We start from the raw sequence: 72,089 nt of genomic DNA, 5'->3' as shown, positions 1-72,089 counted from the left end.
TTTTCTGGTTGTCTGGATTGCTGTTTGTTCTTTACTCTCTCCCCCATCACGATCAGGTTTACTGTATTGGATATGGTGGATTCCTTCCTTGCTCTCCTCTTCTTCACTGTCCCGCCTCTGAAACGTCTTGTGCTTTTGTAATTAAAACATTCTCTTCTCTGTATAGTATTCTTTTCAAGTATCCTCTGCAGTCCTGGCTCGGTGATCATGGTCTGCCCTCGCTTGTGGTAATGTAAAATGTCTTTCTCCCTCAGCTTTAAAAGATGGGCTTGCTGTATATAGCACACTTGGTTGGGAGTTATTTGTTTTCAGGGCTTGAAATACATAATTCCATGTTGATGATAATGGATCCAGTATCGCCTTTGTAGGTGAGTTTGTGGTTTCCTCCTACAGCTTTCTGTATCGTTTCTCTGTGTTGTATTTATGACACCGTGACTGTAAGGAGTTGTGAGCCCAATGAACCCTTCTCCCTAAAGTGGCTTTTCTCCCGTGCTTCATCTCAACAGGAACGGAAACAAAGACACTAAGAGATGCTTTCCCCTTTACTGATATCTGAATGTGTTATTACATCAACTGTGTTCTCTCCTGCTGAAATGCTTTCTTCTGCTTGATTGAGTCTACTGGGGATGTACTCCACTGTACTTTTTATATTATTCATTGAGTTTTCATTTCCAGTATTTCTGCTGGTGTTGTTTTCAAGAATCTCAATTTCTTTCACGCTTCCTGACTTTCCCCCTCTACAGTATGGATTGAATCATATCCTCTTTCAGATCGCTAATCTTTTTTATCAGAGAAAAAAAAAAACAACTTGAAATCCTCATGCGGCATTTCACCCATTTCAGTGCTTTGGGCTCCGTTGTGGAGTGATGTCTTTGGGAAGAGTCATATGCTTTGCTTTTTTTAGTTTCTTGCATTTCATGCATTTCATGCATTTCTTGCATTTCTGTTTCAGCTTGAGTGCCCGTTGGTCTGGCTCTCCCCTCTGGACCTGGAGACAGATCTTACTGAGAAGCCTCTTCTTGAAAGCTCGGTCCCCAGCACCACTCAGCATGGAGGAAACGAATCATCCAAGATATAAAAATACTCTTGAAATCCATTACAACCTGGTGTGACATCACCCGTGATCGCAGAGCAGAATAGAGCAACTGCTGTAGACTGCCGTACAGACAGACATCCACGCGGGTAAGAGCAGAAACAGCAAACAATGAGGAAAGGGGAGGGGAGAAAACAGAAGAAGCACAGCCAAATAGACTAATGGAGAGGGAAAAAGAGGTAGAGAAGAATATCATGGAAGGGAAGAGAGGAAGAGAAAAGAAACAGAAAAGGAGACATTGTAAGCATAAAGCTGGGATGGAAAGAGAGCCTGGCAGCTGGCAGCCACAGAATAAAGTCACACTGCACAACAAACCTCACACAAGAGATTTATTTGTTGGGAGGGAAAAAGCCAGGATTGTGTCTGCCTCTGCTCAGGCGAGAAACAGCAACAAACTGAATAGAATACAGGGCTTCTACTTGACTTCTTGGGAAAGGGATGGAACTTTCCAGGGTGGAGAGTGGTGGAATTTCTTATGCAGAGATTGACTTTTTACTCTGTAGGATGGGGACAGAGTCCAGCAGTTAAGGCAGTTAGAGTATACTGTGGGTGGAACCCGGCAGTTAGGGGTCCTTGCAGGAGGGGCCTGGCCCCTTGTGTGGCTCGAGAGACCTACAGACATTGCACAGAACAAAAAGAACACCTAAGACATGGAAGAACATAAACTGTGAAGTATTTATGTAACAAAGTAACCTCCAAAATACTCTTAAAGTTTTAGGGGTTGAGAGATGGCTCTGTCAGGAAAGGGGGAGGGTCTTAAGGTGTCCCAGCACCCATGTAGAGTCCAGCACAACAGCTCATTCCTGTAATCCGCCTTCTGAGAAGGAGACACAGGATTCCTGGCGCTTCCTGGCTAGCTACTCTAGACAACTCAGTGAGTTCCACCGTCAGTGAAAGGACCCTGTCCCAAATATAAGCTGGAGAGCAGCTGAGGAAGACACGCCACGCCAGCCTAAGGCTTCCACATACGTCACACAGCCATGCACCCGCACAAACATGTATGCACAAAATGAATAATAAAGGAAAATAGAGACCTGTTTACAATGGTCTTAGGGACTTGTGTAGACATTTCTCCAAGGACATACTTAGAACACTGGGAAGCAGCTGACATTGTGAGAAAGAGCTTACCATGCTTCACACTCCTCTTCACGAGCCTTGGCAGAGCCATTCTGGGCTGACCACATCCTCCAAGTTCCAAGCCCGGGATTCTGGCAAACACTCCTGAAGGCAGCTTCCCGTCCGCTGTGTAGGAAATGTTGGCCTCAGAAACCTACAACAAAGAAGTATAACTCCCCATCACCAAAGCCCTGCCAGGCACTGGACACTGTGTCGGGGCTTCTGGCACCTGCGGCGTGGCAGCCTCAAAACAAACGGGGCAAGAGAGAGTCCGTCTCTCCTGCTTCAGAGAGATGTGGGAGGAGGTGAAGAGAACCAAGAGGTACGGCCTGCCGGCGCCTACAGACACATCTCAATCACAGAGACCCGCGAGCCACCTGGATGGGAGACGTGAATAGTCGTGAGAAGTGAGAGGGTGTGGGTGGCAGCAGAGAGACAGCAATGGTAAGGATCAGAAAAGGAACCTGAGCAGACGTGGCTGGGGTGGTTTAGGAAACAAGAAAGGGCAATTTTTAAAACCATCGGCTCCCATTTCAAATGCTGATATCTCAGAGTAGTTTGAAGAGGAAAATGACCAGGAAAATCATAGATATATCTTCTGCTAAAAGGGTCTCTTTGGACCCCAGCAAGAATGGCCACTGGCATTTTCTCTCTTATCCAGGTGGTGCCTTCCTTTATGTGGCTTTTGGAGGAAATGGGAGTGCTGTGAAGACAGACTAGCTGCTTCTCACTGCACTAGAGAAACCCCACAAATACCCCGCGCAACTCTTTAAACGACAGACCACACCGATCACGCCAAAGAGAAGGGTCCCACCCAGATGGGAGCTGTAAAGCACATTTCCATTTGAGCCATTTCCAATGGTACAAACATGGAGGGATGTCACACAACAATGAGGAAGCAGAAGCAGGCAGGGGGTCCCAGTGCACCCCACGTATGCAACATATGGAACAGGTTACTGAAGAGAGGGGTGCTAGCAGGTTAAAGTTGAGTCAGGGAATAGCACAGAGAAGATTGAGGGTGTGGTGGGGGAAAAAATCGCAACAGGATTAAGATAAAACAAAGCAGAAGAGAAATATTGGGCCTGTAACCTTTCAGCTTCCCTACAATGATTGATGGACTTGTTGATTTCTAGGGGTGAGGTTGCTGGGGAACCTGCACAAATCCATCATCCCTACAGGAGTCCTGGGGAAAGCTGTTGTCACGGGTAGAGGGATAGTGCTGTTCACACTGAGGAGATCTGATAGTTAGGTGGGGCAACCCGCTGCTAACTCTTACGTGTGAGCACAGGGCAGTGCACTGAAGGAAAGGGAGAGGAACAGAAATGGAAGAAGAAGAAGGAAATGGGGGAAATACGAGGTGAAGGTGGCTCACCATTGGCAATACTCTATCTAGTCTTTTATCTCCGCTTTAGAGAAAAATAACCACCATGCTTCATCATGGCTTGTTGATATCAGAAGCCAAGGAAGAGCCAACTGTGACTGAAGGCCCTGGGAGAAGGAAAGATCAAACTGATGTATTTCAGAATTATTTGGGCTAGAAAGAGGTGAGTGGCACAAGCGGGGAGCAGCCTCTTGAGCCCATGTTGGCTCAAGTATCTATGGGACCTGGGGAGAACAAGTGTTAGGATCTTCTAGGAGATAAAGTGCAAAATACATGTTGTGTAAGAAGACTTTGCCTGGGGAAATAAAAAAAAAAAACATGTCTATTCACCCTAGACTGGGAGCCCACAACTGACCAAAGCATGAATACCACCAAAGCCCAGTTTGGTGAACCATAATTTTCATTGGTGTTACTTACAAGGAGCAACAGAAAAGAGGAGACCTGATCTTAACTCTCCCTGTAATCAGACTGATGATTATCTTAAATATCACCATAGTACCTTCATCAGCAACTGATGGAAACAGAGGCAGAGACCCACATCAGAGCACTGGACTGAGCTCCCAAAGTCCAGCTGAAGAGGAATGAGAATATGAGCAAAGAGGTCAAGACCATAATGGGGACACCCACTGAAACAGCTTACCTGAGCTAATAGGAGCTCACCAACTCCAGCCGGACTGGGGAGGAACTAGCATAGGACCAAACTAGTCCCTCTAAATGTGGTTGACAAGTTGCATGGCTGGGACAGACTGTGGGTCACTGGCAGTGGCACCAGGATTTATTCCTAATGCATGTACTGGCTCTTTGGGATCCTGTTTTCTTTGGATGAATACCTTGCTCAGCCTAAATATAGTAGGGAGGGCCTTGGGACCTTCCACTAAGCAATGTGCCTTATCCACTCTGAGGATTAGATGGGGGTGGGGTGGGAGGGCATGTGGAGAGAATGGGAGGAGGGGAGGGAGTGGGAATTTGGATTGGTATTTTAAAAAAAAATCTCATAAATTAAAGCCAGGTGGTGATAGCACACGCCTTTAACCCCAGTAATCGAGAGGCAGAGGCAGATGGATCTTTCTGAGTTCGAGGTCAGCCTGGCCTATAAGAGCTAGTTCCAGGATAGGCATCAAAGCAACAGAGACACCCTGTCTTGAAAAGGCAAAAAAAAATCTAATGAATTAGAATTTTTTAAAAAGCTAATAAATTAAAAGAATATTGGTAGGGGTTACTTACAAGAGCAGAAATGACTGAAAGAGGCAGCTGCATCACCAAAGCCCACACCACTGACAGCTCACAAAGCTGAGAACCTGGAGCGCACTGCACAGCCTGCAGGCAGCTCTTCAGGCTGGAGAGTGTCTCTTCCAAGCTACTCTGTTGATGAAAACTCTTCAGGCAGGTAGGCTGATGTCTGCTTCTTTCGGGCAGCTGGTCTGGTCTCAGAATCTTCTCTGCAGTATAGCTGGTCTGAGAGCAACTCTCCAAGGTCTTCATTGTTTACTCTTAGGGAAAAGGCGCCTAGTGAATCTGATCGGTTTCAGGGGCTTCCTGAAGCTATTTTGTGTTTACCTTCTGTCTTGATGAGCTTCTCTGCAGGGTAATTTGTTTCAGTCTCAGAGGAAATTGCTACAGACACCACGACATGTTACTAGGTTGTAGACAGTGTAAAAGAAGGTCAAAGACCTGTAGGCTGTCAAGTTCAAGGTCCGAAGAGATTGCCCATGATTACAGGAAGCTTTACCAAAACTTTGAGTTCCGTGGAGGGATCATGAAATTGAATTATTTGAGTATTCTCCTGACTCTTTAGAAATAATACAGAATGGGTTAGACTAGAACATATATTCACTCTTAAGAGAAGATGTAAGATAGATATTCTAGTTTATACTTCTGTATGAAAGGTAAGCATTAGTTTACTAAGCTTTTAATTTGGGGTGGATATACATGTGTGCTGGCTCATTATATAAAATATACATTTTCTTTATTTGTTTCTTTGTAGCAGGATCTCACCACGTAACATAGATTAGCCCCCCAAACTTGTGATCCTCCTGCCTCAGCCTCCCAAGTGCTGAAATTACAGGCATGTGTGCCACCTCTGTTTAAAATACTCATTTCAACTATAACGCAAAGGAACATAAATAAAAGAATAAATAAATAAATAAATAATAGGGCCAGGAGATGAGTAAAAGTGCTTGCCACACAAGCCTGATGACCTAAGTTCAATTATAGCACCCCAGTGGAAGAAAAGAATCAACTCCTAAAAGTTGTCCTCTAGCCTGTACACACACACACTAAAAATAATAATTTAGTTTTTAAAACAGAGTTATTAGCAAAGTGGCAAAATAAATAAACAAATCACACGACAGAGGGCCTGGAATTCACATTGCAGGCACTGACTGACGCCTTTCATTGAGGCCCTTTACCCCACACTAGAGGAGAAAGTGGATGGGAAAGAAGAGAATGAGATCTACAAATGGTCTTGGACTGGAACTACTTCCAAAGCAGGCAACAGATCTACAATTAGCAATCGCGCACCCTGCTACTACCTAACAGTGAGGACTTAGATAGATGATGTCCTTCATAACCCTTGGCTCTCCCCTTGTAAGTCAGTACAGTATATTTGAAGTGAACACTGTTGAATGTCCCCAGGATGTGTTCCCTTGTGCTTCTTCCCTAAGCCCCAACTCTGCTCATTCGTCCATACACACCCCAGGCAGCCTAGTGAAAACTATTCCATTCCCTACCCAGGAGCAGAGCCTGTCTGGCTATTCCAACCATCTTCCCACCCTTCCAAGCCAGTAACTGGCTCAGTAACCACCCAATTTCTGTGAGTTATGCCCTATGGGAGGGATAAGACACTAAACCAGGAGAGACCTTCTCTTCTGTGGATGGGTGAGAGCTTTTTCTTATTGTAAGAAATAATAAAGTGGTTGGCTACAATTGCTACTGACATGGGGGAGAGTAGCCTTAGGTGGAGCTGATGCTGTTGACCATAGGATTGAAAGAATTACATGCATGGTCCTCAACCTACTTACTAATAGTCCCGAGACTTCTGCATGTCTAGATTTAGAGCTGAGGCCATCGTAACTTACTTTATTGTTTAACGCTGTTCGAGTCAGGCCTCCTATTGCCTGCCCCTGACTAAATGACTGTGCAAAATGAGGATCAAACTAGATGATTCTGTTGGAAAACATTCTATACACCATAGACAAAGCAAGTGCATAAAGTTTCAACTAAGTACACAAAAGGGATTTTTAGCAATCATCCTTAAGTGTTGTAAGCTTCACCTCGCCTGTGCTGGGATAACCTTGCCCTCTCCTGGCCTCTAAGTAAACATATGAATCCATTGTAACATTTAGAGCATTATCAAGATTTAATAAATGCAGAATAAAGTTGTGTTAACTAACAAATTGTTCGTAACTAACTGATGTGGAATTCCCTTGTGTATGCTGTGAATACCATTGGTTAATAAAGAAACTGGCTTGGCCTGATAGGGTAGAACACAGCTAGGTGGGGAAAACCAAACTGAATGCTGGGAGAAAGAAAGGCGGAGTCAGAGGAGAAGCCATGTAGCCCCGTGGAAGACAGAAGCTGGAACTTTACCTGCTAAGCCACAGCCTCATGGCGATACACAGATTACTAGAAGTGGATTAAATTAAAATATAAGAGTTAGCCAAAAAGAAGTTAGAGCTAATGGACCAAGCAGTAATTTAATTAATACAGTTTCTGTGTGGTTATTTCGGGGCTGAGCTGCCAGGCGGCTGGGAAACAAACAAGTGGTCTCCCTACAACAACTAACCAGATGTTCCTAAGGCTTTGGAATCTTCAGGTGAAGATGATTACACACAGTAATCGTTAATTATTACATCATCCATCTCTGTAATCCTGAGTACCTGTCTGTCTTGTGGTTGAAGCCTCATTAGACTGCTGCCACCCTGTCTAAGACTGCGTGCTTAACATGTGGTGTCTAAAGGCAGTCTTGGGAAAGAGCCAGCACCCAGGGTATCTATACATCGTCATCTTGATTTACTTTGTTCAAAGGACAAAGTTCAACATCCAGAAACAAGATGTCAAAAAATAGTTTCTGAAAATAACAACACATGCTGGTGGGGATGGGAAAGAGGAGCCTTACCCACTGCTGGTGGGCATGGGAACTGGAGCATCTGTGATGAAAATCAGGATGGAGCTGGTGGGGATGGGGACGAGGAGCCTTACCCACTGCTGGTGGGCACGGAAACTGGAACATCTGTGATGGGAATCAGGATGGAGCTGGTGGGGATGGGGACGAGGAGCCTTACCCACTGCTGGTGGGCACGGGAACTGGAGCATCCATGATGGGAATCAGGATGGAGCTGGTGGGGATGGGAAAGAGGAGCCTTACCCACTGCTGGTGGGCACGGAAACTGGAACATCTGTGATGGGAATCAGGATGGAGCTGGTGGGGATGGGGACGAGGAGCCTTACCCACTGCTGGTGGGCACGGGAACTGGAGCATCCATGATGGGAATCAGGATGGAGCTGGTGGGGATGGGGAAGAGGAGCCTTACCCACTGCTGGTGGGCATGAGAACTGGAACATCCATGATGAAAATCAGTACGGAGGTATTTAAAAGACTAAAGAAAGAACTACCGTATAGCCTCGCGAGCTACGCCTCTCCTCTATAACCTACCAGAGAGATGCTTGCACATCCATGTTGACTGATGCTCGGTTCATAATGGCAATAAAATGGGATCGACAAATGAATGGATAATCATTTGTTGTGGTACATATATGCAAATTTTCAGAAAAATGAATGAAACTAGAAAACGTTGTCTTAAGCAAGGCAACCCAGGCTCAGAAAAACACTGTATTCTCTCCCTCACAGGTGGATCCTAGCTTCTAACTGTTAAGCACATACATCTTATTATATGTGGGTACAATCCAGGAAACTAGAAAGGGAGACATGAGGGAGGGAGGGAGGGAGGGAGGGAGGGAGGGAGGGAGGGAGGGAGGGAGGGAGGGAAAAAAGGAGGGGGGCTTTCTTGGAGGGTTGTGGGAGGGATTAGAACCCTTATGATAGGACAGCGGAGTGGGGTGCACTGAGACAGAGGGTACAGCAGGGAAGGGGGCAAGGAGATGGGAGGAAGGGAGAACTGATCAGAGCAAAGCATGAGGTGCCAAGGGAAGCCTTGAACACTAGTTAAAATGATGCTTTTAGTTTTAGACCAAATGGACAAATTGTTTTCAATTTTTAAATACCAGACAAGAGCTGTGGGGGTGGCTGGCTAGGTAAAGTGACAGCCACGCAAACATGAGGACCAGAATCCAGATCTGTACCGCCTCCCTAATTTCTGACCCTGAAGGGGTTTTTTTGTTTTTTTATTGAGCTATACATTTTTCTCTGCTCCCCTCTCTTCCTCTTCCCTCCCCTTCAACCCTCTCCTATGGTCCCCATGATCTCAGTTTACTCAGATCTTGTCTTTTTCTACTTCCCATGTAGATTAGATCCATGTATGTCTCTCTTAGGGTCCTCATTGTTGTCTAGTTTCTCTGGGATTGTGATTTGTAGGCTGGTTTTTCTTTGCTCAATCGTACCACAAGGACATGTGTTCAACAATATTAATAGCAGCATTGTTTGTCATAGCCAGAAACTGAAAACAATCTAAATACCCCTTGACGGAAGAATAGATAAAGAAATTTTTTTCTTTACACAATTTAAATTTTCATTTACACAATGGAGTACTACACAGCAGAAAAAAATAATGACATCTTGGAATTTGCAGCAAATGGATGGGTCTAGAAAACATCACATTGAGTGAGGTAACCCAGATCCAGAAAGACAGTTATCATATGTACTCACTCATAAGTGGTTTTTAGATCCTGAGGTGTTAGTAATTGTGCTTCAGTTCTTATCAGTAAGACCTCTGATCCACAATTCCAAGAGTCAGCATAAAATGGGGATTCATCACCCATTATGCCTAAATAGTATCAAAATGGGATCTCAGGTCAGAAGTTCTCAAAAGCCACATATGTGCTGCTCATGTCTAAGCAGCACGGAAAACTCATGCAGACATCAGGTACAGCTCCTGTCCTTCAGAAGCTCCTGTGTGTCCATCGTATGAGGTCTACCCAGTCCCTAATCCCCAGGGCCATGGGTATAGCCGAGTGGCACAGATCATCAGACTTTGGCAATCTCATATTAAATTGATGTCATCTATCTTGTGGCCACTGTAAACCATCTTGTCCCAAGTAAACAGCCTGATTCTGAAATAAGAGGATGCAATGCGCGGTCAATGACCGTCTCCAAGGAAAAAAAAAAGAAAAAAAAATGTCTCAATTATTTTACCTCTCTGGCCTTAGATCACGTCATTTGTGAGATGAAAAGTATGTATGCATTACTCCAAATACCTACCCAGTCCCCAAATATTCCTTGGATGATTCACTGTAGGATACACAGTGAATACATTGAATAGTATTCACTATTGAATGTAGGATATACATTCACCTTGGATGTGTTGTAGGATACACAACATCTTCCTTAAAGCATAAAGCTTGATGACCACGCAGAGGCTGATGAAGAAGTAAGGTCCAGTGGGATTGCTCCACTAGAGGCCACACGGCCTGTAACTGACAGTTCTCGCTCCTGAGCTGAGGCCTAGGAGACATCTCCAGGCACCTCCACCAATACAGTTCTCACTCTATCTTTACTATAATGGGTGGCTGGGATTCCTCTCTGGCTCCTGTATTTCTGGAATCTGATTGACTTTCTAAAGGTTAAAAAAATCAAAAAGCAAAAACCTAATATGAAGGCTGGGGATACAACTCAGCAGTATAGAGTTTGCCTAGCATGCACAAGGCCCCAGTTGTCCCCAGCACCACACACAAGCGCACACACACACACACACACACACACACACACACACACCATGAAAAAGGAGCTATGCTCACAAAACAAATTGAAAAGAACTCTTCAGGGGGCTGACTGAGAAGCCATTGACAATGGTGCTGGGTCTTGTTTCGTCTGCAGGTACTGGCTTTTTGGGATCCTGGTCTGTTTGGATGCTCACCTTCCTAGACCTGGAGGGAGGGGGGAGGAACTTGGATTTCCCACAGGGCAGGAAACCCTGACTGCTCTTGGGAATGGTGAGGGAGGAGGAGAGGAAGTGGGGGGAGCGGGAGGGTATTGGGAGGAGGGAAGGAAGTGGAAATTCTTTAAATAAATAAATAAGGAAAAAAATTTTAAAAATAAATAAATAAATAAAAACAAAAGAAAAAGAAAAGAACTCTTCAATGCAAATGCCTCAGAGAGAGGCCAGACCACTGACTTCTCCAAGAATTGATGTCTGGAGGTACACGCTTACCTCCTGCCTCCTAGGGCTACCCTGTATGTTGCTTGTTATGTGATTGGGGTTAAAATGTTCATTTGGGTGGAGTAAAAAATTTGTATTGCACTCCTAGCACATCTGTGAAAGCTTGCCTTTTGAACAGGTGACCAGCGCTCACCAGACCCCATCTGTCAGGAACTGCTGCTACCCAGTGCCAGCCATGCACCTAGTCCTCCCAGGTCGGCACACGGGAACAGTGAAAAAATGGTGTCTGAGGGTCCCACGCACGAGCATGTCTAGTGAAAGTGAGAGGCTTTATCCTGACGGCTAAAGAGAAATGTACTGAGACCAGAGAGACTGCAGAGGTGCGGGCCTTCTCAACGTGTCTGGGGATCAAAGTGCGGCTGCTCCCAGACAGCTCCTGGTGGCTGTTAAACTGGCATCGTTATCGCTAGGCAGCCAGGCTCATTTCTGGCCTCTAACACTGGACACTGACAGCAACAGGGTTGACGGAGGAGGAGAGACTCTTTTTTGCAGAGAGAGAGAGAGAGAGAGAGAGAGAGAGAGAGAGAGAGAGAGATCAGATTTCTCAAGCCATTTGAAATCTCGCCAGAGAAATGCTTGGCTTCAGCACTCTGCAGCTCTCCACAGAGATGCTGGTAGTAGTGGCCCCCACGTGTGAGGACATAATTCAGACCCAGGGTTGTCTCAAGATGTTCCAAGCCTGCAGGCTCCTGATTCTTTTTCAAATTACCAGGATGATAGTATCCCAGGGAGAATTGTGATTAGTCTAAACTCTCCACAGCTGTGAGAGATGAATGTACAAATTCCAATAAAGAGAGCCTGCAGGCTCTGGACTGAATTTACCTACATGGCATCGCCTACACAGCATCCAGGACCACTTGAAAGAGCCAGGGCTGCTAACACGCTGCCCCATGCCTTCCCTAGCATCTGACATTGGGAGCCTTGCAACAGCTCCCCGAGAATGCCTCCCCCCCTCACCCCGCCAATGCCACCCAGCAGCGGCCATTTATTTAGCGGGACTGTGGTGTGTCAGGAGAACAGTGGGGCTGGGAAATTAAACCTAAGTATGTGGGAATTCAAAGAGGCCTTGCAATTCATTATGTGAATAGTCAGGAGGATTATTAAACACCTTGTAACTGAAGGGGTTGGCCTGGAGCTACAAGGGACAACAAAACCAGCTGCCTCACCACCTCTGACTCATTGAACACAGGCTCGGGACCTTCTCCAGTTATTTGGAAAAGTCCACCAGGACTTGTTTTCTTATTTTGGACACCTGCTTGCAAAAGTACTTCCCTGGACACACGACACAGACCTAGGGCACTCCTGACTGTGTCTGCCGCCACCCTCAGTCCTTTTCCCAGCCATTGGGATTCTCCACTCTCTTTCCCCTGCTCTCTTCTCGGGACCCAGGTAGGCTACCTATATCTCCTTTTCCTCCTCCATTCCCATCTTCCTAAGGTTCCCCTGGACCTGCAGCTCCAGCCAGCCTCAGCCTCTGCTCCCAGGCCATCTCTATTCCCATGAGACTCCGGACACCTCTAATTCCACTTCCAGAACCCTCCATGGAACCAGACCCTGAACCCTACTTGAGACCCCCAAAGTCACTCCCCTTCCCATGAATGCTAGCCTATTACCTCAGCACGTGCTGAGTGGATCCGGGACTGCTTTAAGTCTGAACCCAGAGTTCCAACCAGAACTTCATACCAGAAGCCAATCTGAGCATGAACCCTGAAACTCAGAATGGCCCCAACATTGAAAACTAAGCATTATTCAGCTGAACTACAACCTGATAAATCAGGATAACAGCAACCAAAGAACCAGATGTCCACCCAACAAAGGCAAAACCAGATATGACCACCAAGAAACAACATGCGGTGATTTGAAAGAAGCATACTATTAAGAGGTATGGCTTTGTTGGAGTGGGGGTGGCCTTGTTGTAGGAAGTGTGTCCCTGTGGAGGTGGGTTTTGAGGTCTCATCTATGTTCAAGCCACACGCTGTGCCTCAGACCACTTCCTGTTGCCTGTGAGTCAAGATGTAAGAACTCTCAGCTCCTTCTGTAGCACCACGTCTGCCTGCATGCTGTCTTGCTTTCCACCATGACAATAATGAACTAAACCTCTGAATTGTAAGTGAGCCACCACAATGAAATGTTTTCCTCTATAAGAGTTGCCATGGTCATGGTATTTCTTCACAGCAGTAGAAACCCTAAGACACACCACAAACATCATAACTCCAGGTGCCCAGATCCCATCTCAGAAATACACAGCAAGAACAACAGAAACAACAAGTCTTCTCCAGAAAACATTTCTATTATAATATTCCCTGATAAAAGCAATTTAGCTGAAGCACAAGACAAGGACTTCAATATAGCAAGTAAAAATACATTCAAGAAAGTTAAAGAAGATATAAGTAAATCCCTGGCTCAAGACCATGAAATCACAGTTGAAGGAAATAATAAAAGTAATTCAAGTATAAAAATATAATTTAACAGAGAAATAGGATAACTAAAGAAAACCAAACTAAAATAAAATTTTAAATGAAAAACTCAGGAAGTCAATTTTTTATTTATTTTACATACCAACCATAATTTCCCCTAGCTTCTCTTCTCCCATCCCCTCCCCCACCTCTGTTTTACCCATAAAGGATAAAGCCTTCCGAGGGAGTCAACAAAGCATGGCCTATCAAGATGAGGCAGGATCAATGAAGTATGATTAATAAAAACCCAGAGACAGATATTGGGGTTCAACTTGAAGGTCAGAAAAGCAAAACAGTCAGCCACTGGCTCTTACCACTACCTCAGCCCAAAATGGTGATTCTGCCTCCAGGAATTTCAGAACGAGACTGACAAGCTGTCTCCTCCCATCTTATAATCCTCTCTAGGGCTGGGATTAAAGGTGTGTACCACTGTCATCCAGTTTCTATGGCAAACTAGCATGGTTACTGGGATTAAAGGCGTGTGTCCTAATACCAAGCCATTTTTATTACTAAAGCTCTACAGTAGAGCTTGAAGTCAGGGATGGAGATACCTCCAGAAGTCCCTTTATTGTACAGGATTGTTTTAGCTTTCCTGGCTTTTTTGCTTTTCCATGGGAAGATGAGTATTGTTCTTTGACTATCTGTGAAGAATTATGTTGGCATGTTGATCGGAATTGCACTGAATCTGTAGATTGCTTTCGGTAAGATTGCCATTTTTACCATGTTAATCCTACCTGTAGGGTAAAAGGGCCAGCCAAAGAAACCCACTCTAGCCCTGAAACCAGAGCCAGTGAAACAAACCCACCCAGACCCTGGAACCAGAGCCAATGGAAAAAAAAAAACCAAAAAACAAAACAAAACACTTTGTCCCTAAACCCAGAACCATAGAAACACACCCTTATCCTAAAACCAGAGCCAAATCTGCCACTGGCCAACTGAACACAAAACCAATCAATCCCTGAAAGGAAAACTAGTCAATCTGAGCTTGTCAAACTCAAGGGGATCAAAATTTGACCAATCCGCTTCCTAAAAATCCCCTCCCTGGAAAAACTCCACCCCTAAGAAGCCCTATATAAGTCCCTCTGCCTGCTCGGTTATCGGCTATCCTTCTCCACCCTGCAAGAAGCAGCCACTCTCCTGAATTTCTCCTTCCCAAATAAATCTTTCTTGAAAGAGTTTTGGGTGAAGATCTTCTTTTGCTGGTGTGGAGCAGAATCTCTATTGGCGCGTTCCCTTCTTTCCTTAGCGGAGCTGAGCAAAAGAAGTAATAGATACTTCTGCTGAGTAACTCCCTTGGGAACAGAGCAGATGTAACAACTTATTGCTGGATCCAGAGGAGATCGCTACATTTCTTCAGGGGTTTCCCCTTTTGCAGAGCGAAGAAGAAGCAATAACATCTTGGACCAGAGCTGAGAAGAAACGGATACCTCTGCTGGGACTTTCCCTTAGGGAACAGCGCAGACGAAGAAATGGGATACCTCTGCTGAGAAGCTCCCATAGCGGGGGCCGAGCAGGGCTCAGCTGTAACAGCTCTCTCTCTCTTGGAAGAGGAGCAGGACTGTTACATCCTGCAGAGAGACTATTCCCCATCACAACCCAGCTTTAGTTACAGCCTGACACCCTGACAAGTCAGGATACCTTTCCAGGATACCTCCCTTCACAGCTGTAGGTATGGCCTGACTTCCCAACAAGTCATGATGCTTTCCCTCCAGAGCTATAACATTTGCAATACCTACCCAAGAGCATGGGAGATCTATCCATTTCCTGCTTCTTCTTCAATTTCTTTCTTCAAAAACTTAAGTTCTTGTCATACAAGTATTTTTCACTTTTTTAGTTAAAGCTACCTCAAGATATTTCATATTATTGTGGCTATTATAAGGAGTGTTGTTTCTCTGATTTCTTTCTCAGCCCATTTATCATTTGTATATAAGAGGGCTACTGAATTTATTTTAGCTAATTTTGTATCCCACCATATTATTGAAGGTGTTTATCAGCTGTAGGAGTTCCCTGGTAGAATTTTGAGGGGTCGCTTATGTATACTATCATATCATCCGCAAATAACAAAAGTTTGACTTTTTCCTTTCCAATTTGTACCCCCTTGATCTCTTGGTTCACTTATTGTTCTAGCTAGAACTTCAAGTTGATACAGAGAGTGACTGTCTTGTCTTGTTCCTGATTTTAGTGAAATGACTTCGATTTCTCTCATTTAAGTTGATGTTGGCTATTGGCTTTCTGCATAATACTTTTAATGTGTTTAGATGTGTTTCTGTATCCCTGGTCTCTCCAAGACCTTTATCATGAAGAAGTGTTGGATTTTGTCAAAGACTTTTTGGCACCTGGTGAGATGATCATGTGGTTTTTTTATTTTTTTTATTTCAGTTTGTTTATGTGGTTGTTGCGGGAGCTCCTTCAGCCAATAGCCGCTGAGATACCAGCCCATTGGGGCGTGGTCTCTCTCTTTAAAAAAGCAGCAACTGCCCTCCACTCTCTCTCTGACTTCCAGCTCTGCTTCCAGCGACTAGGCTCCCTTCCTGATTGCGCAGAGGGCTGTTTTCTGGGACAGTGATCTGTAAGTTTTTCTCCCTTAAATAAATAACCGTTCTATTAATCATAATTCCAAACTGGTGTGGGATTGTTTGTGACTTACGCTTTCATGTGATGAATTACACTGATGGATTTTTGTATGTTGAACCATTCCTGCATCTCTGGGATGAAGCCTACTTGATCATGGTGAATGTTTTTTTTCTTGAGTTTAGTATGCTAGTGTTTTATTGAGCATTTGTATAACAATGATCATGAAGGAGATTGGTCAGAAATTTCTTTCTTTGTTGCATCTTTGTGTGGTTTAGGCATCAGGATAACTGTAGCCTCATAAAAAAAAGTTTGGAAATGTTCCTTCTATTTCTATTGTGTAGAACAATGTAAGGAATATTGATATTAGCTCTTCTTTGAAATTCTGGTAGAATTCTGTACTGAAACCATCTGGCTCTGGACTTTTTTGATTGGGAAACTTTTAAGGACTATTTCCTTGGAGGTTATAGGTCTATTTAAATTGTTTATCTTGTCTTGATTTAATTTTGGTGTGTGGTACCTATCAAGAATATTTCCCCTTTCTTTTCTATTTTTCAATTTTGTTGAGTACGGGTTTTTGAAGTATGGCCTAATGATTCTCTGGGATTTCCTCAATGTCATTATGTGCCCCTTTTTCTTTCTGGTTTTGTTAATTTTTATATTCTCTCTCCCTTTTGGCTAGTTTGGAAGGGCTTGTCTTTCTTGATTTTCTCAAAGAACCAACTCTTTGTTTCAATAGTTCTTTGTATTGTTTGCTTTGTTTCTATTTTATCAATTTCAGTCTTCAGACTGATTATTTCCCATCATCTCCTCCTCCTGGGTGAGTTTGCTTCCTTTTGTTCTTTCAGGTGTGTTATTAAGTTCCTAGTATGAGATTTCTCCACTTTCTTTATGTGTAGGCACTTAATGCTATGAAATTTTTTTCTTAGCACTGCTTTTATAGTGTCCCATAGGTTTGGGTATGTTGTGCATTTCTTTCCGTTGAATTCTAGGAAGTCTTTAATTTCTTTATTTCTTCCTCTGCTTTCTTTCTCCCACAATTCTGCTCTGTCTACTCACCCACCTAAGGGCTGGCCTATCAAAAAAGCCAAGGCAGTCTCTTTATTAACCAATGAAAGTAACAATAGACAGATGACCCTCCTCCATCATGTTTCATTCGATATTAGGATAGCTACAGCTGCTTGTTTCTTAGGTCTATTTGACTAGAAATCTTTCCCCAATCCTTTACTCTGAGATAATGTCTGTTTTGAAATTGAGGTGTGTTTCTTGTATGCAGCAGAAAGATACTGTTGCATATCTATTCTATTAAGCTGTGTCTTTATAGGCAAATTAAATCCACTGATATTAAGAGATATTAAAATGATCAGTGATTTTTAGTTCCTGTTATTTTTGGGGGATTGGTGGTAGTGGTTGCAGTGTGTATGTGTTTCCCTTCTTTAAGATTTGCTAGTATGGGATCATCTATTGCCTGTGTTTCTGTGGATGTATCTGACTTCCTTAGGTTGGAATTTTCCTTCTAGTGCTTTCTGTAGGGCTATATTAATAGATAGGTATTGTTTAAACCTGGTTTTGTCATGGAATATCTTGTTTTCTCCATCTATGGTGATCGAAAGTTTTGCTGGGTATAGTAGTCTGAATCCGTGGTCTCTTAATATCTGCAAGACATTTGTTCAGAACCTTTTGGCTTTTGTAGTCTCCACTGAGAAGTCAGGCATAATTCTGATAGGTCTGCCTTTATATGTTACTTGATCTTTTTCCATTGCAGCTCTTAATATTCTTTCTTCATTCTGTTTGTTTAGCATTTTGATTATTATGTGGCGAGGGGACTTTTTTTTTTTGGTCCAGTCTTTTGGGTGTTCTGTAAGCTTCTTATGTCTTCATAGGCATGTCTTTCTTTAGGTTAGAAAAGTTTTCTTCTGTGCTTTTGTTGAATACATTTTCTGTGCCTTTGAGCTGGAGTTCTTCTATCAGTATTATTCTTTAGTTCGGTCTTTTCATGGTGTCCAGATTTCCTAGATATTTTATGTTAAGAATTTATTGAATTTAACATTTTCTTTGACGGAGGAATCTATTTTCTCTATCATATCTTCAACATCTGAGATTCTCTCTTCCACCTCTTGTATTCTCTCACATTCTGTATGCTTGCACCTGTATTTCCTGTTCATTTACCCAGATCTTCCATTTCCAGAATTCCTTTGGTTTGTGTTTTCTTTATTGGCTCTGTTTCGATTTTCAAGTCTTGAATTGTTTCCTTCACCCTTTGGTTGTTTTTTTTTTTTTCTTGACTTTCTATAAGGGATTTATTGATTTTTTTCCCCCAATTTTTTTTGTCTTTTCCCTGATTTCTTTAAGGGAATTTTATATTTCCTCTTTAAGGACCTCTATCATCTTCATAAAGTTATTTTAATGTTATTTTCTTCTATTTCTTCTGCGTTAGGATGTTCAGGTCTTGCTGGTGTAGAACCACTGGGTTCTGGTGGTCCCATCTTGCTCTTTATGTTGTTGAATGTGTACTTACACTGCAGCCCACACATCTGGGTTCGGGATAATTATAGGTATGGGTGTTGATTCTTTTGATGTACTTGTTGGGTGGGTCTTTTGCCCTTTTACTGTTTGTTTTCTTCCTTATCTTTTGAACAAAATGACCAAGGTTTCTGGTGATTGGTTGATTGTCAGGTAGAGTAGGGTTGTCTCAGGTGAAGTTTGTGAGGGTTTAAGTGCCTGGATCCAGCTATCATCTAGTTCTTCTGGCTAGTGTGGGCTTTACTTGTTCCTATAGGATGTGTTCTTACAACTGGTATGAGTTGTGTCTATGCCTATGGAGTCTGTTCTTCCAGCTGGTGCAGGTTTTGCCTGTGCCCATTCTTCTAATCAGTGTGGGTGGTGCTTGAGCCTAGGGAGTCTGTTCTTCCAACTGCTGTAGGTTTTGCCTGTGCCTGTTCTTCCCGCTGCCTTGGGTGGCACTTGTGCCTATAAGATCTGCTGATGTTGCTGGAGAGGGATGTTCATTGGGACGCTGCTGGGGTAGGTGGCATTTGGTAGCAGAGAGGTATAGGTGGAGCTTGTCCCTCTAGAGGTTGTTGATGTTACTGGGGATGGTTGGACAGGGTAAGGATGATGGGTCTGGTGGGTTTTGTATGTTACGGAGTTCAATGGGTGGCAGCATTGGTAAAGAGACCTGCCAGAGGACTCTTATCTGCTGGCTGATGTTGGGGCTGAGATGGAAGGGGAGGGGCACAGGATGTACCCTGGGGCTTAGGACCTAAAAGACTGAGGCAGTTTAACTGGGAAGTCAGTCACTTGCCTCTTCTTCCAATTGGAGCAGGAGGTCTTGTGCCTCTAGAGGCTGCTGAGGTTAAGGGAGGGGGGCTGGCCAGGGGAGAATGGTAGGTTCGGTAGGTTTGGGTGGTGGAGTGGGTCTTGTAGGTTAGAGTCCAATGGGTGGTGGTGGTGGTGGTGGTAGAGCAGCCTGCCCACAGGATTCGTGCCTGCTGGCCATCAACCTGTTTCCTTAGAGCGCTCAGGACTACCAGCCTAAGAGGTGGCACTGACCACAATGAGTGGGACCTCCCAAATAAACCATCGATCAAGAAAATGTACCATAGGCTCTCCCACTAGCCAATCTCTTGGGGGCATTTTCTCAGTTGAGGTTCTGTCTTCCCAAATGACAGAAAATTAGCCAACACAATATCGCTGGTCATCAGGGAAATGCAAAATGAAACTACTTTGAGATTTCATCTTATCGCAGTCAGAATGTTCAAGATTAAAATAAATCACGTCAGATGTTGGGGAGGATGTGGGGGAAGGAGAACATTTATTCATTGCTTGTGGGAATACAAAATGGTACAGCCACTATGAAAGTCGGTGTTAGGGTTCAAAAGGCTAAAAACAGACTTACCACAAGGTCCAATCATACCATTCTTGGACATATCCCCAAAGGTCTCTTTATCTTACTACAGAGATACCTGCTCATCCATGTCCATGACTGCTGTGGTCATAATAGCCAGAAATTGGAAACAGCCACAATGCCCATCAACTGATAACGAATAATGAAATATGGATAATGAATAATCAATGGATAATGAAAATGTAGTCATTCATACAATGGAATTATACGTTGGAGAAATGAAATCCACAAATAAATGGATGGAGCTATAAACAATCATCCTTGGTTAGGTAACTGAGACCCCAAAAGACAAATATTGTATGTTTTTTGTGGATGTTATCTTTTAAGCTTTGATGTGTGACAATCCACATAGTCACAGATGTTAGGCACTTACATGTTAGTATCTTAGTCTATTGTTGTGAAGAGATACCACGACCACAGCAACTCATAAAAAAATAATTTATAATTGGGGCTTTCTTACATTTTCAGAGATTTAGTCCCTTATCCACTGCCATGCACCGCAAATCCCCCCCCCATGCACTGTAAGCGCTAGAACCCAGTTCATGAGTTTTGGGCAAGGGGCTGGAGGTTGAGGAAACACACACGGAGACAGACAGACACACGGACCTCCAATCGCTGGTACAAAGCCCTTCTTTAATAGCACCTTGGAGGCTTAAATACCCGGCAGTCAATGGCCAACAGGTGAAAATCCCATCCTCTGATCCTCTAGGCAAAGTACAGCTTCTAGTAACTTCAATTAGAAGGTTCTAGTAGGGAAGAGCAACTGAAGGCCAGGACTCAATTGGTCCCAACATCTCCTCCCTAAATTTTTTATGAAACAGAAGACCCTCCTGTCTTAGGTCATCTCAGAAGAGTAATAAACCGTTACCCATCTCTGGGAGCCCCCTTCCCTGTCTTAGGCAGGCCCTCTTCTGTAGAAGTTGCCCGTCTACGGAGGAGTCTTCATTGTTGGTGCAGTATTTGCAACCAAACCTGGAGTACGTTCAAGTTACTGGCCAACAGGCTCAGAAGGACTTGCTAAGTGACCATATGCTGCATTCTCATGGGTTGTTTGATATTACACAGGATTCAGAGATGAATGCCCATGGCAACAGGCATTAAGATTGCCAGCAATAGGATCCCCAGTTACCACTGGACCCAGCCTCCCATTTGGGCTATGGCATTCTACCAACCCTTTGGCTAAAACAGTTACAATCTGGTGTGCTAACTGTAACATTTCAAGGGCTCTTAAAGTAACCATTGAGTTGTTTCACCACATAAGAGGCATTAGCAATATTAACAGATATCACACAAATGGAATGATAAAAGTGTGAACAAGATATTTGTTGTACAAGCCATAAGTCCACCTGCTCCTACAATAGGGCAGTCTCTTGATTTAAATTTGAAAGTCCAAATTTAATGTGGACATTCAGGGCATTCTGAGTCTGGAGAGCATCGTTGACTTGTCTCGCCAGTTTATCCACGGTGTCCGACACCAATGATGTTTGTGCCATTGCCAGTCCTGCAACCATGGCTGCAGCAGCAGACGCCGCGATGACAGCAACCACTGCAGCTGTCTCTCCAGAATCTCATTTCTCTCCATACAGGGTCATCTCAGTCTGCTTAGCCTTTGTGGTGATTGACAGTGGTATGATGGCTGGTATCCGAACCAACAAGGCAGCACTGGAGTGGGCATCCCGGCAGTCGCTCAGGCCACAGTTCCTGAAGGAACAACCACGAATATCTTTTCCCCCAAAGGTGCTATTCCATACTACAGAAAGGAAAAGAAAAAAGAAAGAAAACTAAAACACGGGATTTAATAGTGCCTGGGCTCTCAGAGAAATATTCCAAAAAAGAAAGATAGGAACTACACTCCCTTGTATAGGATTCCTTTAAAGTAATATTCGTAGCCCAAAAAATGTAACAAAGCATAAAGCATTCGCAAAGGAAAAGGTTTGATTAATAGAAGCCTGTTCTATCGCCATATTGCTTAAAGCAGTTCCAGCTGTATAGTTGGAGGAATAAAAAGATGAATAGATGAATACAAAGAACTAGCTTGGCTCACTGATCAATACAAGGGGGTTCCTTACCGGGCTTCACACAGTGCTTTCCGCTTGATTGGGACTCACCAGGAGGCTCAAGAAAATGACAGGTGTCATTCTCAGGCTCATCACAGGATCCTTTCTCATCATTTTCCACAGCCCGAACATATCGCTCTGGTACCCAAATGGGCTTGTCTGTTCCTGGAGGAAAAACACAAACAACTCCTCTCACCCTAGCCAACAGGCTAGCCATCCATAGCTTTCATCGCCGAGTTGGCTTTCCAGGGGCACACCTTTGTAGGCTGTGTTGTTAAGACTGCCCCCATCTCTGCAAAGAGATCACGTCCCCATAGATTGACAGATTGATATATTCTTCATCTTCCTTTTCTTCAGAGCAGTGATGGGTTTTCTTTCTGTGTTTTTTACTGGTGTGTGAGTCACTTGACTTTGAATCTTCTGCCTGCTCATCTAGTATAAGATCATATTTTGCATCCTGTTTGGGCTTTACTTTTCCTTTCAAAACCAAATTGGATGGTTTATCCTGTTCCTTTTCATACTCCTTGAAATCATTCTTGGTATATTTCCCACCTTTCCCTTTCCATTTAACCTTTTATACTCTTGTTATTTTAAGTAATTTTATTTCTACCAGAAAATATTTTGTTTTGAATTGAGTATTTGGAATATATATATATATATATATATATATATATATATATATATATAAACACACACACACATTACTCTTAATGAAGTTTATAGTTGCCGCAAACTCGACGCTCAAATCATTTCTTCTTTCCTTTCTTAGGCCCTCAGCATACACCATGCTTAATAAAGGCAATGAAAAGGCAAGATTATGAGGAAGAAAAAGGCCCATCAAGGAACGGAGGCTCTTTATTTGTTCTGCTGACATGGTGCTCTCGTAGCTTCTCTAGCATTTCAGCACGTCAGCAGTGAATGGCAGGAGCACACAGAAGACTGACTGAGAGGCATCCGATGCCAGGTCTTGGGCATCTAGGTGGCTTATGAAGCATTCTCTTCAGGATATCACACCAGGAGAGAGCACAGTTGGGCGTTTATTTATTCCTTTACTCTTTTTTTGAACTATGCTGAACTAGTTCACGATACCCGAAAGGAGGAGAAGCCAGGGCCATGGCGGTTCTCCTGGAGACCACTCTGGGCGACATGGTTATCGATTTGTACACCAAGGAGCGGCCGCACGCATGCTTGAATTTTCTGAAGTTGTGCAAACTAAAATATTACAATTATTGCCTTATTCACAATGTACAGAGGGATTTTATCATACAAACAGGAGATCCTACAGGGAATGGCCGTGGAGGAGAGTCTATATTTGGACAACTGTATGGGGATCAAGCAAGGTTTTTTGAGGCAGAAAAAGTACCACGGATTAAGCACAAGAAGAAAGGTACTGTGTCCATGGTGAACAATGGCAGTGATCAACATGGATCTCAGTTTCTTATTACTACAGGAGAAAATCTAGATTACCTTGATGGTGTTCATACAGTGTTTGGTGAAGTGACAGAAGGCATGGACATAGTTAAGAAAATCAATGAGACCTTTGTCGACAAGGATTTTGTACCATATCAAGATATCAGGATAAATCATACAGTGATTTTAGATGATCCGTTTGATGACCCTCCTGATTTATTAATTCCTGATCGATCACCAGAACCTACAAGGGAACAACTGGATAGCGGTCGAATCAGAGCGGATGAAGAAATTGATGACTTCAAAGGAAGATCAGCTGAAGAAGTAGAAGAAATAAAAGCAGAAAAAGAGGCTAAAACTCAAGCTATTCTTCTAGAGATGGTGGGAGACTTACCCGATGCAGATATTAAACCTCCAGAGAATGTTTTGTTTGTGTGTAAACTGAATCCAGTGACCACAGGTGAGGACCTGGAGATAATATTCTCAAGATTTGGGCCAATAAGAAGTTGTGACATCATCCGAGACTGGAAAACAGGAGAATCCCTCTGTTATGCTTTCATTGAATTTGAGAAGGAAGAAGACTGCGAGAAAGCATTCTTCAAAATGGATAATGTACTTATAGACGACAGGAGAATACATGTGGATTTTAGCCAGTCTGTTGCAAAGGTGAAATGGAAAGGGAAAGGTGGGAAATATACCAAGAGTGATTTCAAGGAGTATGAAAAGGAACAGGATAAACCATCCAATTTGGTTTTGAAAGGAAAAGTAAAGCCCAAACAGGATGCAAAATATGATCTTATACTAGATGAGCAGGCAGAAGATTCAAAGTCAAGTCACTCACAGACCAGAAAACACAGAAAGAAAACCCGTCACTGCTCTGAAGAAAAGGAAGATGAAGAATACATGCCAATCAAAAATCCTAATCAGAATATCTACAGGGAAATGGGCTTTGGCCATTATGAAGATAAAGAAAGCTGTTGGGAGAAACAGAAGAGTGAAAAGAGAGACCGACGTCAGAACCGCAGTCGTAGCCGATCTCGAGAAAGGGACGGTCACTATAGCAACAGCCACAAACCCAAGTACCAGACAGATCCTTGTGAAAGGAAAAGGAGTAGAAAGAGAGACCGAAGCAGCAGTCCAGAGAAATCCAAAGACAAAGAAAGATCTAAGTACAGACGAGTGGAGAAGAAAAGGAAGTGAACGGCTCTGCTCCTGCCTGGCTTGGAGCACCTCACAGACGCTCCGAGTGCCTGCTGGCACGGCTGACTCTGCCCGCCTCCACAACCACCACTTGGACCAGAACCACTTGGACCTCTTTGGATGGACGAGGCACTAGCCATCTCCTGCACTAGCTGAAGTAAGGGCTTTTCTTACTTCACAGCTGTGCCCGTTTACAGTATGGTATTTCTGAATAACAATCTTGTCCACAGAGTCATGGTCAAAAGCAAAAACCTCTCTTTTCTCCACTGCCTCTGTCAGTCATGATTTCAATCACTTCAATTTTCCCATACTGCTCAAAATAAACTCTCAGGTGATGTTCTTCCGTGTCTTCTTTAATACCACCAACAAAGATCTTTTCCACGGTTAAGTGGGCACTGGTCTCTGAGAATCCTCTCTTGACACAGCTCTCTTAGGTTCCACAACTCTTCCATCCACCTTATGGGATACTGCCAACAGCTCCCATCTTAACTCCTCAATATGTCCCTTAGGCCGGGAAGGTCCACTTACCTCTTTATCTCGGCAGGGTGGGGGGGGGGGAGATATTCTGGACGTCAGGATTAACACATACCCCAATCCACCCACCCTCACCTTCCAAGACCTCTCAGCGTACCCTAGTTCCCGATTTCGGAGGGACCTTCAATTGCTGTTCACCCCACACCCCCACACCCCACCCCAGTCTGCGCTCTATGCGCTAGAATCCAACTTCGGGCAAGGGGCTGGAGGTTGAGGAAACCACACGCAGAGACAGACCGACTCACGGACCTCCAATCGCTGGTACAAAGGCCCTTCTTTAATAGCACCATGGAGGCTTAAATACCCTGTAGTCAATGGCCAACAGGTGAAAATCCCATCCTCTGATCCTCTAGAGGAGGCACAGCTTTTAGTAACTTCAATTGGAAGGCTCTAGCAGGGAAGAGCAGCTGAAGGCCAAAACTTAATTGGTCCCAACAATCCTCATGGTGGCGAGCATGAAGTCACATAGGACAACATGGTGCTGGAGAAGGAGCGGAGAGTTCTGCATCCAGATCTGAAGGCAGCAGGGAGATAGAGGGCGCCTGGCTTGGGCTTCTGAAACTTCGAAGCCCACCCACAGTTTCCTACTTCCTCCAACAAGGCTGCCTTAACAGGGCCACTCCTTCTAATCCTTCCAAGTAGTGCTACTCCCTGATGCCTAAGCACTCTAATATACGAGTCTATGGGGGCCATTCTTTTTCAAACCACTACATCTAGTAAGGGACCAAGGGTAGAGAAGAAAATCTCGGACAGGGGTATAGAATGTGGTGTTATAAAGGATACAGGGGGCATTAGAACAGGATGGTGAAGAGATGCGGATGGGAGGGAGGGTAGAGGAGGGAATTTGGGGAGAGACAGCTAACGCTAAGGTCCTTCTGAAAAGCTGTATGGAAATCTACTATTGCAGAAGCTTCCTAAAATATATTCATATACAAAAGCAATACAAATGGAGGCATCATATAATGAAGATGACAATGCACCAACTAGACATCATATGCTATCAAATAAAACCTCTAAACCAGGAATGGAAATACATCTTTTCAGGTCATTGGTCAAAAGGGGTCTCGTAGACACACACACCCCAAAGACTACAAGCTATTGCTAATTCTGTTGGTTACCTCCCACAACCTGATGGTAAGATTCTATTGCTGAAGATGCCGGACACTTATGGCATAGAAGATGGAGAAATCTAGCTGGTACATAACTGGAAGCTTCACACTTACTGGCTAGTGTTAAAATGTTAGCAAGTGCTACCCATACTACCAGAGAAGAAAAGTAATCATTAATCTCCCAGTTACAAACATTGCTAGAATAACAACCAACCTGCAAGCCTTACATGCCATCTGGTGTGATTGTGAAACAAATACTAGGCAAGTAACCAAACACTTTTGGATTGGAATATAAGGCCCACTGTGTGAGATGAAAGCTATACTTAATACTGTTAATGAAGAACCTGAGACTAGGGTCCTGGGCCCTAGAGGAAAAGTTATACTATTATTCTGATAGAGGAACACAGCAATACCTAATGATAGGCTGCTATACTCATAGATCAGAGCAGTACTCAACTCTCATCAAAGAAACTTCTGGTAGTTGTGGTAATTAACACAAAGATCCACAACCGAACATTGTTCAGAGAGTCGGAGACTTTGGCGTGCTCAGCCTTGAAGTCTTTATCACACTCCTCCACTCAGTAGTCTATTCAGAAGGGGGAGGAGGTCCAAGATAGGGTTTCTATAGCTGTGATAAACAACCAAAGTAAGTTGGGGAGTGTCTTAGTTAGGGTTCTGTTGCTGTGAAGAGACACCATGACCATGGCAACTCTTATCAAAGAAAACATTTAATTAGGGCTGGACTACAGTTTCAGAGGTTTAATCCGTTACTGTCGTGGCAAGAAGCATGGTGGCCTGCAGACAGACACGGTGCTACAGCAGGAGTTGAGAATTCTACATCTCAAGCCACAGGGAACAGGAAGTGAACTACGACACTGGGCATAACTTGAGAACATGCCCCCATAGTGACACACTTCCTCCAACAAGACCACACCTACTTCCACAAGGCCACACCTCCTAACAGTGCCACTCCCTGTGTGGGCCATTTTCTTTTAAGCCACCACAGAGAGGAAAGGGTTTATTTGGCTTATGCTTCCAAACCGCTGTTCACCATTGAAGGAGGTCAGGACAGGAACTCAAACCTGGAGGCAGGAGCTGATGCAGAGGCCATGGAGGGGTGCTGCTTACTAGCTTGTTCCTCATGGCTTGCTCAGCCTCCTCTCTTACAGAACGTAGGACCATCTACCCAGAAATAGTATCACCCACAATGGACTGGGCCCTCCTTCATCAACCACTAATTAAGACCATGCCCTACAGCTGGATCTTGTAGCGGCAATTTCTCAATTGAGGTTCCCTCCTTTCGCCTAAGACCATTAGAAAACATGGATATTTACGTTATGATTCATAACAGTAGCAAAATTACAGTTATGAAGTAGCACCAAAAATAATTTTATGGTTGAGGGGTCACCACAACCTAAGGAACTGTATTAAAGCATCACAGGATTAGGAAGGGTGAGAATCGCTGCTCTAGCTCGGGTCAACTTGCCATAAAACTAGCTGGCACAAGGAAGAAAGAGTCTAAGAGTCAGAGGGGGTGCACGGCTGTAAGGAAGCAGCCTTTTCCAGACCCAAGGGGGCAGACGCACACACGGACTCTCAGAGACTGTGACTGCACACACGGGACACGCACAAACTCAAGCCAGACCAAATCCCAGCATGGAGCAGCTGAAAGAGCACAGAATCCCACCCCTGGTCGGGAAGGCATTTCAAAATAACAGCTGCTGGGCAGGGAATCTGTTCTCTTCAATGGAATGACACTGAGCACATCAACCACACTCTAGCGCAGGCTTCATGCTCAGGAGAAGCTGGCTAACACAAACCATACATACGCATCATTTTCAGTAGCAGCTTCTTTCATTTTTGTTTTCTTAAGAGAAAGAAAGAGCATGAGGGACAGGAATTGATATGATAAAAAAAATCCTGTATGAAATTCTCAAACCTTTTTAAACATCTTTGGAAACTAAATACATATAATGATATATTACATGCTCCTTTCACCATGTGAATTAGATTGCGGCCCTTGCCTATTCTCCTAAATGAAATATGAAGATCGGAATGTTTTCAAAACCTTGGGACAAGGATTCACAAATCCTTAATTTAATCCTATCAGTTGGAGAGCAACTAGTTATTACTTCCCCTAGAATAAAGTTGCTAGAGCAGCCTTTAAAAAGAACAAAAACTATTTTTTAACTCCCGCGTGTGCGCACACACACATGAACACCTGTGAAGGTCAGACGATGTTGGATCCTCCTAGACCTGGAGTTACAGGCAGGTGTCAGTCACACAAGATGACTGCTGGGAATCGAACCCAGGTCCTCGGGAAGAGCAGACTCGCTCACAGTTGAGCCTCACAGCAGCCCTAAGTGGGGCCTTTTCAAGGGGCTTCTTCCTCTGTTCTGAAGGAGTCAATTCAAAGTACAATCATGAGAGTGTACAAAACACCTTGTTCTTTTTTTACGTTTTATAAAACTGATGAGAAGACTTTCAAGGTGGAGGTTGCTCCTCCCACCGCAGTCCTACTCCAAGCACCCTGACGCCCACCACTCCAGACACCTGAACACGAGTGCACGCACTCACAGCCATGCTCCCGTATGCATAATTAAAACGAATAAAGTACATCTTTAGAAAGGCTTTTCCGTTAAAAAAAAAAAAAAAAGACTTCGAAGGTAAAATGGTGGATTAGAAGTTTCCTCTGCGTGACTGAGTAAGAAAAGACCAGTCTGAGAAAAGCGAGGAGAGCAATCAAAAGAGCTGTCAGGACAGCTGAAAAGCATGGGGAAAAGAAATGCTTTGGGCGTGGAGTGTGTGTAAAAAACTGTCTACAGCCTCAACCATCCCGGGACCCCTGGGAGGATGAACGCAAAGCCACGACCACAGGTTAATCCATGGAGGCAGTCCTAGTGACAACGGATTGACTGCCAGGTCCAAGCCCAGGAAAAACCCATAGTTCTTAAGAATTTTATGATGTAAGCAGCCTCAGCAGCAACAAAACCATTCAGAGAGATAGCTAGAATGTGCTAAACATTACCTTTACTAGAACTGTAGATTTAGAGAATTTCGTTTAAATAATGGCTGCACTAAAGGCCACTGGTAAGCTACCACCTACTGTTCACTCACTCGCGCCACTGCATCTTGCTCTCAGAAAATTAAAAATATTTCGAAAGAATTAAACGAAACTATGAAATTATCTGGCCCAAATGTCTCCAGAGTTCAGAGTGCCAGATTCTTTGCTAATTCAACTTTAGAATTGAGAAATGCAATTAGCTATGTTGACGTAGTGGCCTTATAAAATAGGGCTATGATACAAACCAACACCAGGGAGGCTGACGTAGGAGGGAGCTCAAGTTCTAAGGCTAGCCTGGGCTAATGGTCAGACTGTGAAAAACGGACAAAACAGAGAACGACCTGTTCAGAGCAGAGCATAGGAATTGAAAATACGGTGGGTTTACATTCCTTTTCAAAGAAACGATTTACAACCTAGTGAGACAGTCTCACCATGCATGCCACATTTAAACTGCTAATGAGAGAAGAGCGTCTAGGGAGCTGCCTGTCAAGGCGAACCCGGGAAGGGGGCCGGGAAGGTGGGAGGCTGGCTAGCCGCCTGCGGTTCCAGCCCTCCCTCCCTCTCCCCTCTCCATCCCAGACTCGCCCTGGAGACCAAAGTGTCTCTAGCACTTTCATGTGACAGAATCCAAAGGGTTCTAAGAATTCTCCAAACCACGAGAGCGACCGGCGCTGTAACGTTCGAAGCCCGGTTTACAGGCACGGCCCTGGCTGTGTTTTCCTGCGATCCTAGCCGGGGTGAGCACGGCAAGTGCAGAGTCTACATAGACTCTCCCTGCCAAAATTAGCATCGCCAGTAGTCGTGGCCGAGTGGTTAAGGCGATGGACTAGAAATCCATTGGGGTCTCCCCGCGCAGGTTCGAATCCTGCCGACTACGGGAAGAGATTTACTTTTGCCACAGGCCGTAGTTTTGGCTTCATAGATTTTTACCGACTCCCCCCGGAGTAATTAAAGACATTTACAGCCGCGGAAGAGACCCGGGGTCGGGACAGGGCGGGGGGTGAGGCTGGGTTTGGGGGTCAGGCACCGCAGCGGGAGAGAAGAGACTCGGGAGAGGTCCACAGGCTGCGCCGAAGCCGAGGGGAGCGCGGCCGGGACAGGCTGCGCCCACGGAACCCACCCGCGGCTGCAGACCCGCGCCCCGACTCACGACCCCTGCCCCGCCGCGAGTGCGAGCACGTCGGCGCCGCGGCGACTCGCGGCCCGTGGCGGATTGCGGTTTGCGCACGCGCAGGGCACGCAGACTGGCGGGCGGGCTTGCCGAGCTCCCGCGTCGCCGTGGAAACCACCCGCCCGCTCGCGCCTGCTCAAGATGGCGAAAGACCTGGATGCGCTCCTGGATGAAGTCGAGACCAAATTCTGCAACCCCGACCCCCTGAGGCTGGGCCTGGGCGAGCGGCCCTCCAGCGGCGACCGGAACAGAGCCGAGGCGAAGGAGGATCCCAGGTGAACGCGGGCGTGCGGGCGGACGGACGTGCTGGACCCAAAGCCGCCCGCCGCGGCGGAGCGGCCTGGCCGCAGGCTACCTCCCCTCCCCGCTCGGATCCCGCGCCTTGGCGAGCCCGAGGGAGCCTAGACCCCACCTGAGGGCCCTCACCCAACGGGGGATCCGGCAGCGTCCCTTCCCTAAGCCCCTCCGAGGGCCATGCTGCCACAGCCAAGCAGCCTTCCCCTCCCGGCTGCGGTGCCGGGACTGACGTCCTGCCTCACCCCGTTACCAGGCAACCCTAGGCCAGTTGTTAGGACACCATTCCATCTTATAGTTGTCTGATGTAAGCGCAAGGAGGAGTTAGAGAAGATTAGACTTGATTATTAAAGAAGTATCCATTGTAAATATCGGAATTAAATAGCCCAGTTCCCTGCCCATTGCCTATGGCACCAAGTTATGGGACCCAGCAAATGTCTGATATCCAGGTCGAAGTTTGAGGACACTTAAGTATTTGGTGTCTCAGCAAAAATAAATAATAAGCATCAGTGCATTATCCTTTCAAGTGAAGGCTTAGGATCGACAAGAACCCTTGCTAGAGTCTTCTGGAAATTTGTCACTTGCCTAGAACATTTGGGAAAGGCAAATGCCAGGCCCAGTGAAGGACCCACTTCTAGGAGATCATTGAGGAGAGAGAGAACAACCCCTTTGATAACGACCAAGAAGAGGTTGTCACCTTTGAGCTGGGCGAGATGCTACAAAAATAAATCTTCAAGTTAGTTTTTTTGTAACATGAATTTAACTGTCAGACAGTTAGTGTTCGTCTGTTGGGCCATCTGCTTTCAGCCAGGTTGTGCTCATGGACTTTGCACACTCATTTTGAGACCCCAGGTTCAAAGGAAAAAGCACAGAGTGTGCTTTGAAGTCCAAGGATGGGGGCAGTTGGGAAAAACGGACCTAAGTTAGCAAGTTGCTCTCTGCGCTGGATGGAGAAAGTCTCCTTGAGGTTTCTGTGAGATCGGCCCCTTGGTGGTTCTGTATCTGTTCCCTACCCTCTAATCCCCATCACATGTGCTTGTCCTGTGGTTTGGAGCTCTTGTTTAGTCGCACGCATGGAATACTACTACTGAGTAACCAGAACCAGATGCGAATTGTTGAGGTTAACATGAAAAAAATCTAAAGACACACGAAGCATGCAGTCGGTCCATCAGTGCAGAACTGGCTGGTAACTCCCGAGGATCAATGAACTTGGTGTTTGAGCTCATGTGAGCAGCTTCCCATCTGTGCATAGGTACAGTATTCTTAGCCTTAGTGGGCAGAGATGGGTTAGTGGTTTCAGCCATGTATGGCAGGTAGATTGTAAAGGACTAGGAGTGTGTCAGTGGTTGGAAACAGCAGTGCTAGTAGCTCGCTCTGTCGGTATGCTGGGGAAGTGGATCAGCCGTAGAGGGTTAGTGACCTGGCTGTCCCCTAGCAGTGCAAGCTGGGTCCTGGACACATCATTGTATTGAATGTTTTATGGTCTAGCCTTTTCAGTTGAGGCGCTTTTTGGGACAACCTTTGACCTCGTTTGAGGGTTCTGCTGTGAGGTTCTGTGTTTGTTTTGTGGGTATCTGCCTCATTCTATCCCTGTCTACTTGAAAGTCTATCCTGTCTACTTGAAAGACAGGCAGATTCCAAACTGAGGTCTTGGTGGCTAGAAGAATCGTTTACAGTAGTAATACCTCTTTGCACTAAAGGAAGGGGAGGATGTGGCCACCCTCAAAACACACAGAAGCTAAGTCACTAGAATCCCTTACTGGGATTTCACCTTTGCCTTTTGTTGCTGTTTCCCCAAATAACTTGAGATGCTTATATTTGTCCCTCAGCCTTGCTTCCCCCGGAACCCACCCATTTCTTCACTTAAGAAAAACAAGTCATTGTTGCAGAGGTCTCCGTATTTTGCAGCTGCCCTTTGTAAGAAGCACTTTTCCCACATACCAAATAAAACAATTTTAAAAAAAAAAACAAAAGGAAATCTCGTGAGGCCATCTTTATAACCTGGGTTCAGTGGCGCAAACCTTTGATCGTAGGGGCAGAGGCAGACTGATCTCTGAGTTCCAGGCCATCCAGGGTTGCATAGTAAGACCCTGTCTCAAAACTAGAAAGTTAAAGACCTCATCCTCGACTGTGTCGTGTGCCTCTGAAAGATTAAGAAGAATTGGAACTGAGAGAGACCTGAATGTGGTGATTTGAGGAAAGAATTGCACTGTAGTCGAGATGTAGAGACAAAGCCAGAGATAGAACATTAGACCTGAAAGCAGTTGGAAAGATGCTGCTTCAATGGGTAAAGTATATGAAGTTCAGAGAAATCAAATGACTTCAACTAGCTCTATTAACGAATCAATCCCACACCAGTTATGTTTTAAGGGGTTATTTATTTGGCGGGGGTAAAACTTACATACACCATAAACCGTCAGGAAGGGAGCCTAGTCGCTGGAGCAGGAGCCGGGAGCAGCAGCCGAGACCGAGCACCGGAACCAAGAGCCGGAACCAAGAGGGCCTTATCCGGAACTGCTTCTCTTTTTAAAAGAGAAATATACCACGCCCCAGTGGGCTGGTATTTCAGCAGCTATTGGCTGACGGAGCGGAAGTCGCTCCCCGCTGCACTGTGGGCTCCTGCTTCAGTGATTATTGGTTGAGGCAGCGGAAGTTACTCCCACAACACCTCCCCCTTTTGTTTAAGTAAGAGAGTTCTAAGCCTACTACGAAATTATATACAGTAAGTACAAACCTACACAATTATATACAATAAATACAAATATCCTATTCTAACTAGCTTAAGTCTTGTATAAGAAATAACTTGGCCACGTCATAAAAGGAAAGTAACTACGTTTATATAATCTTCAATCCCATCAAAGATCTGAGAAGGGAAATAATGTTACCTAAGTAATTAGGAAGTGCAATCAAACTTCCAGAACATGTAACAAATCACAGAGACAACTGGCTACCTGGGCAAACACCCAAAATCACGTTTGCAGCGTTGAAGCAACCAACTTTGGCTAAGGCCTAACGTAACTGACATACCATTTTCAAAGGCAAGGAACTTTTCAAAACTGTCTTATCCTGTCTTGGCAGGATATGACAGTCCTGTTTTATCCATTTACGGATACTCTGTAACTCTGTCAGTAGTTGAGGTATGGGCATTTCTTTACCCAAAGGCCAGTTCTACCAAGAAGAAAGGCTCCAGGTGGAGTGTCTTTGGTGCTCAACATTCTCTCGGGAATAGATCAGTGTTGCCAGGAAGGATTGTGTCTCCCTACCACAGAACTCTGAGTTAGATTAAAGGCCATTTTCTACAGCTCTTTGAAGAGGTTGAAGATTATCTATCTATACTGAATATAATCTCTGTGTATCTAAAGAACCTGATTAGTCTAATTATAAATGACAAACTTAGATGACTATTGATCTATATTATTCTCAATATCTATCTAACTTAAAGACTGAAATAGTAAACAACTGTGCAATAAATGGGGACAATATGACCTCCAAATATAAACAATGTGCAAGTATACATTGCAATATGGTAAATATATATATCAATACATAAACAATATATAAGTATCTTAATCAGAGGTAGAAGTGTACAATGCAATATGGTAAAATATACATATATCAATACAATATATATATGTCAATACATAAAAATGTTTTGAACAGAGGTAGAAGCATGTATGCATAAAATAGTCAACATAATTTAACTTTGTATCAATATATAAGAATCAATACCAATATATTTGTCAAAAACAATAACTCACAAGTACAAAGCTATTATCCCATAATCCAATTATCCCTCTTTTTTTTTTTTTTGATTCCTGCGCTTATAAAATTCCTCCCCCAACCCTCAACCCTATACTAATTATAACCAACCCCTAAATGATGTCCCTAAACCCAAGGACAAACTTTACTGGGAGAGGGGACGTCGTTCTCTAGAATTACTTCCAGCTGTCATGGGGGCGACGTTCTTTCTGGGGGATCCTGTGAAAGTAAAATGATGGTTAAATTTCAAGGTCAATGTCTTTTAAAATTGCAAATAGTCTCTGAGTATTTTGTGGAGGTCTGGCCAGAATGTTGTACAAGATGTGCATCATTTCAGCTAACCACGTTGGCATCGTCTTGTGCAGCTGGTACTCAAAACAGGTCTTGTAGTAGCGCTATCAGTATCATGATGTCATATCAACCAGGTGGAGTTGTTGTTATGGGGCCCCATCTTCTTCCTGGAAACTTCAAATGTCACTGCAGGAAAAACTTATTGTTCATTGTGGAAAACTTAAACATTAATCATATATATTAATCATATATATTAATCATATATTAATATCATATATTATATGATTATAATAATATATAATCATATATTAATCATATAGACATATACAGACATACATATATTCAATGAAAGACATGATAGATATATTCACTGAAAGGTTTGATAGATATGAAGAAAAGTAAAAATGTTTTCTAAACTCATATTTCTTTCTGTCCCATATCATGGCTCTTGACATGAGACAGAAACTCCAGAAATTCTGGGTTTTTCTTTTAACAACAGGCTTGGAATTAGAGAGGGACTGAGCCAGAGTCCAACTCTAAAACCAGCTCTATAAATTTAGAAATATGATTTAGTATATTTTACTTACAGAACCTATTCAGTTTTCTTGATAGTCCTTATTGTGCCATTATTTTCCATCTGTCAGTATTCAGATATCCAGGGTCCCTTGAACTTTTCAAAAATCAGTGTTTTCCTGTGGAGATAAGAACAGAACCCTGCCCCCATTCTATATGTTTTTCTTACCAACTGTATGAATATCATCATTGTGGATGAGCTGTCATTTCTCCTTTCCAAGAGGTTTCTCCTCTTCAAATCGAACCTTTATTAATTTTGATGGTATCCACAACTTTTCTTCTCCTGTGGAAACAAGAGCAAAACCCCTTCCCCAACGTAGCACATCTCCTGACCTCCATTGAGAGGTCAGCATGTCTTTGAAATAAACAGGTTGGTTTAGTTCAGAAGTTTTTTCCATTATCCAATGCCTCTCTGCTGCTGTTGTTCCTTTCTCATTAGCATTAAGAAAATTCAAGGTTAATAAAGCATTATGCAATCTATTTCTGGGGGTATCTTTTGTCCCTTTCTGTTTGTTTAGCATATCCTTTATAGTACGATTTGATCTTTCTATAACTGCTTGACCTGTAGGATTGTATGGTATACCTGTAACATGCTTATTATAATAAGCAAAAAATCGTTTCATTTTCCTAGATACATAAGCTGGACCATTATCTGTTTTTATTTGTGCAGGTATACCCATAATGGCTATAACTTCTAATAAATGCGTGATTACTGAGTCAGCTTTTTCAGAGCTTAAAGCAGTTGCCCACTGAAAGCCTGAATAAGTGTCAATGGTGTGATGTACATATTTTAATTTGCCAAATTCTAGAAAGTGAAACACATCCATCTGCCAAATTTCATTCCTTTTAATACCCTTTGGATTAGTCCCTGCAGGCAATGGTGTTTGGTTATAAAAAGAGCAAGTAGGGCATTTCTTTACAATCTCCTTAGCTTGTTGCCATGTAATAGAAAACTCTTTTTTCAAGCCTTTGCTATTGACATGATGTTTTTTATGAAATTCAGATGCCTCCAGCACACTACCAATCAATAATTGATCAATATCTGCATTACCTTGTGCTAGAGGACCTGGCAGACCTGTATGGGATCGGATATGCGTTATATACATAGGGCAGAGCCTGTTTCTGATCATGTCTTGTACCTGGATAAACAATGAGGTCAGTTCTGTATCATCAGGTATAAATTCAGCAGTTTCAATATGCAAAATAACTCTTTCTGCATATTGTGAGTCAGTAATTATATTAAGAGGTTCTTTAAAATCCCTAAGCACCATAAGGATGGCATATAATTCTGCTTTCTGGACAGAATCATAAGGACTTTGTTCCACTTTACTCAATTCTTCTGATTTGTAACCTGCTTTCCCTGATTTATTAGCATCGGTATAAAATGTATGGGCTCCGGTTATTGGAGCATCACGGACAATTCGAGGGAGGATCCAAGAAGTTCTCTTTATAAAGTTAAGTCTCTTGCTTTTTGGGTAATTGTTATTGATTTCTCCCAAAAAATTAGCACAAGCTCTTTGCCATGGTTCATTGTCTTCCCACAACTTTTTTATCTCATCAGCAGTGAAAGGCACTATAATTTCTGATGGGTCTATACCTGCTAATTGACGAAGTCTCAATTTTCCTTTTATAATCAATTCAGAGACTTTTTCCACATAAGTTTTTAATTTTTTACTTGGTTTGTGTGGTAAAAAAATCCATTCTAAAATAGTATCTTCCCTCTGCATTAAAATTCCTGTAGGAGAAATTCTGGAAGGCAATATAACTAGAACGCAACTAAAATTTGGATCCACCCTATCTACATGTGCCTCCTGTAATTTTTCCTCAACCATCATCAGTTCCTTTTCTGCTTCAGCTGTTAACTCTCTGGGACTATTCAAATCTTTGTCACCATCTAAGGTTTTGTTTAAATGAATTATTAGATCAGGTGTTATCCCAACAGCTGGTCGTAGACTGGAAATGTCTCCTAATAATCTTTGAAAGTCGTTAAGCGTTCGTAACCGGTCTCTCCTGATTTGTGCCTTTTGAGTCTTAATTCTTTGTAAGCCTATTTTATAACCTAAATAATTAACAGAATCTCCTCTCTGAATTTTTTCAGGAGCAATTTGCAATCCCCATTTAGGTAATACTAGTTTTACTTCTTCAAACAGCCTTTCTAAGGTATCTTTGTTTTGATCAGATATCAGGATATCATCCATATAGTGGTATATTATGGACTTAGGAAATTGTTTGCGTATAATTTTCAATGGTTGGCTTACAAAATATTGGCACAGGGTGGGAGAGTTCAACATTCCCTGTGGGAGGACGGTCCACTGGTACCTCCTTGCAGGCTGAGAGTTATTATAGGTAGGCACTGTGAAGGCAAACTTTTCTCTATCTTTTTCTTGTAATGGTATAGTGAAGAAACAATCTTTCAGATCAATAACTATAAGAGGCCATCCCTTTGGTAACAGGAAGGGCAGAGGAATTCCAGATTGCAGAGGGCCCATAGGTTGAATAACCTTGTTGATAGCTCTAAGATCTGTCACCATTCTCCATTTACCAGATTTTTTCTTAACAACAAACACAGGAGAGTTCCAAGGGCTGGTAGATTCTTCTATATGTCCAGCATCTAATTGCTCTTGTACCAGCTGTTCTAAAGCCTGTAACTTTTCCTCAGCTAAAGGCCACTGTTTAGTCCATATTGGTTTCTCAGTCAACCATTGTAGAGGCAAGGCTGTTGGTACCTCTGAAGAGCCATCAATTGTGTTGTGTTCTTGTATAGCTCTAATGGCTGGTTTCCGCCATCTGTAATATCTTGTAATATTGTCCTCAGAAATATGGGCTCTGGAAGCAGCAGGAATGTTAATTTGGGTATTCCATTGCTGCAATAGGTCACGGCCCCATAAATTCACTGCAATATTTGCTACATATGGCCTTAGTTTTCCTATTTGTCCGTCTGGACCTATACAATTGACCCATCTCGTGCTTTGTCTTACTCGAGATAGGGTTCCAATTCCTAAGAACTGAATATCTACCTCCTGAAGAGGCCAATGCGGATGCCAAGACTCTGGTGTAATGATACTTACATCCGCACCTGTGTCCAGTAAGCCAGTAATAAGTTTGCCATTTACACACACTCTTAGCTGTGGCCTTTGTTCATTTATAGAAGTCTGCCAGAATATTCGTTTACTTTGTCCTCTTAGATTTCTTGATTCATTCACCACATTTAACTCATCCTTCAGGCCGTTATTGCTTTTAACAGCAGGCATGGGGCATTCTAATTTCCCTGAAGAGGCATGTTCTCTGCAGTGATCGGAAATGACTGGACCACATTTGCCATGGGGGCCTTCGAGAGGCCCCCTATTGAGTTTCCCGATGGCAACGGGTTGCCCTGTTTATCTCTTGTTGACCTACACTCATTCGTCCAATGCCTGCCCTTTCCACATCTCCTACATAAACCTGAAGGCTAAGTCCTCCTATTCCTGTTATTCCTAGAAGAGGCATTATTCCTGGACTTCCATTGTCTGCAGTCCCTTTTCATGTGTCCCATTTTGCCACAATGAAAGCATTTTGTAATCTGATGTCTCCTTTTACCTTTGGAAATTGCTTCTTGTACCCATGTTTCATTGCCATAATCAAATGTATCAACATTCATTGTATGTAAAACCCATTCGTCCAAAGGCGCTGATCTGAGCTTTAAAGGCCCCAGGATCCTTTTGCATTCTACATTGGCATTCTCATAAGCCAAAGACTCAATTACTATATTTCTTGCTTCTGGATCAGGTATCCCTATTTGTACAGCCTTAGTTAGTCGTTGCAAAAAGTCACTAAAGGGTTCTCTCTGATCCTGTTTGACCCTGACATACGATTCTACTCTCTGACCTGAGTCTTGAACCCTGTCCCAGGCCCTTAGAGCTGCTGTAGCACATATGGATAAAATGTTTTCATCATAAAGAGCTTGTTCCTGAGGATCAGAGTAAGGTCCTTCCCCTAGAATTTGATCTAGAGAAACCTCAATTCCTTTCGCTGATTCTTGTTGTTGTAAAAGTCTGGCCTCTTGTTTGAATAGGCATTTGAAATGCCATAAAGGTCCGTTCTCAAGGACAGCTGATGTGAGCTGGTTCCAATCTTTAGGGGTGGCCCTGTTGCTCAGAGCCCAGGATTTTAACATCTCCCTAACAAAGGATGAATGTAGTCCATAATTCACAATTGCTTGTTTAAATTCTTTCAGATCATTCATACGTATAGGCTCCCATGTATGTTCTTTAACGACCTTAGGGTTTTTGGAGCCAGTTATCTTTTCTGATGTTATTACTGGAAAGGCAGGTATAACTCTATGTAGACTGAGAGTTTTTTGAGGTGAAGGTTGCCTTTCTACCTTTTGCTCCTGTTCATCAGAGTCTATGATTTCCTCAATCATATTAAATCTGCTCACCATTGCCTTCTGTAAGTCCTGAATCTCCTGTCCAGTATTATGCTCCAAAGCCTTCATTAACGATTCTAAGGCATGGAGCTTGTCCGTCAGAGACACGATATCCTCCTTGGACATAATCCTCATGGCATGTACTGTGCCTTCTTGTATGGAAATCCTGTCAATTAATCTATCATACCCTTTTGATAAAGTCCGATTTTCACATTCAATGGTTATAATCCTCTCAGCTAATGTTTCAGCACTTACAGTCATGGACTGGAGGTTATGCGTCATTTTGGTTGTCCCCTCCTCCAGGGCAGTGACGCTCCCTTCTAAAGAAGCAATATCAGACTGTACCTTCTTGATATTTTGGCCAGTTGACCGAGTCATATCAAACAAAGATCTATTCTCCTCCTTGAGAACTCCAAACTCTGATCTAGTCTCCTGCTTGAAAACTCCAAACTCTGATCTAGTTTCCTCCTTGAAATCTCCAAACTCTTTTTTGAGGAGGTTGGTATCAGTCTGAATTGTTCTTAAGGTTTTAATCTCTGCCCTCAGCATTGTAGATTCAGTCTGTAAGGACTGTATCTTTCTTATAAAATAGCCAAACACCAGAAAAGCAACAGATCCCAGGAATAACAAAGTAAGAGGATTATCTGAGACATCCTTCAGAATATCCTCCATAGCGCAACTGAAAAAACCATTGAACTTTTGGATAGTAATATTTTCCGACATTTTCAATCAAAGGAAATTGTACTTGTATGTATGTATGTATGTATTTATTTTCAACCGAAAAGAAAAATCTTACCTGTAATGACCGTTGCCTGCCAGTAGGAGGTGGGGCGCACCTGAATCCACGTGGCAGTGGTGTTGATTGAGGAAGTAAACTCTAGAATATATACACTCAAATCCAGAGGTTAAATCCACAGATCACAAAAGGTCAGAGAGCTTCTAGTGGCCAATAAACAAGGCAATAAACAAGGCCCTGCTGCTCTGTTCAACCGGATGCAGAGGGTCGTGACACAGCCACTGCGCTGTTGCTAAAGAGGCCTAGTGCTTTGGGCCCCGTGTCCCTGTGCTGGGATTAAGGGTCAAGCTGCTTTCAGTACTCCTAATCAGTTATGGGTTTCAAACAGCTTGCTGGAACTTCAAAGGGAGCTTGCGCTGTGAGCTCTTTGACTCACGTTGCAAGGAGAAATTTAAAAATCCGTGCCGAACAGGGCAAAGTAAGCTGGCAGAGACTGTCCGGACCTGTGTATCCTGGGAGGCCGAGCTGGGGGTGGGGGGTGGGGCGGTTCTTAAACCAAACGCTGGGCGCCAATTATTAACGAATCAATCCCACACCAGTTATGTTTTAAGGGGTTATTTATTTGGCGGGGGTAAAACTTACATACACCATAAACCGTCAGGAAGGGAGCCTAGTCGCTGGAGCAGGAGCCGGGAGCAGCAGCCGAGACCGAGCACCGGAACCAAGAGCCGGAACCAAGAGGGCCTTATCCGGAACTGCTTCTCTTTTTAAAAGAGAAATATACCACGCCCCAGTGGGCTGGTATTTCAGCAGCTATTGGCTGACGGAGCGGAAGTCGCTCCCCGCTGCACTGTGGGCTCCTGCTTCAGTGATTATTGGTTGAGGCAGCAGAAGTTACTCCCACAACATAGCTCAGTATCTCTAGACCAGTGATGATTTTGCAATGGCCAGAGAAGTTCTTTTGGTTATCACAACTGGGAAAAAAGTATACTATAAACACCTAGGAGGTAGATAGGAACCCTATAAAACAGCCTGTAATGTCCAGTAGCACCCTGTCTCAACATACAGGGTTATCTGACCCCGTATCAGTAGTTCTAAGATTGGGGCAGCCATGTAGGTTACTGGTAGGTTACATGAATCAAATGATGGCTGTAGACTGCCCCAGTTGTGAGCAAGAGTGGCAGAGTTGTGCTGCTGCTGTTATTTTCTTGGAAGGAAAGTCTTTAGCATACTTGTAAAGCAAAGTCTTTAGCATACTTGGAAGGCAGAGGAAAATGCCAGTGTAGACAGAGAACGACATGAAGGATAAAAGTGAGAGCTGGGACAGCTAAGGAGGCAAAGTCTGCAGGTAATTATATCAACCATTTGGCACAAGGGATACATTCCTAGTATTCAGTTTCAAAGTAAATGCATTTCTAAAGAATTTGAACCAAAGAAATAATCTTCTAAGACAAATCATAAAATGGTCCAGTGAACTCTGAAGTTGATCAGCAGTGTCCACAACATAATAACAGTAAGAACAGTTATCTCATAACATGTGGTGTGTGAACTGCCCTTTGTCTGTACGGCTTTGTACATGCTGCTGGATCTCAGTCTCTTTTCCTCACCTGAAACAGAGGCAATGAAAGCCTTAAGACACTGGCTGCCTGGCAGGTAGGAAATATTTACTTTTGGGTGGTAGTGGCAGGAGACTGGGTGGTACTGGCTGGACTGTGTTCATGCTAAACAGGTCCTCTACCCGTTGCTGTGCTGTGTGCTATACCCCCAGCCCAGAGTTCTCTCAAACAGGTAGGTGTTCTGTGTGGCAGTCATTTATATTCATAATGGCATGGTGGCTTCCCCTGAAGAGCGTGGTGTGGTTGAGATATTCTGACACATAGCAATGGTTCTTTGGCTTTGGGGAGGGATCTCCACTTTTGGGTCATTTGCTGACATGAACTTTGACTTCTTTTGGAAAGAAAGAGTTGTTTGAGTTAAAATTGAACCCTTTATGGTGTTAGAATTTATAACCTATATATTTTATAGTCTCTGTTTAAGTGCTTGACATGATTTAGAAAAGTACGTTCCCATTTTTAATATAATGCATAGGCTTAAATATCTTAAGTGCATAATAGTAAGGCCCATATGTGAATTTGTGCCAATAAACTATGTCTTGTTCTCAACAAACGGCTTATTCTGTGGGTTTGGTTGAAGTCCCGAAAGTACATTAGTGACACAAGGTTGGCCATGTCAAGGATCCTAGTGCCTCGGACCCACAGGAATGGCACAGCCTTCCTGATGAGGCTTGTTGACAGCTGATGTTGGTTAGAGCCAGCACATACAGAAGCTGTTCAGCCGCCCCCTCTTCATGCTGTCTGTAATGGGCACTGAGTTCCACATGTTGGTGGCCTGTCTCCTTCAAAGCGCACAACCCGCCCGATCCCAGCCTTTCTGTGTGTAGGTCTGTCACCTCGGGCAGGTCAGTCCCAAAGCCATGCAGGGTGTGACGTATGTCCATACCTGAAAAACACCCTTGTGTTATCCCTCCAGCGGTGGTGTTTCCACTCTCTGACTTGTCTGTCCATGAGGGTTTATTCTGTGCCTGTTTTCTTTCAGGTCAGCAGAAACATGTCAGAAAGAAGATGACCTTGACAGTCTTATTAATGAGATATTTGAGGAGCCAAACTTTGACAAAAAACCTTTTGTAAGTCATGTTATAAGTGTACAGTATTTCTGTCATTATTTAAGATACTTAGAATAGTCTCAAAAGTTAAGGCAGAGTAGCCATCCAGTTGTAATCCTTTGAACTCTGAGAAGTACACATGAAGAAGTTATTCCACTTAAACAATTGTAGAGGGTAATACGTTAGAAACTCTGTCTCTGTTGACGTCCCAGCAAGAGTAAGAAATTGGAAAAGCTGCTAGTGGAGAAGTCATCCCACACAGGTCTAGCTGTCGCTTAGATGTCTTTAGTGTCTAAGAACACATTTCTCAAAGGCCTAAAGCAGTTGGCTTTCAGTACAGGAACGCTTTTAGTGTCTAGAATACAGTGACATTAATGTTATCCCCCAAAACAGTGGATTTGACTAAATTGTAAATACTTAATACTTTAAATGTTCATCTATCTTAGCTTTAGTAACAGCTAAACCTATATACTACTATATATATAGTATATAAGTATATAAGTATATATATAGTATATATATATAAGTATATATATAGTATATATAGTATATAAGTAGTATATAAGTATAACCTATATACTACTGTGTGAGGGACTCTTCATACCATCGTTCTGAACATGTCGATATTTTGCTCTATTTTATTCTCTGAACTTCTTTAAATTAACTGACCCTTCCTAATTGGCATACAGTGTAGTAGGTTTCCATGTGGCTTTTTCATACACTGTTTTGGTTAACCCTCCCTTCCTCTCTTCCTCATCTCCTCACCCCCCACTGCCACCCTGCTTAAACCTTGCCCCTGTAATACCTGTTCTGTTTTCTAAGACCCCTCCAGACCAGCCTCCACACCAGCGGCCTCCTCTTCTTCTCTGGCGTCTTCAGATAGTCAACGTGATTTTATTCTGCCTTCCTTCCCAGATAGAACCTCTGTTCTTTGTATCCACATATAGCTTAAATGTCTTAAGTACAGTGTAAGGTGCATATGTAAATTTGTACCAATAAACCATATGTTTGTCTTAACAAACAGCTTATTTCTGTGAGCTTGGTAAGTCCTGAGTGAATGTGAATTTCTGTATTAGTTTGGTTTTTTGTTTGTTTTGTTTTTGCTAATATATCTGGTTTTCCAACTAGATAAAGGAGAGAGCAAGTCTGTATAAAATATTTACCAGCTAAAGAAAGCAGGAATCGTAGTGACTTGCATCCCCACATTGTCAGGAGGGCGTCCGCTGTGTCCTGGGAGCCCTGCCCTTCACCCTGGCTTCTGTGCTCTCAGTGCAGTTTGAAGGTGCCCGTGGACACAGACATAAACCCCAGGAACCACCAGTCAGTGTTAGTGGCCAGCTTAGCGTCACACTGTGATCCTGCACCGTGCGGGGGCGAGCGTGCTGCCCGAGCGCCTGGTGACGCTTTATGGGTACAGCAAAATAGCTTCCTGTGTAGCATCAAGTAAAAATTAAAAGAGATGGATAAGTGAAATTTTTTGCCTCTTAAACTTCCTCAGCCGCCCTGTGAAATGAAGGCATGTCTATGCATAGTTTTAGGGGCCATTTCCCTGTCTTGCTTTCTCTTGCTGGCAGTGGTCCTAGTATGTGGTTGGTTTATGATGTCTGCTACTTCATACAGTTAACACTTAATAAATGCCTACTCACGACGGCAATGTTATCAGAACATAAGGAACTACTGTACGCTGTGACCAGGTAGCTCGGCTTTTCCATGCTCATATGTTGCTTGATACCATTACACTTGATCAAAATTAATAATCCCGAAGTTGTACAGAAATTCAATTTTAGTTTAGATAAGTACAATTCAAAACCTTTTAAAATGGGCCTGGGGTTGTTCCCCCCTCTTCAGTTGAGTTTTTCCCGAATGAAGTTTTAAGCAGGTCCTTCATCTGAGATCACTGCAGAGGTAGAAAGTGACGCTGAGTCTCCGTGTGCTGGGGCAGCGGAGCAGTTCTTAGAGGGCGAGCACTGTCCTTCCCTCCTGCCTTTAGAAAGTCTCCATCACTGTTGTGGGCATTCGGGAAAACCACCACCAAATGTTTAGTACATCATTTTAAAATGCTATTGTTATAAAGTAGTTCTCTAAGCCTTTGGTCTTTTATTTTTGTTTTTTTTTAGCAAAAATTTAAATCTAAATCTTCAAGTAACACATCTGTCAGAGCCTCCGTTCAAGGCCTCAGTAAGAGGTAAGTGGGGACTGCTTGGTGAGTTCTCCGCGGAGCGAGCAGAGGCTGTGAGGATGGGCCGGTAGACTCTGTGGCCATTTCAGCAGCAGTGGCATTGAAGGACAGAGCGCCAGTTGGCCTTGAGACAAAAGACCACTAGCAATATCTGGGGTGTGCTTAGGATCTATGGCCCACTTAGTGTAAAGGAAATTAAATGGGAAATTATTGCTATTATAAATAATTTTCTGCTGTGTTAAAAAAGTGTTAACAGTTTCTCAAAATTAATGTTCTGTTACATGCTTTAGTATTGACTTTATTCCTTACATTATTGGCACTCATTTTAACTCCTGAGTGTTTCTGGGTGCGGGTTATATGCTATGGAGGGTGATCCTGAAATAAATGTGTCCTCCTTGAAATGGCTGGCTTGCTGCGGGAGGTGTGTAACATGATCACTGGGACATAGACTGAGACCGGCTGACCTCTCGTGTTTCTCTGTTGTTGTTGTCATTTTGTTTTTCTCCATCTGCTGAACACATCTAGTTGCAGTCCGGTGTATCTCAGTGGAAGCGCCATTCCGTGTGGTATCGGAACAAACACCTCGCCGAGGTAGGCTGCGGGAATGCAGTGTGCATGTGCTGGGCTGTGCTTTGGTAGAGTGTGCTGCCTTGGCACCCGTCCGCTCTACAGTGAGAGCTGTGTATCGTACCAGCCAGTCCAGGCCAGTCCAGGCCAGTCCAGGGACACTTTGGTAACTCATTTAATATTCCTGGGAAGTAACTATTCAAGGCTGAGCTGTGCAGGTGGCACATGCCTGTAATCCCAGCCTGTGGGAGGCTGGGGCTGGGTGTTCACTATAAATCCAAGGCCAGGCCAGCCTGAGCCAACACAGCAAGATCTATATTTTTTTTAAAAAATGTTGTAATGTCGGGTATGTATTGTTCATTGTTGTGGTGCCTTTTTCTGAGCCCCACTTGGATCACTTGAGTCCTACCCAGGTTTTTACAGAGCAGCAGGAGCATGTGCAGATGTGAAAGGCTGACTCGTGGAGGCAAACTGAGGCAGCTATATAGCAGATGCAGTGCCTTGGCCTCACTGATTGGGCCAGAAGACATGAGAAAGTAGAGGTCTGTGTTAAGCAGAGTTCTCAAGCCTGGCCTTACGTTTCTAAAACAGAAACCTGCCATTTCCTGTCTCTTCCCACCCACTTTACGGCCCTGCCCTCACGTAGAGTTCTTCTTTAGGTAGAGTCAGGGTGCCACTCACTGCAAACCCCTGTTCCTTCTAGCACATTCCTTTACCATTTTCACAGGTTGGGAGAAAACTGACGGTAAGCAAATGTTTGCGCTGCCTGCTACGTTTGATCTGTCTCCGGCAGAGACCCGCTTATCTACATTGCTCATTATCTGTTTGCCTACTTGTTCCTAAAGCACTTTTTTCTTTTTATTCATTTTTAAGAAGAAAAACTTGGTCAAGTGATTGCATATTGAGCACACTTCTGAATAATAGAAGTGGGGCCACAAAAAGAAATGGGGAGTTGGGGGTGATGCCAGCCTGGATTAGTAATCCAGGAAGGAGTAGCCATAAGACCAGAGTGAAGTTGGGAAGCAGAACGCTGCCTGCTGTCTAAAGAACTGGAAGCAGTTAGTCCTCCTGTGCTGAGCCCTGTCCCAGCAGACTCAGGTTCAGACTGACCGTAGAGGAAGCTCTGGTCTTGCTGTCTGCCCTGGTCGACCTGTTAGGTCGGTTGTGCTCCCTCATTTTCAGAGCTATGTCACCTGCAGGCGACTTTTGTCACGTTGCCAGGAACTACAGCGGCAATTTCTGCCCTCACCCACTCCAGCTTCTCAAAGCTCACACGCATCCATCCAGCCTTCAAGATGGCAGAGCCGAAATGCCTGTCTCCTGTCCCGTGTCAGCCGAAATGCTGTCTCCAGTCCCATGTCAGCCGAGTTGCCACCTGCGCCTCTCTCGCTCTACGCTCACTACTGTGCTTACTAAAATGTGTGATCTTCCTCTTTTCTCTAGTTCTTCCCTAAATAAACCCTGAGGCAGGTGCTGTTTGTACTCGAATTCTCCTGCCTCCCAGAATCTTAGCATCTGTCCCATCTGGGAGGGTGCTCCTTCCTAACACACATCCCCTCTCGTCTCAGGTGCTCTGTTCACATTAGTTATTCAGATTCATTTTCTTACTCCATTTTAATGTCTTTCTTGTTTGTTTCTTCTTCTAAATGCTTTGAATGTACGCCCAAGCCCTGTGCTAGTTGACCAAGGTGAAGTGACCAGTGGAGAAGCAGGGAAAGGTGAGGCTTAGTGTAGAGCCTGGAAGGGAAGGGCGGGCTCTGGGGGGCAGCATGCCTGTCACTCGGCCCTGCCCACCCCCTCCCTTAAGAAGGAGTGTGTCTTCTAAAGCCTCGCTCAATATCCTCACCTTTAAAAAGCAAACATGCTCTTTGCAGATATCGTGAGACCTTTCACAGCACCACAGGAAAAAGTCACAGGCTGCCAGATGACGTGGAATTTGGGAAATAAAGCAGAAGAGGGTCCAGAAGAGGAGTCACTGGGGCTGAATTCTCCACAGTGTAGGGAAAAGAGAAAGGGAGCTAACTGTGACCTGGGTGTGACTGACTGTAAGGAGAGGAAGTTAGATTTCAGATTTAGAGTGTGGAGTTGAAAGAGTTTGGAGAATAAATGTCTGTGGTGGAGAAGACAGTGAGTAACAGCTTCCAGAGCCAGCAGGGGGCTCAGTGGACAGAAGTGCATTGCAGCCAACTTAGTGACCTAAGCTGGATCCCAGAACCCACATGGTAGACAGAGAGAACCAATTCCTGGAGCTTGTCCTCTGACATCTACACATTCACACCCAGAAATAAATACGTGAATGAGAAGAATGCCTTCTAAATAGCCCAGTCTACTAACCTATAGTGTTATGTGCCTATAACGCCAGCACTTGAGAATGTGAGATAGGAGGCTTGCCACAAGTTTGAGAGCAGCCTGGACTACAGAGTAAGACCAGGCCGGCCATAACTACATAGCAAAATCCTGTCTCTTTACCCAGCCCTGGACAAAAAAGGCTCCCAGGTGATGTATCCAGAATCAGTGGATGCTTCGTCACAAAGCAAGGGCTCAAGCTGGTAACCCGGTCCTTGCGTCAGATCCACTATGTGAGAGGAAGGCTCTTAGCTGCTTCCACGGTTAGAGCTGCTGCTTGAGTTTTTGTTTTGATGTGAAGGGTCTTGTAGCCCAGGCTACACCACTCACCATACAAGAAGAATTAGAACTCCTGATCCTCCTGCCTCTGCCCCTCAAGTGCTGATTACAGGCATGTGACGCCATACCTAGCCAGCCAATATTACTTTGAAACTGTCCAAGTATCAAGCCTTTCTAGCCCTATGTGTAGATCAGATTGGATTTAACTAAGAACTGTAGAGTCTGGGCGGTTATGTGGAAGAACTATTCTGGACATTCCCACTATAAACATCCATAAAATGGTCAGTTCTGCCTAGCAGTTGGATAAACATAGAAACACCTTCATATTTTCGGGAAAATACTTAATTTATTCTTTATCAGAATCATAATTTTGTATTATTTTATGCTAACAGATATTTGACTTACAATGGCTCCAACGTGGCTAACACATTCAGTTCATTAGCCATATTTTAATTTTTAAATTTTTAATAATTTTTGTCTTTTCCCAGTATGTAGTGTGGTTCTCTCTGGGTGCTGGGCAGGGGACAGTGAACCACTCAGTCGCAAGGTTAGCAACCAGCAATCTTACTTTATATTGTGTTGTATGATAGTTACATATGCTACACGCCATTTTCACTTAGGAGGGGTTTATTGGAACATGACCTTATCATAAAGTGAGTTTCGATAGTGTGTTGTTTCAATATATTTTACTAATATACTTTTTTTCAGTAATATTTCTGTAACAAATAAAACAAACCAATTATTAGACTTTTTACTTTGAAATTAAAATACAGGCTAGGAAGGTGGCACATGCCTGTTACCCCAGTACTTTTAAGATGGAGGCGAAGATCATCATCGGCTAATGGTGAGTTCAAGGCCAGCCTGGCTGTATGAGACTATCTCAGACTTTAGATATGTAACTTCTAAACTGAATAACACTGGAAAACTTTTGGTCTCAAAGTTTCCTTGAGAATGAATATTTCTGAGTATCCACCACAACCACACATCTACAGTGCTTCACAGGAACTCTGTACACTGTTGGTGGCTGCTGAGGCTGTGCAGTTCCTGGGGCATTTCAACCCAGCTGCATTCTAAGACTTGAATGATGGTCCCCACGCCTCCCGTAACTGTGTTCTTATGCAGATGTAGTTTATTACATGCTTACAACAGAGTGTTAACTTTAATGCCTTAATACACATGTGCAATTTGGCTGAATTATTGCTATTGTGGGAACCATAATTTAGATTTTCATGACATTTTGTGTAAAACCTCAACCATTATGTTTAATATAGTTTTAAATTTAAAATTTATTGGTTCATCAAATCTATTCACACTACTATATTTTCTTACAAACGCTGTCCTATGAGAAAACTAAAGCCAATGTGCAGCTAAGAAATTATCCCGTTGCTGTGACGCTCTCCGAGACCCTGACCAGTGACGGCCGGCCTGCAAGGAGTTTACAAATACATTAACCTACAAACAAGGAGAGAACTGATTTGGCTTGAAAAGGATGCCTCAGCTGGGTGGTGGAAGTGTACACCTTTAATCTCAGCAGTGAGGAGGCAGAGGCAGGTTGATCTCTGTGAGCTGGAGGCCAGCCTGGTCTACAGAGTGAGTTCCAGGACAGCCAGGGCTACACAGAGAAATGCTGTCTCAAAAAACCATAAACAAACAAACCCCCAAAAACAGAAAAAAAAAATAAAAAACCAAAACTAGCCACCTCCTAGTTAAAAAAAAAAAATAAAAATAAAAAATAAAAACCAAAACCAAAAGGAAAGGATGCCCAGTCTTCTCTAGACCACTTGTCCAGGACACCGCGTTCCCACCACACTCCACATCCTTCCCACCCGCTGGGCAGACTTCAGTGTCCACAGTCCGCTCACAATCTGCATCAGCCCTACAGCGGAGCTCAGAGCAGGAACCCAATGAGTGAAACAAACAAGCGCGGCACAGCTGACTGTACACACACACACACACACACACACACACACACTTTAAAACCTATCTCTCAGTCTTTCAGTCATTTCTTTGAACTGTAAGTTTCTAGGTCACAGTTCTATTTAAAGCTTTCATTATATAAAAAGCCTCCAGGTGTTAGAAGCCTAAGTCCTTATTAGATGAAGTAAACAGCAAAGCGCCACTGTGGAGGTCCTAAAAAGGAAAGCTTTGCTAGATATCTTCCCTCTAATGAAATCGAAGACACCAACTACTTTCAAGGCCTTGTGCTCTGAGATATCAATAAAGCTTCACGTAGGATCTGGATCAGGGAAGATAAAGGATGGATAGATTCTGCTTGTGGAGGTGGATTAGAGTCCCTACAAGCAAGAACAAGGGCAGAAATGTAGCCCTTCTTAAAAAGAGTTAACGAGACCGATTTCCCTAGTCCTGTACAGCTTCTGCTGTGTTCTCACGGGACCCCCCAAGTTATGGCAAGAAAACTGGAAACAGTTGTTCAGAGAGAAACTAGACAATACTTTTCCCTCTCAGGAAAAGCTCTCAGGTATAGTGCCGGCTTAGATTTTGAGCATGTCTGCACATAATGCTACGATATGGTACCTCCAGGAGACTTGCTTGTCACTTCGTCTTCTTGAACAGCCCCTGAGGGCCTCTGTCTGCTCCTGCTGTCCAGCATACTCATAACCTTGTTCTTCATTGCATCTTTGCCGTCGGTATACAAGCACAATCCTTTTCTCCCTCAGATAACTCATAGTAGTTCTTAAAGTGTTCAAATCTGCCTTGTGAATGAGGCCAGTCCAGGCTGCCCTGCAGAATCCCTACCCATCTCCTCCCAGGACTCCTGATTCCATTGCCCGGCTCTGTTCAAAGCCCCTTTCGTCTTCTAACGTACTAATAACTTATTTACAATGAGTGATATTTAGTTTACCTCTCACTAGAATCTAAGACAAGCACCTGAGAAAATGGAAGCCCTGATGCTTGAACAAACCAGTGATGGCTCCAGAAACGGTGGTTCCCTGAAGACAGTTTCTCAGTGTGGCAGTTATAGTCTTTGATCTGCCAATCTGACGCTGTATGTCCATATAATATTCATTTGTCTATGTATTGTGTAAAATCTTTATAAGCTAGATGTGAAAAATAACCTGGAAGCTTTTTATTTAATTTTTTCGAGAAAGGGTCTTTCTGTGTAGTATAACCCTAGCTGGCTTAGAAATCACTATATAAAGATAGGCTGGCTTTGAACTAACAGTACCGGATATCTCCCAAGTGCTGGGATTAAAGGAATGTGCCACCATATCCAGCCAGAAAGCTTAAACACATAAACAGTCCTTTAATACAAACAATTGCAATCATTAATCCAGACCTTTCTGTTGCTTATTCAGTTTTCTGGAGCATGCCACTGTATTTTCCTATTTAAACACAGCTCATCTTTAATGCATCTTTCTTTCTCTCTGACAGAGCATGTGACCAGCTGCGTTGTATAGCCTGTGATTTCCGGATAGTGAGCTACAATGACTTTATGTGGGACAAATCATGTGATTACCTGTTCTTCAGGTATGTTTCTGAAGAATTTCACCCTGTGTCTTAGCATTTGTATTGCTGCCAAGAGACACCATGACCACAGCAACTGTTATCAGGAAAACATTTAGTTGAGGGGACTCACTCACAGCGTCAGGGCTTAGTCCCTTATCATCATGCTGGGAGCATGGTAGCACATAAGCAGGCATGGTGCTGGAGAATTAGCTGGGAGTCTTTGCAGACAACAGGAAGTTGAACTGACAGTCATACTGAGGGAAGCTTGAGCTAAAGAGACCTCAAAGGCTGCCCCATAGTGACACACTTCCTCCAAAAAGGCTACATTTTCTGATAGTGCCACTCCCTGTGGGGGCTATTTTTTTTTTCAAACCACCACCACTCCTTGGCCCTAAAGGCTCATAGCCATATCATAATGCAGAAATGCACTCAGTCTGACTTCAGAAGTCCCCACAGTCTACCACAGTCTCAAGCTGATTTCACAGTTCAAAGTCTTTTTTGAAATACGTAGCAATCTCTTAACTGTAATCCTCCTATAAAAATCAAAATGCAGATCACGTACTTCCAACAGGATATACATGACCATTCCAACAGGGGAGGGAGCATAGCAAGGAAATAGTAGACAAAAGCAACACCAAACCACCTGGGCAAGCTCCAAACTCTGCAATTCCATGTCTGATGTCAAAGTGTTCTTCAGATCTCCAGCTCTGTTCAGCTTTGTTGACTGCAACACACTTCTTCCTCTTGGGCTGGTTCCAGTCCCTGTTAGCAGCTCTCCTTGGCAGGTGTCCGGTGACTCTGGCATCTCTAACATCTTGGGTTCTCCAAGGCAATCAAGGCTTCAACTTCACCGCTTCAAGAAATGACCTCTCTACTAGGCGTCCATTCAGGGATTCTCCTGACACATGCCTAGCCTCAGCGGCTTTATGCCATAGCTCCTTTCTTCTGTCCTTAACTCTAAAGCCAGAACCACATGGCAAAAGCTGCCAAGTTCTGCTTGTTGAGGCTAGAACATGGTCCCTCATTCAGTTACATCCTCACCAGTCTCCTGCCTTTCTCTACCTAAGCTTGACTGTCCTGAAACTTGCTCTGTAGACTAGGCTTGTCTTAAACTCAGAAATCTGCCAGTACTGGCACTAAAGACATGCACCACCATCACCCCTGACTTTAAACTTTTCTTTAATTCACAAATTAGAAATTTAGCTGACCTTGAGATCACTAGTCCCTTTATTCCATTTCTTAAATCCATTTATCACCTTGAACACAGAATTTAGCTCTGTTCTGCTTCCAGGTGCTCTTTTTCTCCTCGCAATGTTTGTTTTATAATTTACTGCTCAGCTTGCTTCTTTTTATTATAAATCCCCATTAGAGTTACCACTAATATCCACATGACAGAGTCTATGCTAGGACGTTTTGAGAATCTTTCTGCCAACTGAATTAATCGAAAACTCTACACTTTATAGCCCCAGGCAGACTCTTTGGACAAGGGCAAAAAGCAGCTACTTTCTTCACCAAAATATCACAAGACCAGTCTCTAGGCCGTAAAATAACATTCTCCTCTGAAGCCTCGCGATCCCCACAGCTCATCAGATCACACTCAGCACCACTGTCTTCCATGCTCCTGCTAGTACGGCCCATTAAGAAGTGCTTAAAGCACTCCACTGTCTTCTGACAGTGACAAAGTCCAACTTCCTCCAAACAAAAACATGGTCAGACCTATCACAGAAATGCCCTAGTCCCTAGTATCAACTTCTGTCTTACTTAAGGTTTTTATTGCTGTGAAGAAACACCATGACCACAGCAGCTCTTATAAGGAAAACATTTAACTGAAGGGACTCACAGCATCAGAGGCTTAGTCCCTTATCATCATGCTGGGAGCATTTTAGCATATAAGCAGGCATGGTCTTGTAGACAACAGGAAGTTGAACTGACAGTCATACTGAGGGAAGCTTGAGCTAAGAGACCTCAAAGCCTGCCCCATAGTGACACACTTCCTCCAACAAGGCCACACCTATTAGTGCCCCTCCCTTTGGGGGCCATTTTCTCTCAAACCACCACATCTTAAAAATGTACCAAGGACTTTTCGTGTCTGCTTGTCCAGTCATGTGGGCCCTAGCTCCCCTCCTCACCTCCTTTCACTCTGTTTTCTGTTGGCCTACATAAGGGTGTGTTCTGAATAAGGACACAGAACTGTCTCACTGATTCTTGTGCCCACAACCTTCGCATGCTCCACACCAGGGCAGAGCTCTGAGAATGCCATTGTTCGGTTGGTTTGGGTTGGGTTTTGCTATTTACTGTCTGCTGGTTAATCTACAAGTGTCTGATTCTCAAGTCATGAACATGAATTGTTATAAGACTTAGGATAGTAAAGCGTGTGTGACATCAGAACAGTAGCAAGCACAGGGCACAAATGACTTTGTAAGTGACTGACTTGGGACATGAGAAATGTGCCGTGTCTCACTCTTCTAGAATGGCAGACATGGGTACTCTCTGGAAACTGAGGCAGGACGACTGTGAGTTCAAGATCAGACTTTGTCACAAAAAAATAGACACCAGTCACTTTACTCCAGACTTTTGGTAGTCTCATTTTAACATTTAATTTACTTAAAGTAGTGATTACTAGGATTATTATACTAAATTATTAAAACTAATAATAATAATAATAAACTAGCTTGTTACATAAATCAGTGAAAAATACAACCTGAGCCCTCAAGATACTAAAGAGTATGTATGTTTAGAAAACAAGAGAATGAAATAACTAGAGAATCTGGTTATCTCAGCCAAGGCGCCAGCCACTGATGCGTCTGTGTCCTGGAACGCCTTAGCGTGTCTCTGGCTCCTTGTCAGGATGCTCTTAGGAACTGGGCTCAGGAGGTGACGAGCACCCACTTCCTGCTCTAAGAGGGAGATGGGGGAGAACATGGCACTTCCGGGTGACAGTGGAGCTGGAGGACAGGATGGTGGGTGCGCTTCCCCTGCAGCACCCAGACTCTGAGCACAGCTGTGGCCGTGGCACTCAGTGGCTATTTTTTATTTATTTATTTATTTATTATGTATACAATATTCTGTCTGTGTGTATGCCTGCAGGCCAGAAGAGGACACCAGACCCCATTACAGATGATTGTGAGCCACCATGTGGTTGCTGGGAATTGAACTCAGGACCTCTGGAAGATTGCTGGGAATTGAACTCAGGACCTCTGGAAGAGCAGGCATTGCTCTTAACCTCTGAGCCATCTCTCCAGCCCCCTCAGTGGCTATTTTTAAAGACACAGAGAGAGGTGAATCGCATGGCATGGTGAAAGTCAGAGAAGTCTGAACAAGTCTGAACAAGTCAGAGATGGCAAGGGCTGGCGCAGTGTAGAGGTCAGCAATAGTAAGGAGTTCAACTCACAGCTGAACACTTCATTTGGAGAGAGGCCTATGCAGACAACAGTTTTGTTTTGTATGTTGAGACAGGGTTTTGCAGTGTAGCTATATCTGGCCTGGAACTTCCTTAGCAGACCAAGATGTTGAACTTGTGGCATTTTCCTGCCTGTTTCCTTGGTGATCGGTTTATAGGATATAAGGGTTTCTATCCCTTAGCTTTTAAGGGATAATAGACTACTATGTAGGGAAAGCAGGCCAGTGGAGAATCATTAGGATTGATGAAGAGATGGTACAGTGACACATGAGTTAAAGTTGTGAATCACAGCAGTGAGAACGGCAGAACGGAGCAGATGTACCAGAGAGACATCGCCAACAGCATCTTAGGACAAGTGCCTTAGTTCACAGATGGAAGGGGCTGAACACTGGATTGCAGATACTGTTGAAACTGTCTCTGAAGCCCTGGGAGGAATTTCAGCTGAACCATGGGATTGGCTGTGGGTACCCAAGAGGGCAGTGTGGAAGAAGCCAGTGTAGAGTAAAGGGTTGTTCTGTTAAGATGTTTTGAAGCTTATGTGGAAACAGGAAGGATGTATATTAAGGAGCAAGCAATGGGGTCTTGAATATTGATAGAAAAGGAGTTTGTGTAGGAAGAGGAGGATCAGAGACAGGCAGGAAGACACTTGGTGTGGTCGTGAGTGCTCACCAGGAAAACGAAGGTGCACTGAACAGGGCTGTGGTCTGAGGAGATTAGGGCAGTGGAGAGTAAATGAAACACAGGGAAGATGGGCATTCATCCCCTGCGGGAAAGCAAGGTGCTTCGTGGGTAGGAGGTTTCAGAGTCGTCAGGTGTTCACAGCACTGCAGGCGCCTGTGTTCATGGTGCAGGGGCACGCCTGTGTTCATGGTGCAGGGGCACGCCTGTGTTCATGGTGCAGGGGCACGCCTGTGTTCATGGTGCAGGGGCACGCCTGTGTTCATGGTGCAGGGGCACGCCTGTGTTCATGGTGCAGGGGCATGCCTGTTGCAGGGATGCTGCACAGCTGCTTTGTTGTATCATTTCCCCAGTCAGGGAAGCAAGCACGTGCTAGCTTTCACAAGCTGTAGCACTTTGTAAGGAAAATATAAACTGATTTACTGGCATTCTGATGCTGTAGCTTAATAAAAAAAAAAAAACACCTTGTATTCTTCTGTTAAAACATGCATTCTCCGGCTGGAGAGATGGCTCAGAGGTTAAGAGCATTGCCTGCTCTTCCAAAGGTCCTGAGTTCAACTCCCAGCAACCACATGGTGGCTCACAACCATCTCTAATGAGGTCTGGTACCCTCTTCTGGCCTGCAGGTATACATGTAGACAGGATATTGTATACATAATAAATAGATAAATATTTTTAAAAACATGCATTCTCCTTAAAGGAAAATAATGCATAATTTATTTTCTAAACTTTTCAAATAAGTACTTCTTTGAAAGTACGTGATAGATACTGAGTCCCCTGGTGTCCATTTTTCTTATCCTTAAAATCTCTAAGCAATCAGTCAGATATCAGGTGCTAAGTTTAGCAAAATCTCGTGAACACTGAATAAAGATGTATTAGCTCATTTCATTGTCTTAGTTTTACCGGACTTGTTTTTCATTCTTATAAAACCATATTGTTCTGTTATTGCCCTATTTCTTCATAACCCTAGCTAGGTTACTCTGGTAGAAGTGTCACTTTACCCAGCTCAGACACTTGACCCTGAAAGTCTCTAGGGTTTTCTTCGGTTCTCACCGTCTGAAGCAGAGTTAGCACACTGCAGTAGTGATATGGTACACACTGACCACCAGAGGGCAATGTGGAGACGGCCTTCTGCAGCGGTGCCCGTCAGTAACCATCTCGGCCGTTCTGCATCGTTAGCGTATGCTCTGCATTTCATCATTTCCCTTGAGTTTTTTCCAATATTTTATTTTCAGCTTGTCCAGTTTTATTTTCCAATAATTTATGTTCATAAACATAATGCATAAAGATCATAATTGATTTTCTTTAATAACTAAACTTACAGTAACTTCCATATTCTTATAATACAATCAAAGCCAATGGTTATCATTTTAATAACTGTCTCCAGCTACTTTTTGCATTATTCACACTTCAGGATAGGTACTCTGTTGCTGATATAATAAATAAGCAGGTGATTTAAACAAGTGAAAGAAATGAGCTCAGCATAGAGAAGGGCTTGTCCCCTCGTGATAGAAGTAATAGAAGCCCGCAGCCCGCCTTTCCTGCACGTCCTCTACGGCACAGGGGAGGGGTTGAGGTAGGAGTGAGCTCCACACGTCCATTCTGTTCCCATCCGTGCCGTCTCTGACTAGTGACATCGGTAATCCTTCAGAACAGTCGCATCTAGAAGACCGCCATTAGCGGTACTGCGGCCTGAGAAACACAGCCGTAACAGACCACCTAGCAGGACCTTTCTTCTTCTGTCCCGAGAAACACAGTCGTAACAGACCACCTAGCCAGGTCACCTAGCGTGACCTTTCTTCTGTGCCGTGAGACACCAAGCACAGACACTGCTCAAGCCTGCCTGTTTTGCCGTAGGAACAACATGCCAGAATTCCACAAACTGAAAGCAAAGTTGGTCCAGAAGAAAGGAGCCCGGGCATATGCTTGCCAGTGTAGCTGGAGGACTGTTGAAGAGCTGACGGACCTGCAGACAGAGCATCAGCTCCGCTGGGTTTGTGGTAAACACTGAGGATGCAGACCATCCACCTTCTGACAGCGGCATCTCTGAGAGCACGCTCCGCTCGCCGGAAAACAATGTCCCGGGACACCGTGACACCGTGACATTACTCCTTTTGGCACAGGCGTTTTACTTAGTAGGTTAAAAATATCTGAATTTACTAGCCTATCTCCTGTTAGAGATTAAATTGTGGCAGTTTGTGCAAATTTACAGCCTTTCCGTAGCAGCTGCAGCAGTGGCTGCTCACGCTCTCTAGCACATTCTCGTGTGTCATTGCTGACAAACACCCGCTGGCCAGGGCAGAGAGGTCACTGTCGCACATGCCCATGGTGTCTGCTCTGATCCGTGCTTACCAGAGACTATGAGTTCAACCTGAGAGAGAAGCAGATGGCCACTGATGCGCTGGAGGGTTGTCGAGGGTGTGGTGCGTTGTGACCCCCTCCCCATATGTGCCTCATGGAGTCTCTCTCACTCCATTCAGTATTATGCACAATAGTGACAGTAATAGTAACGTCTCCACTGTAGGATATCCCCTCCTGTACTCACTGAAATATCAAGTTAGTTTTATATTAGTAAATATCTATTTATATATAAAAAATTTTCGGTGTTTCTAAAATGACTAAAGTCCTTCAAATAAGTAGGACTGTTGTTGGGTTTTTCAATTAAACTCCATAATTCCATCAAATAAACAGTAACCTTTTCAGGCAACCTGTGCACTTTTCTACTACGATCGGGTTGATACATCATTATTGAAGCATAGCTAACCAATGGTAGCCTGTTGGGCTCCTGCCTGGCCACACCGAGAGGGGAGGAGCTGTATCATCGCAACATGTTCAAGTAATGCAGTATCTCTGTTTTGCTTCCCAGCCCCAAAGACATTTCAGGGCCTTTCCAGTCTGCCAAAATTCTACTCTGTGCCTGTTCCCCGTGTGTCTATGTTATCTGGTGTAGGTGTGTGACACAGGGCGCTCTGAAGGATTCTCCTCTGTGTCTGTTATCTGGTGTAGGTGTATGACACAGGGCGCTCTGAAGGATTCTCCTCTGTGTCTGTTATCTGGTGTAGGTGACACGGGGCGCTCTGAAGGATTCTCCTCTGTGTCTGCTATCTGGTGTAGGTGACACGGGGTGCTCTGAAGGATTCTCCTCTGTGTCTGTTATCTGGTGTAGGTGACACGGGGCGCTCTGAAGGATTCTCCTCTGTGTCTGCTATCTGGTGTAGGTGACACGGGGTGCTCTGAAGGGCTGTAAAGTGTGGCACAGATCTGCGCTGCTTGGTTTAGGGTTAGCTCTGTTCCAGCCACCTAACACCCTCTACACTAAAAGCCTGTTCCCAGGCTGGGGTCTGGCTCGGTAGAGCACTGGCAAAGCGTGGGCAAGGTCCTAAGTCATTCCCAGCAGTACAAAACGAGAGAAAGAAAGTAAATCAAGCTTTTCCTGATTGTGACACACTTACGCACTTGTAAATAACTCTAGTTGCAACAAAAGAAATCTCAAAGTGGCTGATGCCCACATTTTTGTATCAAGATATATTTACAAGTTTTATCTTTAAATAAATCTTTTTATTCCTCAAAATTATATCTCTGTGTAATTATGTAATAATAATAAACATGGAAATTTTGATTGACAGCATATATTCCACCCCCATGCACGTATGTACTCAGACTAGTGAAGGTTGAGCACAGCAGTGCACACTTGTAAGCCCAGCACCTGAGAGACTGAGGCAAGAGGGTTGTGAGTTCATGGCCAGCCTGGGCTACAGAGTAAGACACTGCCGCCTACCCCCACCCCCGTGTGTCAAAATAAAAACAAAAACAAAAAGTGAGAGAAAGAGAAAGCCTACCAGCTACGCTGGTGAGCTGTAACGGTGGGCATTTCTTTTTATTTCAGTATGTACATTTACCGAACCAAGGACTTGAAAATGTTTTTTAGAGTGGGTATGGCTCAAGGCTTTATATCCCAGCACTCAGAAGGTAGAGTCAGGTGGATCTCTGAGTTCAAGGCTAGCCTGGTCTACATAATGAAAAGAGAGGGTGGTATCTTTAGTCTATTTTGCCTCTAAAAGGACAAACTTTTCCTTTTTCATTTTTCCTTGCATTTCATTATAAATATCTAGAGAATTGAACACATCACCCGCCTTGTACCGTCATAGTGACAGTTCTCCAAAGTCAGAAGGGCACGTGGGCGGCCATCTTTTCAGTCCAGCTTTCTTTATAAGATCTTGACACATTTGTCCTGTGAGCTTAAAGCTACATGCATATTTCAATTATAATCTTAAAATGAAAAGCCTATCAAGTTTTTACGGAGTTTTATCTATGTTCAATACTTACAATTCCCTACCCTTAGCAAGCACCCATTGTTAAGCCAGGCAACTTTATTTTGAACTGTATTATATTCTCAGATGCTGATCCTGCCTAGAAATAAATGCATAATAGACCTGTCTGCATTTATTACCTTTATTTTAGGAAAGTATTTATCTAGACAATAATAGGCAATAATTTTGATATGAGTTTAAAATCAACAAGTTTGCAATGATCCAGTTTGAACAGAGATCTTCTTTATGTGGGGGCAAGAAAGAGTACACACATGTAGGCAAAACATCCATCCACAGAGGATAAAAGTTATGCAGTTACTGAGGAGCTAAAGAAATACTGCCCACGTTCTAACAGGATGTTAAAAGCAGCTATACACTCATTTAGTTCTCTGAAGTGATACCAACTTTTAAAATTTCTTTTTCTTATTCTTATTTATGAGTCTGTGTGAGTGAACACTGTGTGAGGTGCCTATGGACCTGAGGAAGGCATCTGACCACTGGGAGCTGGAGCTGTGGGTGGCTGCGAGGCACCCAGAGTGGGTATGAGGCACGCTAAATGTAGCAGAACCTCTGCAGAGGCTGTGTGCTCTCAAGCCCTGAGCCAGCCCTGCAGACCTTTAAATGTGGTTTGCGCCACATTTAAAAGACCACATTGGTCCGAAGGTGGGGAGGGGACCGAGACAGAATAAAGCAGAAAGGGGGCTGTTTGGGGAGAGGATGAATGGAGGAGGCTGGGCGGGGAATAAGAACCGAGCAAATGCTTGGATTGGGAGAATCAACATAGTAAAAATGGCAATTCTACCAAAAGCAATCTATAGATTCAATGCAATCCCCATCAAAATCCCATCAAACTTCTTCACAGACCTTGAGAGAACAATAATCAAGTTTATATGGCAAAACAAAAAACCCAGGATAGCCAAAACAATCTTATACAATAAAAGAACTTCTGGAGGCATTACCATCCCTGACTTCAAACTCTATTATAGAGCTACAGTATTGAAAACAGCTTGGTATTGGCATAAGAACAGAGAAGTCGACCTATGGAATCGAATAGAAGACCCAGATATTAACCCACAAACTTATGAACACCTAATTTTCGACAAGGGAGCTAAAGGTATACAATGGAAGAAGGAAAGCATCTTTAACAAATGGTGCTGGCATAACTGGATGTCAACCTGTAAAAAAATGAAAGTAGATCCATATCTATCACCATGCACAAAAATCAAGTCCAAATGGATTAAAGACATCAACATTAATCTGTCCACTTTGAACCTGATAGAAGAGAAAGTGGGAAGTAGTCTACAAGATTTAGGCACAGGAGGCCTCTTCCTAAGTAGGACCCCAGCAGCACAGACAATAAGAGAAACAATGAATAAATGGGATCTACTGAAACTGGGAAGCTTCTGTAAAGCAAAGGACACTGTCAGTAGGACAAAAAGGCTGCCTTCTGACTGGGAGAAGATCTTCACCAACCCCTCATCAGACAAAGGTCTGATCTCCAAAATATACAAAGAACTCAAGAAACTAGGCACTAAAACTCTAATTAACCCAATTAAAAAATGGGGTACTGAACTTAACAGAGAATTCACAACAGATGAACTTCGAATGGCCAGAAGACACTTAAGGTCATGCTCAACCTCCTTAGCAATCAGGGAAATGCAAATCAAAATCACTTTGAGATACCATCTTACACCTGTCAGAATAGCTAAAGTCAAAAACACCAACGATAGCCTATGCTGGAGAGGATGTGGGGTGAGGGGAACACTCATCCATTGTTGGTGGGAATGCAAACTCGTGCAGCCACTGTGGAAATCAGTGTGGCGGTTTCTCAGGAAACTGGGAGTCAACCTCCCTCAGGACCCAGCAATACCACTCTTGGGAATATACCCTAAAGATTCCCTAACATACTACAAAAGCATTTGTTCAACTATGTTCATAGCTGCACTATTTGTAATAGCCAGAACATGGAAACAACCTAGGTGCCCCTCAATAGAAGAATGGTTAAAAAAGGTGTGGAACATATATACATTAGAGTTTTACTCGGCGGTAAAAAACAATGACATCTTGAATTTTGCATGCAAATGGATGGAAATAGAAAACGCTTTACTGAGTGAGGTAAGCCAGACCCAAAAAGAGGAACACGGTATGTATTCACTCATAAGTGGATTCTAACCATAATTAAAGGTCTTTGAGCCTATTATTCGTGATCCTAGAGAAGCTAAATAAGAAGATGAACCTGATGAAGATTATTTAGCTATCCACCAGGAGGTAGGAAATAGACAAGAGTCCCAGGTAACCTCGGGTGCATGGGAGGGTCGATGGAGGGGGAGAGGGCTAGAGAGAAGGGAGTAGGGGAGGAACGGGGAAAGCTTGGTGGCCTGGGATGGGGGGGAGGGAGGAAGGATGAATATGGGATCAGGGAACAATATATTTCAAGTAAGGGAGCCATTTTAGGGTTTACAGGAGACTTGATTATATATGGGATCCCAGGTCCAAGGAGAGATCCCCCAGATTGCTCTCTGGACAGAGGAGAGGGTGCCTGAATCGGCCGTGGCCCATGACCATACTGATGTATATTTTGCTTATCACCATAGATCCTTCGTCTGGCGAAGGACGGCGATGCAGTCGGAGGCCCACATTGGAGCACCGGACTGAGCCCCCCGAGGTCCGGATGGGGAGCGGAAGGAGGAGGAACATGAAAGACGAAATCAGTACTGCGAGGGATGCTATCACCCACTGATACAAGGGAACGGATCTGATGAGAGTTTACCAGGGCCAGTCGGACTGGGACTGAACGAGGACGTGATCTAGCCAGATTCTCGGAATTTGGCCGGATTCTCTGACTGTGGCTGGCCCGGGGTCTTTCTGAAAAGCCATTGACTATGACACTGGGACCTGTTTCCTCTGCATATGCTGGATTTTGGGGATCCAGTCTGTTTGGACGCTCGCCTTCCTGGACCTGGAGGGAGGGGGAGGGAGCTGGAGCTTCCCACAGGGCAGGAAACCCTGACTGCCCTGGGGGACGGAGGGGGAGGAGGGGGGAGTGGGGGGAGTGGGAGGGTGTTGGGAGGGGGGGCGGAAATGGAAACTTTTATAATTTAATAAAATTTACTTAAAAAAAAAAAGAACCGAGCAAATGTACGCATATGGGAATGCCATAGTGATGGCTGCAGTGTTGCTCAGGAGAGTGCTCATCTAGCATGTTCGGAACCCTGGGTCTGAGTCCCATCACTGCATAAAATGACACTGTGACACACACCACGGTTCCAGTACTGGGGAAGTAGACAGGATTGGCTGTATTCTGGGCTGTGTGACACCTTGTCTCAAAGGAAAGTAGGGCAGTGAGATGAGCCAGCAGGGGAAGGTGCTTGCTGCACCTAACAACCTACACTCAGTCCTCAGGACCTCACTGTAGGAGAACCAGCTGCTACAGCTGTCCTCTGACCTACTCACACACACACACACACACACTCTAACACACACAATGGCAGGTATGCACCCATATACATATGTGCGCGCACAAATGTGATGCTTTTTAAATGCTGTGATTAGAATGAAAGGGTTTTAAAAAGATTGCATAGGATATATCGACGCAGGTGTGCAGGATAGTTACGTTCCCCTTCCCCGAAGTGCTCTGTAGTAAGTGAAGTACTCTAGAACCAGGGTTAAGACCGGGTTCCCACAGTGCTGCTCGAGTGTGGGCATCGTGTGGACGGTCTGTGTGAACAGTGACGTCTCTATGTGAGCTTGCTGCTAGGCCTAAGTCATGAAACATGAAAAGTGACAATCACAGTGTTTGGTTACAGCATTCTGTTTCCTTCGGAGATAAATTCCGTCTGTTGGAATCACGGTGCAGCCGTTCATTCCCGCAGATCTTGGACCACGTGTGTTTGCTCCCCATAAGAAAAATCAGCACTGCTGCTTTTGATCTCATCATTAATGAATGTAACGTGGCCACCTTAACTTTATTTAAATTGTAGCTTTGGGTTTTTGTTCATTTTGAGACAGGGCCTTACCATGTGACTCCGGCTGCCTTTTAACCTACAGGGATCACCCTGAACTCTAGGATACTCTGATGAAAGGCACACACTACAGCTGAGGTGTGTACACACCTTTAGTCCCAGCACTTGGGAAGCAGAGGCAGAAGGATCTCTGTGAGTTCAAAGCCATCTGGTCTACGTAGTGAGTTACAGGACAGCCAGGACCTTAGGCCCTGACTCAGTATATCAACATACACACCAACTAAACCTTGTAGAAAAAAATGCTCTCATAGCTTGCTGAGGGAGACTTAAACCTACAGAAGCCGCCATGAAGGTGTTCCTGGTTCCATTATATCTTGAGGTGCCTCTGCCCCGGCCCTCCCCTCTTCCTGCCTGCCGTTTCTCAGGCACACATCACATTCTGCTGGACTGCCTCATTTGCCACGGTGTTTCTTAGACACAGTCAGTTCTCAAAGGGAAATCCACTCCAGGAGCTTCCCAGGGGTCAGCACAGCCAGATCTATTTTCAGAGCACTCAAACACTGATCTACTTTTGCACCGTGTAAACATTTACACTGAGGAACACAAATGACAAATAGAAAAAGGCTGACACTTAGTTGTGTCACCGTGGGGGTGGGGGCTAATCTTGGTTGATTAAGGTGGTGCAGTGGATACAAGCATTTGCCACCAAAGCCTGATAACCTGAGTTCAATCCCCAGGACCCACGTGGGAACATATGTCATTCATGACTTAGTCTTTGTAATACAAGAAGGCACATTAGAATATTGTAATGTCGGTTATATACCAATTCGCAGTGCTGTGCAGTAAAGAACTTGGCTTCCCTTCCATCCTCGGCATATAGTCCCTGAGGAGAGCCACCTGGATACAGTCTGAGGGTCGGCCTACTGCCTCGGACCTGAGCGGCTAGCCCACTCCTCCTCTCAGCCTCCTGTGAACAGTGGAGATGTGAAGTCATTTCAAGACATTTTATTAAACTGAAAGTCCACACAGACATTTAATTTTCCAAATAAATGTTCACCAAAGAGAATACACGAGGAGTAACAGAGACGGGAAGGAGAGAAGAATCAGCAGAGGATGTCACCAAAAGATGAAATAGAGAAGGCAACAGGATCCAAATTCCAGTCTGAAAAACAAGAGGTACGTACGGGAAAATAAAGAAAAAGGTCATACCAAAGGGAATCTTAGCGCTGCCTCAGTTCTCAGTCATACTAGAATTTATAGGTCTTGGAATTTTGGAAATTTTAGAGCAAGATACGCACACAGGTGACTTAGGGAACACAGGTTCCATGAAGGTTTTATTTCTTTGTGTACTTCACAGAACCTTCTGTCCACATTCAGTCCCTAAGAATTATTTTGCCAAAAGGATCATTTGTGGAAGACTTGCTTGGAATCCATGCCCTCAAGTTATGATGCTTCGAGATAACAGTTCCCAGCCCTACTGGGGACTGGGTGTTAAATCCCCAGAAGGTGGGAAGTTAGCTTGACCACCCCAGCAGTAAGATGCTTTCCTGCAGTAAGATGGCTTTAGACCGGGTCAACAGGAAAGCATTCGGAAGTGCTGTACCCAGGCCTCAAGTCCAGAGAGCCTGATTCATGTCTGCAGCAAGGCCCAGCATCCCTGCTACTTCATTTGTTCTAGTGGAAGACTAAGTTTTAGTTAGGGTTTTGCAGCACACAACGCCTGTCTGCACTCTATGCGCTACCGTACAGTTCGCGAGCTTCAGGCAAGGGGCTGGAGGTTGAAACACACAAAGACACACAGACAGAGAGACAGAGACACAGACCTCTAGTCACTGGTAAGAAGCCCTCTATTCAATAGTACCACGGAGGCTTATATACCCAACACAGTCAGGTGGGCCAACAGGTGAAAACCTTATCCTCTGATCCTCAAGGCAAGGCAACACGTGCTCGTGAAGCAGAGCTGGTAAACAACTTTGACACAGCCTTTAGTAACTCAGATCAGAAGAAAGTAAAGATCTCTAGCAGGGAAGAGCAGCTGGAGACCAGGACTCCAAATGCTCCCAACAGGGCTTGCTGTGAAGAAACTCCATGACCAAGAGCAACCATGGGAGGAAAAGGTGTATTTCAGTTACAGTTCCTGATAACAGTTCATCATCAGAAGCAGTGAGGGCAGGAACTTGCAGGACAGGAACCTGGAGGCAGGAGCTGATGCAGAGGCCATGGAGAGTGCCGCTTACTGACTTGCCCCACATGGCTTGCTCAGCCTGCTTTCTTATAGAACCCAGGACCACCAGCCCAGGGGTGGTACCACCCACAATGGGCTGGCCCTTCCCCCATCAATTACTAATTAAGAAAATACCCTAGTGTATATTTATTTAGTGGTGGCAGTAAATATACACATTTAAGACAACTTTCTGCCATTATTCTCCTTTGACATGAACATTTTTGGTCCCACCAAGCTTCATCTGATAACAGGAGACCCAACATGACCCTTAGAAAGGACTCAAAGCACAAAGGAATGTGTTTAAATACTCACCATCTTGTGCCAGGTATGTAGAAAGAGAGCCCAGGGCCACTGGTGATCAGGCAGGAATCGGGCTAGTAAGACAGGCCATTTCCAAAGGAGTTCTCGTAATTGATCTTTTAGGCCAGTGTCTTTGGCTCAATCATAACCGGACATCAGAATCTGTAGGCAGACAAAGCATTGCGCTATTTCACAACCTGGGGAGACAATTCTGGACATCTTGTGGCTCATCATTGATCTAACGTGACCAAAATGGAAACTACCCGGCTACATGTCAGTATGGGCTAGAAATACACACTGCTCCCAGACAGGAAAGGAAAGCTTGTCTCTTAAAACTTCCTCTTTCCGGGTCTAAAAGTCTCACTGCAGCGGGTACGTGGCTGAGTCCCCAGGTCACATTCCAAGCCAAGGGAGCCAGCAAAGGAGAAAGTCCCTGAGGCTGCCTTACCTGGGGGGTGGCATCAGGTGGCAGTAGAAAGGGGCAAGGGGCGAGGGTGGCGTCGAGATCACAGCAGAGCCCTTCAGTTAACCCCGGCAATTGAGAATCTGGTCCATAGGGGGCAGACCTGCACCAAATACCGCATTTCCCTTCTTGGTTTTGGTCTCTTGGGAAAACCGCCCGGCGTTCTAAACCTCCGTTTCATTTTCTCATCCACTTCCACCTGCTGATGTTAACTGGCGATTATTTTTCCTCGGGGTAAAAAAGCCCCATTCTAATCTACACAACTTTGTTTTTTTAAGGCAAAAAGAATAAGCATCACTTAGTTGAATCTTGTCAGGGGAGACTTTGGTGGTGCTTTCTGGCCAGATGCACTTGAAGCCTTAGAAGAACTTGGGGGCCGCTGATTCGCCTTCACCTCTCGAATTTGTGCCTGCACCACTTCTGAGGATCTAAGACGGAGAGAGAGAGAAAGTGGTTCCTCAGCGGCAATTGCAATTGGAGACCAAGAAGATGGCCTTGGCAGAGGATTGCAGGCTTGTGCTGACGGGGGTTTGAGGCCAGGAAACCGTATCTTCGTGACCTTTGAACATGAGTGTTCAGCACAAACATTCCAAGGGTATAGTGATTAGGTTTTATTTTTAAGATTTTATTACTGCAGAAAACAAAAAAAAATGATTATCTGATGCTCACATTTTTGTGCATAAAAAAGTGCAGTGTAAAAAAGCAGAAATTCTCCCTCTGCCCCAAAAGACAAGTCCTGTTTACCTAGTATCTACCCTAGATTTTACAGAAATTGGCACAGACATGATAGAGGTCCTGCAGAGGTGCAGAGTCCTCTCCCTCTGCCCACGAGCCACCGTCAGTGTTCTTGCCCCACCAGAAGGACTGGATGCCAGGAGCTAAGTCCCTTTCGGTCCCATCCTCGTGCCCTGTACCAGTGCATATTGCCATTTGCCACAATTACAGACTCTAAACTCAAGGCCCCTGCTGAATGTTCTGACTGGCTTCTTGCTTTCCAGACCTAGGAAATGCCCTGGACCCGGGAGCCCACACGTGTCCTCCGGCCCCACAGACATCCACCTGCACCACTATCAGTCACCCCAGACCAAGTCTGGGTTTCTGCATCCTCACATGCTGCTAGTTCCCTAACAACGGCCACTTAGGTGGGGGCCTAGAAAATCTCTAAGGTGGAGGCCAGCAGCCTCTCCCCAGACACAGCACCAGTTCTCAGTCCGGCCGAAGCCTCCAACTGTGAGAGCTCCAAGAAGAAGGAAGCACTATGTGCGGAGAAGGCAGGAAGGCCATCAGCTGCACCCCGGCTAACTCAAGGCCTCTCCGCGGGTATCTTAAGGTACACACTATATGGCTGGTGACGTTTCATACCTTCTCTCAGTGGGGCTAGGGCTTCGCAGAGGAACAATGGAGAGAAGATGGCTTGGAAAAGAACACCAGGCATGGAAGTCACATTAGTCCAGGGCGTTGATTCCAGCTTCTCCATTTCACTCAAGAATCCACAGGCTATGCTGGGCAGTGGTGGCACATGCCTTTAAACCCAGCACTCTAGAGGCAGAAACAGGTGCATCTCTGAGAGTTCAGGGCCAGCCTAGTCTACAGAATGAGTTCCAGGACAGCCAAAGCTACACAGAGAAACCCTGCCTTGGAAAAAAAAAAAAAAGAAGAAGAAGAAGAAAAAGAAAAAAATCCACATGATGTGGGAAGTTCTTCTGTATATGTGTTGCTTTTATTGGTTAATGGATAAAGAAGCTGCTTTCAGCCAGTGGCTTAACAGAATATAGCCAGGCTGGAAAACATATAGAGAGGAAAGAAGGCGGAGTCAGTGAGAAGCCATGTAGCCGCTGCCAGAGACAGATGCCTCTGCTGGAGCCTGTCGAAACCTTGATGGTAGGCCACAACCTTGTGGTGATGCACAGATTAACAGAGATGGGTTAGTTTAGTATATAAGAGCTAGCTTGAAATAGGCTGAAGCTATTGGCCAAACAGTATTGTAAATAATATCATTTTCTGAGTGATTATTTCAGGGCTGGGCATCTGGGAACAAACGAGCATCTCCCCCAACAAAGCCATGTAGCCGCCGCCAGACAGACACGTTGGAACCTTGCCAGTGAGCCACAGCCACGTGACAATACACAGATTAATAGAAATGGGTTAACCAAAGATACAAGAGCTAGCAGCAATATGCTCAAGTGATTTGCCAAGCAGTGATTTCAATAATACAGCTTCTGTGTGATTATTTCTAGTCAGAACGGCCAGGAGCGAACGAACGATCTCCCACAACATCCACAGGCCCAGAAGGCTGAAGGAGCATGCATCTAGACAGTTGATATATGACATGGTGTGAGATAAACAGTGTCTTCTAGGAACAGAGGGTCTCTGGGCCAGCGTTTCTTTGCTGCTGTAGCCTGGTTTTAAGGCTACCTAATTCTGTTCCCAGTCAGCTTATCGGGTGACCTACCCAAGGCAGATCCTTACAGATAATCCCCTAGCCTCAGCAAGCCTCTGTCCACCTCTCAACACAGGCAGTCCTGCCCGCCTTTCAGAGACACGCCCCCAGCCCCCAGCCCCCAAGAGAAACAGCTGGCACGCGCCCTCCCCAGCTGTGAAGAGCTGATACTGTTCTTGGTGGTTCACACTCCTGCAGCCTTCTTTCCTTTTCCTACTTTTTCTAGTATAGATATTTAGTGAGTGTGTCCACCAGCGTGTCTGTCTCTGCGTGTGCATGCGTGCAGACATGCCACAACATACATAGAGGCCAGGGGACAGCTTGCCTGCCTCCATTCTTCCCTTCCACCTTCCACAGTGTGAGCTTGGGGGATCAAACTCGGTCATCAGGCTTGGCAACAGGTACCCTTACCTGCTGAGCCATCTTCCCAGACCCTTACTCCATTTGTGAAAAGGTCCTATATTGGCAGGGCTCAAAAGTCTCCAATCCTGTCTCCTCTCTGTTGGGCCCCTTCCTATTGTTAATCCCACCAATCGAGAATAAGACCACTACCACAGTTTAAAGCCAAATTTGAAGCAAGTTTTAATTAAATACTAGTCAGGTGGATGGGCTCTGGCCAGATTCAGACCCAGGTTCCAGGGAAAAGGCCCAGAATCAGTCTGCTGCGGTTTAAGAAGGAAAACCTATAATGTGTTTCCCATTAGGTCTAATCAGGGGCAAGCATACATCCTGACATACTGCCTGCCTGTGAGCCTCCTACCCGCATGTGATCAAGCACGTCCAGTACAGACGGGTCAAACTTCTTTAGGGGAGTAAAAACATGTGCCTTGTTATCGCCCATAAACAATGGCCTCCAGCAATTCAGGAACTCTCTGTCCTTGGGCAAGGGGCACACAGATCCGAGGCATTTTTGTTTCATGGATCTCTAAGGCACAGTAATTAAAACTTAAAATGTAACTTTGGCTCTCACGCCATCCAAACCCTTTGAAGGTAACTTTGGTAGCTCTGTGTGTGCGTTTTCAGTTATTCTCTTATAAGGCAATAAGAGTGAGATTCAGAGTTCAGAACCCTAAGGCAAAGGAATTTCGCTTAGAGAACTTTAGATCCTCCGAGAATTTCACGAGCCCTGAAGAGCCGTTTTGTGACAACTCTTTCCTGTAGCTGAAGTTCCTTACGCTAAAGAAACTTGGTTCCCATGGGACTCTGCCGCGTGTGATTATCACGCGGAAACAGCCTCCACCCGCTGTCTGGTTTCCAGGTCTAAAGGAAGGGAGCCGCTCTGAGACCCCTCCGTGTCTTCCCTCAGTCGTTGACCTTGCCTATGCTGGGCACCGAACCAGGTCCTCAGCACAGACACAGCCCCAACACAACCCAGGCCAGGCTACGCTGAGATTATTCAATTGCAGGCCCCAACAGTTCTCTGTTTAACCATTGGCTGGGTCCTGTAGCCAGAATGTCCAATGGTGTGGTGGCTGAGTAGGGATGGCCCCGAGGCACCTATGTCTGAAAGCTTTGTCACCAGGATTGGAACTCTGCTACGATGGGAAGGATTAGGAGGTGTGGTCTTGTTAGAGGAAGTGTGTCACTGGGGGGTGGGCTTTGAGGTTTCAAAAGTCCACAACAGGCCCAGGCTCTCTCTCATCTACAGCTCCAGGGCCGAGGTGGAGCCAGGCTCCCTGCCGTGATGGTGGCAGACTAACCCTCTGCAACTGTAAGCAAGCTCCCACTTCAGTGCTTTCTTTTATAAGTGTTGCCTTGATCACGGTGTCTCTTCACAGCAAACAACAGTGACTAAGACACACAGGTTTCACTTCAGAGCTGAAATTATGTCACTAAGAGTCATCTTGTTCCGCGCCTCTTGGGCAGCTTGTGGTCACCCAAGCTTACATTATCACCAGTTTAGACAGGCAGGAGTAGGTCAGTGATGCCACAGAAGTCACGTGACCTCATCTTAAGTGACCATATAGATCACCTGCTCATTCCGGAACCAGTCACTGAAGCCACAACAGCAGTCATGTGACCTTCACCTTAAGTGACCATATAGATCACCTGCCCATACCTGAACCAGTCACTGAAGCCCAGAGGGATGGACCGTACCAGCTGGCCTAGCCTGGGTCACATGATCAGTTTGGTCCAGAGGTGAGACGGAGTGGCACCTCAAAACAAAATTACTGTAACCACACAGTGGCTTCCAGGCCACCCCACACATGTAATTAAAAGTGAGATAAAAGACTCAAGCCAAGTGTCGAGGAAGCCTGACCCGAAAAGAGACACCAGAAGGAGTCCCAAGAAAGGAGCAGGCAGGGTCAGGGAGCCGATGAAAGCTGTCTGTAGTCATGGGTGGGGCCTT

The 72,089-nt window shown here is 44.4% G+C and overlaps 1 protein-coding gene, 1 long non-coding RNA gene, 1 other non-coding gene and 1 pseudogene across 3 annotated transcripts; 3 read left to right on the top strand and 1 right to left on the bottom strand.

The window, feature by feature from the left end:
- Positions 1-22,712: 22,712 nt before the first annotated feature.
- Positions 22,713-24,861, top strand: LOC125390933 (peptidyl-prolyl cis-trans isomerase-like 4 pseudogene; annotated as a pseudogene).
- Positions 24,862-30,027: 5,166 nt separating this feature from the next.
- Trnas-aga (transfer RNA serine (anticodon AGA)) lies at positions 30,028-30,109 on the top strand. The gene has a single exon. It is a non-coding gene; the product is annotated as a tRNA-Ser (tRNA).
- Positions 30,110-30,511: 402 nt separating this feature from the next.
- Cfap418 (cilia and flagella associated protein 418) lies at positions 30,512-59,611 on the top strand. The gene is made up of 6 exons (XM_048420147.3): positions 30,512-30,678; positions 43,057-43,144; positions 45,241-45,308; positions 45,828-45,893; positions 51,888-51,983; positions 57,898-59,611. The coding sequence occupies exons 1-6, from the start codon at positions 30,545-30,547 to the stop codon at positions 58,049-58,051; spliced, it is 606 nt and encodes a 201-aa protein (XP_048276104.1). The 5' UTR covers positions 30,512-30,544; the 3' UTR covers positions 58,052-59,611.
- Positions 59,612-65,302: 5,691 nt separating this feature from the next.
- Positions 65,303-67,274, bottom strand: LOC125390935 (uncharacterized). Its single transcript, XR_014997244.1, has 2 exons — positions 66,849-67,274; positions 65,303-65,474 (listed from the first exon to the last, which is right to left on the bottom strand). It is a non-coding gene; the product is annotated as an uncharacterized LOC125390935 (long non-coding RNA).
- Between the last annotated feature and the right edge of the window lie 4,815 nt (positions 67,275-72,089).

This window comes from Myodes glareolus, chromosome 16, assembly GCF_982192425.1.
Source record: "Myodes glareolus chromosome 16, mMyoGla1.1, whole genome shotgun sequence".
In the NCBI taxonomy this organism is placed as follows: domain Eukaryota; kingdom Metazoa; phylum Chordata; class Mammalia; order Rodentia; family Cricetidae; genus Myodes; species Myodes glareolus.
Note: the sequence above shows the minus strand (reverse complement) of the source record. Positions and strands in the feature narration are given on the sequence as shown.

Excerpts from the sequence above, each read along its gene's own strand:
- Cfap418 (XM_048420147.3), top strand. The coding sequence starts at position 30,545 with ATGGCGAAAGACCTGGATGCGCTCCTGGATGAAGTCGAGACCAAATTC. Across the intron at positions 43,145-45,240 it reads ACTTTGACAAAAAACCTTTT|CAAAAATTTAAATCTAAATC; the intron begins GTAAGTCATGTT and ends GTTTTTTTTTAG. Across the intron at positions 45,309-45,827 it reads GTTCAAGGCCTCAGTAAGAG|TTGCAGTCCGGTGTATCTCA; the intron begins GTAAGTGGGGAC and ends GAACACATCTAG.